General features: G+C 53.8%; 1 protein-coding gene across 1 annotated transcript; it reads left to right on the top strand.

Annotated features, from left to right (window-relative positions):
• The first annotated feature begins 9,762 nt into the window (after nucleotides 1-9,762).
• On the top strand, nucleotides 9,763-59,968 carry KDR (kinase insert domain receptor). Its single transcript, XM_068137706.1, has 30 exons — nucleotides 9,763-9,968; nucleotides 11,218-11,308; nucleotides 12,148-12,344; nucleotides 14,582-14,706; nucleotides 15,644-15,812; nucleotides 17,190-17,329; nucleotides 18,041-18,209; nucleotides 21,156-21,267; nucleotides 21,379-21,542; nucleotides 22,831-22,987; nucleotides 24,975-25,095; nucleotides 26,572-26,680; nucleotides 28,212-28,556; nucleotides 29,338-29,484; nucleotides 30,406-30,537; nucleotides 33,236-33,342; nucleotides 33,761-33,896; nucleotides 35,550-35,654; nucleotides 36,477-36,590; nucleotides 38,239-38,327; nucleotides 41,794-41,950; nucleotides 43,778-43,878; nucleotides 46,259-46,381; nucleotides 46,529-46,640; nucleotides 47,884-47,983; nucleotides 48,087-48,192; nucleotides 49,135-49,286; nucleotides 53,336-53,432; nucleotides 54,128-54,216; nucleotides 56,431-59,968. The coding sequence occupies exons 1-30, from the start codon at nucleotides 9,917-9,919 to the stop codon at nucleotides 56,651-56,653; spliced, it is 4,041 nt and encodes a 1,346-aa protein (XP_067993807.1). The 5' UTR covers nucleotides 9,763-9,916; the 3' UTR covers nucleotides 56,654-59,968.
• Nucleotides 59,969-68,993: the final 9,025 nt, after the last annotated feature.

Raw genomic sequence — 68,993 nt, 5'->3', positions numbered from 1 at the left:
CATATTCCCTCTTGCTTCCTTTAATAGCTGGGTAATGTTTTTGTACAGCAGTAGGCATGTTTTTCTCCTACCACATTTTGACATCCATAGCTCAGCTTTGCCTGCATTTTTCCTGCAGCAGCTCAACCAAAATATTTGCACAGGTTTGGCATGAAAAAAACACAACCAAGGCAAGAAAAAAATCCCCCAACCCTAAAATACATCTGGTGGCTGAAATGATGAGAAGAGGGTGGCCAAGCTGCAGTTCAGCTGTGTGAATCACAGTAAAGGGCTGGGTGGGTGAGGCAGAGGGAAGGGAGTGTGGAGGCAGAGAGGGGTTTGCAGCCTGGTCACTCTCAGTCCATGCATCTGTGGATGCTGGAGGTCATCCCTGACTCCAGCTGGGTCAAAAAAGCCATTGCAATTGGAAGGAATGTAGAAGTGGCCACCCTGTGCCTTTACAAAGCAAATGCTGCTGGGTTTCTAAGTCACCTAAAGCAAAAGAAGTCCTCTTGGGAGGGCTCAGGGACCCCCAGCCCAGCGTCTTCCTTCCCCAGGCCTCTCGGTTACCTTTTCCTTGGCATGAATGTCGATGGAGGAGGAGGAGGTCTGTGGTGCCAGCTCTTGAGGCTGGCAGAGTGCTTCCTGGCAGGCTCTCATTTCAGGCTGAGGGAGAAGGTCTGCTGACTCTCATCCTGTGGCATTTCACAGACAAAAGTCTGAAACCAGATCATCTGAGGTCTGTGACAGTCACCTCAGGTCCCCACCCCAAATGGTTCCTTGAGTCTCTAACGCTGAGCGCTGTGGCTTCAGCAGAGTCCTCCCCAGCAGCCTAAGCCTGGAGACCTGGAGTCCCTCTCTGCTTTTGCACCTGGGTGGCTGGCACCCTTGGGCTCACAACTGCCTTCTCAGCCCTTGGCTGGCACCCTTGGGCTCACAACTGCCTTCTCAGCCCTTGGCTGGCACCCTTGGGCTCACAACTGCCTTCTCTCCCCTTGGCTGGCACCCTTGGGCTCACAACTGCCTTCTCACCCCTTGGCTGGCACCCTTGGGCTCACAACTGCCTTCTCAGCCCTTGGCTGGCACCCTTGGGCTCACAACTGCCTTCTCTCCCCTTGGCTGGCACCCTTGGGCTCACAACTGCCTTCTCACCCCTTGGCTGGCACCCTTGGGCTCACAACTGCCTTCTCTCCTCTTGGCTGGCACCCTTGGGCTCACAACTGCCTTCTCACCCCTTGGCTGGCACCCTTGGGCTCACAACTGCCTTCTCTCCTCTTGGCTGGCACCCTTGGGCTCACAACTGCCTTCTCTCCTCTTGGCTGGCACCCTTGGGCTCACAACTGCCTTCTCACCTCTTAGCTGCCCAGCTAAGTCTCCCAGCTGCTAAGCTGCTAGTCTCAGATGGAGCCACTGCAGTCTGGGGCTGTTCAGCCTGGAGAAGGAGACTCCACAACCTCTCTGGGCAGCCTGCTCCAGGGCTCTGCCACCCTCACTGTCAAGAAGTTTCTCCTCAGGTTGGGCTGAGACCTTCTCTCTTCAAGCTTGACCATGTTGTTCCTTGGCTTATTCCTGTGCACCACTGAGAAGAGCTTGGCCCCCTCCACTTGCCCCCCACCCCTCAGCTATTGATGGACATTGATCAGATCCCTCTCAGCCTTCTCTTCTCCACACTAAACAGCCCCAGGGCTCTCAGTCTCTCTTCCCAGGGGAGATGCTCAAGTCCCCTAAGCATCCTCCTGGCTCTCCCTTGGACTCTCTCCAGCAGGTCTCTGTCTCTCTGGAACTGGGGAGCCCAGAACTGGACACAGGATTGCAGCTGTGGTCTCAGCAGGGCAGAGCAGAGGGGGAGAAGAGCCTCCCCAGCCCTGCTGGCCATACTTTGTTTGCTATACTCCATGCTGTGAGCCCTTCACCAAACTCTTCACTGTCTGCCTCTAACTTCAGCCAGGCTCAAGCTGCTAGTAAATATTCCTCTTCTAGTAGGACTTGGACTTAAATAATGCAGAAGTGTGTCCCAGTGGGCTCCCTGGGTTGCTCATGGTTTGCAAAGGTCCTGTCCTAAGATTTCCTTCTGGCCTTAATGACCATTTTATGACTTCTGTGCATGGCTTGTTTGGGTGTCCTCCTCCAGAAGACAAAGTGGAATGCATTTTTAACCCTTTGGTTGATGACAGTCATGGTCAAGACAAAGTCATCAGGCAGCAGAGCAAGTGTCTGAGCATTTCCTTTTCTTTCCTGCTGATACTTTTCTTCTGGGAGACACAGTGCTGCACATCAGCTGCTGAACGTTCAGGAGGTTCATTGAGCTGCAGCCACACCAGAAAGCAGCTGGAAGGCAGTGTGGTGCTTGCTGTGATGGCTCTGCTTGGGTGCGAGGTGTCAGAAAATAAACAGGGGTTAAAAACCAGGGAGAGGCCACCAAGGTGATCAGAGAGCTGGAGCACCCTTGTGTGAAGACAGGCTGAAGGAACTGGAGCTGCCCAGTCTGGAGAAGGGAAGGCTGCAGGGAGACCTTAGAGCTGCATTGCAATGTCTGAAGGGGACCTACAGGCAGGCTGGGGAGGGACAGTTTGGAAGGGCTTGGAGGGACAGGATGAGGGACAATGGTCTGAAACTGGAGCAAGGCAGACTTAGGTTGGGCATCAGGAGGAAGGAGCAAAGGGAGGAAGGAGTGAGTAGATTGAGATTGGATGTGAGGAAGAAGTTGTTCCCCAGGAGGGTGGTGAGAGCCTGGCACAGGTTGCCCAGGGAGGTGTTGGCAGCCTCACCCCTGGAGGTGTTTGCAGCCAGGCTGGATGTGGCTGTGAGCAACCTGCTGCAGTGTGAGGTGTCCCTGCCCATGGCAGGGGGTTGGAGCTGGCTGAGCCTTGAGGTCCCTTCCAGCCCTGACAATCCTGTGATTCTGTGATTCTGCACCATGAGGGTGGTGAGGCACTGGAGCAGGCTGCCCAGGGATGTGATTGAGGCCCCACCCCTGGAGACACTCAGTATCAGACTGGATGTGTCCCTGGGCAGCCTTACTCAGTGCTGACCTGCCCTGCGACTCAGAAAACATTTCACACTGCCTGAGGTAAATCTCCTCTCTAGAAAATCAGACTGAATGCTTTCCTCTCTTCCCCTTGCTGGCTATGAGGATAATTGACCAGGGACCTCCAGCCTTTCCCTACTGGAAGGCTGCTAGCACATCCTCCTGCCTGATCTCTTCTTCTTCCTCTAGACTGAACAACCTCAAATCTTGCAGCTGGGTTTTCACCATTTCTGACCCTGTTTCCCTCTGCTTTGAGTTGCCTCAAATCTCTAATCCTGCCCCATGAAGTGCTGGCAGTTTGGGGTTTTTTTCCCCCCTCTTGATGTAACCTGTACATTTGAGGGTAGTTTCCTAGGGAAAGAGACCTCAGCTAATCACATTTGATGCCTCTCTGTTTATTTTTCCTATCTACTTGACTCATCATTTTTTAACCCTTCTGCCAGTTTCAAGCAAACATGGCAGTGGTCAAATATCTCTGAGAAGTGGCAGAATATGGGAGAGACATCCCATTAGAGCCCTCACCAGAGAAAAGCTGCACCATGATAAGATCCTTAGCAGACACTGAGGCACCTCCATGGCAGAGAGATGCTACAAGCAGCCAAAAAACCATTGAGCTGGAGGCTGTTCCTCGTTCCAACACGGGAGACATCATGCCCCTGGGAGCTGGGTGCACTGCTTCTACTCAAGCAGAGTAGGGTAGGGTAGGGTAGGGTAGAGCAGAGTAGAGTAGAATAGAGTAGAGTAGAATTAACCAGGTTGGAAAAGACCTCAGAGATCATCCAGTCCAGCCTATCACCCAGCACCATCTGATCAACTCAACCATGGCACCAAGGGCCTCAGCCAGGCTCTTCCTAAACACCTCCAGTGACTCCACCACCCCTCTGGGCAGCACATTCCAGTGGCCAATCTCTCTTGCTGGGAAGAACTTCTTCCTCACATCCAGCCTGAACCTCCCCTGGCACAGCTTGAGACTGTGTCCTCTTGTTCTGGTGCTGCTTGCCTGGTTCAATTCTAGCTGGAAGGATGGGGCTTGTCCTTTGCAATGCTACCTGCAAACCTTTGCAGAGGTGGTGGAGTCTCCATCCCTGGAGGTGTTTAAAAAGAGGCTGGATAAGGCTCTTGGTGCCAGGGTTGAGTTGATTAGATAGGGTTGGGTGGTTGGTTGGACTTGATGATCTTGGAGGTCTTTTCCAAGCTGGCTGATGCTGTGATTCTGAGGTGTTTGCAGCCCCAGCTGTGGCACAGAGGTGTGACTGCAGGCTGGCTGCTGTGTTCTGTGTGGAACGCTGAGCACTCACAAGCTTCTTCAGCTCTGTGTGCTATGTTGAGCTATATATTGAGCTATAAATTGAGCTGTAGTGTTCCCAGTGCCAGCCCTTATCTCCCTCCAGGTTGTCACTTGAGTAATTAAGCAAACAGAAGGCATCCTGCCTGCTCTTGTGGCTGCAGTTGCTCTGCTTGGGCTCCTTGGCCAGGCTGCCCAGGAGGCGCTGACAGAGCCGAGGAGCCCAGGGCAGTCGTGACAGGTCAGGGGAGAGGGGGGAGGGGAGGGGGGAGCCTGGTTCCTCTGCTCCTTCTTTGTGTCTTGTTTTTAATGAGCTTTTGGTGACCAGAGGAGCAGATGCATAAACAAAAGCTTGCTGGCTCTGTTTGGCCAAGGCCAGGCTTCATGCCCCCGCCTGCTGCAGAAGCTCTTCCCAGGGACCATCCATGGACACAGAGCTTGCCCTGGGTGGAGGCTGCAACTGAAAGGGGCTGCAGGGAAGGAGCTGGGAACACACTGATTTCAGGATAGGAGCTGCTCTCCAAGGGGCTCTGGGAGATGCTGGGTGCACAGGATGTCAATCAAGTGATGCACATGGGCTGACTGCAGCCTGTCTGTTGGCTCTCCTGCAGATCTCCAGCCCGGGTCCTGCACTGGGCTGAGCTCTACTGAGTGGAGCAGGAGGGCTGAGCATTTGGGGGCTGTCTTCCAGCCTCTCATTTCTTTGCTGGTATTGCCTGGGCAAGGCAGGGACAGGCTTTTCTGAGCTAACCCAGAACTGCAATGTCTTGATGGGATTGCCTTCTTTAAGGCAAGTGAGGCTGCTGACACAGAGGGTGGGGGAGCTTCAGAAGCCGCTGCATGCTGGTCTGGGGATCCCAGGAAGCTTCCCAGATTGAAGCTCCCCTCTGGAGAGGGGAGAAATCCCACCCTCACTCAATAGCATGAAAATACTTGGCTTCTCTCCCTAGCTCCCCACGGTCCAGCACTCTGGTGCAAGTCGAAAGGATGACACAAAGGCTGTGCAGAGACTGCAGCCTCTGAGGCTGGGTAAGGCAGCTGCCATCCCTTGAGTCACTGGGGGTTTACTTTTGTAACCAGACATCTGCTGTCCTACAGCTCTCAGGGTAGCAGTGCCTTTCACTTGAGCTTTGGGTGACTGCCTTTCTTCTGTGCCCAAGCTGATTTTCTCTCACAGGTTCCCTGTGGCATCTTCCAGTGACAATTCACTTTAAAAAGCACCACCAAAGGTCACAGGCTCAGAGGGTGTCAGGGGCTGGAAGGGACCTCAGGAGATCATCCAGTCCAACCTCCCTGCTGGAGCAGCACCATAGAATCCAGCACAGGTCACACAGGAACACATCCACACAGGGCTGGGAAGGCTCCAGAGCAGGAGACTCCACAACCTCTCTGGGCAGCCTGCTCCAGGTCTCTGGGACCCTCACAGGGAAGAAGTTCCTCCTCCTGTTGAGGTGAAACCTCCTGTGCTGCAGTTTCTATCCATTGTTCCTTGTCCTATCCCAGGGTGTAACTGAGCAGAGCCTGTCCCCTCCTTCTTGACTCCCAGCCCTCAGCTATTGATAGACATTGATCAGATCCCTCTCAGTCTTCTCCTCTCCAGACTGCACAGCCCCAGGGCTCTCAGCCTCTCCTCCCCAGGCAGTGCTGCAGTCCCTTCAGCATCCTTGCAGCCCTCCCTTGGGCTCTCTCCAGCAGATCCCTGTCCCTCCTGACCTGGGGAGCCAAACCAGAGAGCTCAGTGCAGCGATGCACACATGGTAGCAGGCATCCTGTGCCTCACATCTTTCCTAGTCCCCTCACATCTTTCCTAGCTCTCACTTTCTGCATTTGCCCAACACCTCTCCAGAGTATTGCTTCTTGTGTTTAAATGGCTGCAGGGTCTGGGCCACATTCAAGCATCTGAAGCACAAGGAAGCTGCACACTGGTGCCACAAACGTCCCCAGCACTACACCCATGGCACCTCATGCAGTGAAGCAGCAGCTCCTGCAGCATGATGCTGCTTACCAAGATTAAACTGACAGCCAGGCAAAGAACTGAGGGACTGTGTCCCGTTTAAGAAGCAAGGTGTCAAGAGAGAGATCTCCCCAGGATAACTCAGGGTGATAAAACCCCCAACCACTTGGTGCTTTTGAAATGTGCACTTCCCTGTGGGTGCTCAACATTCACCGCAGGAAAGCTCCTTGCTGCCTGCTGGTCAGTTCCATGCCTGCTCGGATGGGGTCTGTGTGTTTGAGGGGTCAGCCCCACCCTTTCCTGCCCTTCCTCAGGACACTGCAGGGCAGGGTGAGGGAGGCAGGGGGATGTGGCAAACACCAAAGGGCCTGGGGAGGGCTAGCACTCACCTCTCTTTACTTAGATAAGCTTGGGGCAAGCAGGAGGTGCTTGTTCCCACGAAGCTCAGGCACCAAAGTGATTTTCAGCCAGGAAACCAGCCAAGCCCCTCCAAACCACTCAGTCAGCAGCAAGGACTGGGCAGGGAAACAGAGCCTGGGTGGCGCTGCAGCAAGAGCTAGCTGCATGCCATCTGCCTGCATTGCAGGGGAGTCACTTGTGGCTGCAGTGGCACCTTTGGGGGTTTGCAGGCTGCATTTGTGGAAGCTCCCAGAGGACTGCAGAAAGCAAACTGTTCTCTTTGCAGTCACACCCCACCGAACCAGCATCAGCACCACAAACCCCCGGCAGTGCTACAGGCTGGGGTCAGAGTGGCTGGAGAGCAGCCAGGCAGAGAGGGACCTGGGGGTACTGGTTGATAGTAGGCTGAACATGAGCCAGCAGTGTGCCCAGGGGGCCAAGAAGGCCAATGGCATCCTGGCCTGCATCAGGAATAGTGTGGCCAGCAGGAGCAGGGAGGTCATTCTGCCCTGTGCTCAGCACTGCTCAGGCCACACCTTGAGTCCTGTGTCCAGTTCTGGGCTCCTCAGTTCAGGAAAGATGTTGAGATGCTGGAAGGTGTCCAGAGAAGGGCAAGAAAGCTGGGGAGGGGTCTGGAGCACAGCCCTGTGAGGAGAGGCTGAGGGAGCTGGGGTTGCTTAGCCTGGAGAAGAGGAGGCTCAGGGGAGACCTCATTGCTCTCTACAGCTACCTGAAGGGAGGTTGTAGCCAGGTGGGGGTTGGTCTCTTCTCCCAGGCAAGCAGCACCAGAACAAGAGGACACAGTCTCAAGCTGTGCCAGGGGAGGTTCAGGCTGGATGTGAGGAAGAAATTCTTTCCAGCAAGAGAGATTGGCCATTGGGATGTGCTGCCCAGGGAGGTGGTGGAGTCACCATCACTGGAGGTGTTTAGGAAGAGCCTGGCTGAGGCCCCTGGTGCCATGGTTGAGTTGATCAGATGGTGCTGGGTGATAGGTTGCACTGGATGATCTCTGAGGTCTTTTCCAACCTGGTTAATTCTGTATTCTGTAAATCAGGTGATCAAAAGCAGGTGGTACCCTTGCTTCTCACTAGGTATTTATCCCCAGCAGACAGCCCCTGCATGCAGCCTAGCCCCAGTGAGGGGCCACTGTTTAGCAATCACCAGCAGAGCTCCCCAGATCACTTAGAAATAGCAAGGACCTGACCTGCAGCCCAGTGGAGCTGGGGATATCAATGAGGGCTACTGCTTTTCAGCTTTAAGGGCTCACAGGAATGGCAAGAGCACATTTTGTTTGCATGGTACCAGCTTGCTGCCTCTTGAACCACAGGAGCCTTCTTTGGCTTATCCTGGGTTTTATTGGATCTCTGGGAAAAACCAGTGGAGAAATTTGGCTTCTCCCATTCCCTGTGTTTTTCTGGGAGCACCAGGGGTGTCATTTCCTTTGAAATTGCACTCATCCCTCCCCTCCCAGTGCTGCAAACCAGCTGGAACTGCATAGCATGCAGAATGAAATCACTGCTTCGTTAACTGAGCCATTGGTGGACAAGCTCACGTGCAGGTTTGCAGGGGAAGAGGAGGAAAATGCAGCATGAATGCCCATGCATGCCCAGCTGTGCATGCAGCTCTGTGTTCCCCTCCATCTATTCATCTGTGTTTCTGTCCATGCAGATGTATTTGTTTCCTCCAGAGGCCTCGTGGTTATGAGCAGAGCATTAATAACCACGTGCTCATGACCCTCTCCCAAAGGGCTCATGAGCTCCTTCAGCAGCCAACAGTTAATAATTCCAATTAGAAGATACAGCTTCAGCTGGGGGAGAGGGGAATGGTTGCTGCCAGCAGGTAGCATGCCCCAGAGAGCGGGGCAGGGCTGTTGGGGGTGGGAAGGGTGGCTCTTGCAGGCAGCTGTTGGATCCCATTAGATGTGATGTGGCTGGTTGGGTACACATGACATGACCTGGGGACTCCCACGTCATGAACTCAGTGCTGCTGGGCACTTAGAATCACAGAATGGTTTCAGCTGGGAAAGACCTCTAGAACAGAATAGAATAGAATTAACCAGGTTGGAAGAGACCTCAGAGATCACCAAGTCCAACCTGTCACCCAACACCATCTCATCAACTAAACCATGGCACCAAGTGCCTCATCCAGGCTCTTCCTAAACACCTCCAGGGCTGGTGACTCCACCACCCCCCTGGGCAGCCTGTTCCAATCTCTGACCACTCTTTCCACAAAGAAATGTTTCCTAATCTCCACTCTAAATCTCTCCTGGTGCAATTCCAGGCCCTTCCCTCAAACCCAGCTGGATGAAGTCACTGTCAGCAGGAAGATGGCTGTGTCCCACTGCATGTGCCCTGTGGGGCTGCTCTTTGGGGTCATTGCATGGAATAGAATAGAATTAGTTGGGTTGAGAAGGGACCTTAAAGATCACTCTGATCCAATCCCCCTGCCATGGGCAGGGACACCTCCCACCAGCCCAGGTTGCTCAGGGCCTCATCCAGCCTGGCCTTAAACACCTCCAGGGAGAGGACATCCCCAACTTCCCTGGGCAACCTGGGCCAATGTCTCCCTACCCTCACTGCAGAGAATTTCTTCCTCACCTCCAGTCTCAATTCCCTCTCCCAGCTCAAAGCCATTGCCCCTTGTCCTATCCAAATTCCCCAGGACACAACCCCAAGGGAGCACACACGTGGCCCCAGCCCCTGGCTGGTTCTGCCAGCGTGGGGTTTTGTAGTGGGGCAGCACCCTGCCAGGGGGATGCAGGCAGCTGGGGGATGCAGGAGTTCACTGCTTGCTGAAAGAGGCCCAAGGCAGCTCTGCTGTGGGCTTCCAGCCCTGTCGGGGGGGATTTTGAGAAACCCCAAAGGCGTGGGGTGAAGCGCAGGTGACGGTGAGTTTCAGCACTGATGGTCACCGCACCTGAGCACCCCCGGCGGCTGGGCAGGGAGGAGAGCTGCCGGAGCTGCTCCCCACAAGCAGCGCTCTGCCGAGGGCTCAGCCGCTGGACCCTGGGGCGGGGCCGCGGGACAAGCCCCGCCTGGGGGCACTCTCGGGGCGGTGCCGCCCGCAGGGGTCCCGCATCCCCGCCGGGCGGTGCGGCGCGGCTGGCTTCAGCTTGGCTGGGCTCAGTGCGACTTAGCTCTGCTCGGTTCAGCTCGGCTTGGCTCGGTTCAGCTCGGCTTGGCTCTGTTCAGCTCGGCTCGGCTCGGCTGCCGGCCTGCCGCCCCGTCAGGCAGCGTCTGGTTCGCGCCCCGCAGAGCCGGGAGGCGGTGGGATGGAGCTCGGTGCGGCGCGGCTGCTGGCGGTCCTGCTGTGCCTGGCTCCCGGTAAGCCCTCGGGGAACCCCAGGTGCCCTGCGTCCGGCCCGTCGGGGAGCTGCCGGGGTTCGGCAGCCCTACGGGGCCCCGGGGAGAAGGGGCGCGGGGACGAGCGGGTGCCGTGGGGTTGCCTTGGGGTCGTCCGGGCTGGTAGAGAGGGTGGGACGGAGCAAGCCCCGGCGTGGAACGGGACGCCCAGCGCTGCGGGCTTGCTGTCCGCTCCTGTCCCCTCCTGTCCTCTTCCCCGCTGCTGCCCGGGCGGCTGGTGCTGGCCGTCGGAAAGGGCTGCCTGCCGTGACACAGCGTCCTGCTCGCTTGGCTCTAGCATCAGCTGTCGTTTCCGAGAGCAGAATGTCCCTGGAGCCAAATGCGGGAAAGCCGTCATCAGCGGAGAACCTGCTCGGGATGCCAGCTACGAAGGGATGGGGAAATACCAGGGAAATGGGGAAGGTCCCGGTCTGGCCGCACTTTCTTCTTGCCCGCCCTAGCTGGCCAGGCTGTCGCGGCTGGGGCTGCTGGCTCGCCCCGGTGAGGTAGCAGGATTCCTGGTGGAGGTGGGAGCAGCTAGGGCGGGCAGAAACCCTCTCTCTGTGGCACTTGCAAATGTTGTGCAGCGAACTGTTGCCTCAGGCTGAGCACTGGCATCGCTGCCCAGATCACAAGTGTGGGTGGCTCAGGGTGGGCAGAAGGCAAGCCCTCGCAGGAGTGAAGCTTGGTGGTGATAGCGTTTTGCCTAACTGCTTAGGAGGAAGGAGATAAGCTTAGAAAAAGCATGCTTTAGATAAGATGAATTCGTGGGATCCTGAGTTCCTGACAAAGTGTACAATGGTTTCTTCATGCAGCCCATTGATCAGCAGCAGATTCAGTTTATTATAAGAAAGGTTGGCAATCCCTTCCCCCAGGGAGTGAGATCATCAGATGGAGGTTCACTCCGTTTCAATGTCCCACATCCTCTTGTTAGACCTTGAAGTTGGCAAGGCAAGAAAACAGGAACTCCACCCTGGCTGGCTGAATTGTAGTGCTCTGCAGCTAGCTCCTGACCATCTGCCTTTGCTTCCTGTTATGACAGAGTTTCTGAACTTTCTGGGATGTGTGAAAAGTCATCATTTACCCTGGGCTGCGAAGTGGCTGATGTGAAATAAGCCTCCTTAAAAACTGCTTCATGTTCTCCTGCAGAATGTTTGGCTTTTCCATCTGAGTAGCGCTTTACTGGGGGGTTTTGGACTGACTGCAGGGGGTTTTGTCTGTGTTCCCACAGGTTTATTCATGTCTCTGGATCAGCCAACCCTTAGCATCCAAAAAGATGTCCTCACAATAACTGCCAATGACACCCTAAACATTACCTGCAGGTAAGGGCAAACGTGCCCAGCATGATTTGGATGGCATTCACTCATGTACTGATTGATTTGTGTCTTTTAGTGGGTTCCACATCACCACTCCTCTATCTCCCTGCTCCTTTTGTGCTGCCCACCTTGCTTTTCCCTGGCAGACTTCAGAAGCTATCTTAGAGGGTGACAGCAAAGGGAGGCTGGGGACAGCAGGGTGGCTGGGAAGAGGAATTGTCAGCCAGATTCTCATGGAGCCCACTGCTGAGCTCTCTTCTGGGTGCTGTGTTACTTTACTTAGAAGCTACTTATGATTTATGTTCTGGTGAATCTAAGTGGATTTCTGTGGCTGCATCCCAGGTAGCTTCTTTCCAGGTGGATTTCTGTGGATGTATCCCAGGTAGCTTCTGTCTTAGTGGATTTCTGTGGATGTATCCCAGGCAGCTTTCTTTCCAGGTGGATTTCTGTGGATGTATCCCAAGTAGCTTCTGTCTTAGTGGATTTCTGTGGATGTATCCCAGGTAGCTTCTGTCTTAGTGGATTTCTGTGGATGTATCCCAGGCAGCTTTCTTTCCAGGTGGATTTCTGTGGATGTATCCCAAGTAGCTTCTGTCTTAGTGGATTTCTGTGGATGTATCCCAGGTAGCTTCTGTCTTAGTGGATTTCTGTGGATGTATCCCAGGCAGTTTTCTTTCCAGGTGGATTTCTGTGAGTTTATCCTGTGTGGATTGATGCTCCATGGGGTGGGAGGAAGCCCATTCTTTTCTTCAGCCATAGGGAGCGGTGGCACTGGGGTTTGCCACCTTGGCATCAGCCCAGCTGCTCCTCACCTGCTCATGCCTCTCTAATGTTTGCTTCCCCAGTGGTCAGAGGCCAGTGGAGTGGTACTGGCCCAGCAACCAGAGCAGTGCTGAGAAGCGTGTCTCTGTGACAGCCTGCAGCGAGGGCCCCTACTGCAAGACACTCACCCTCCTCAGAGTCATTGGCAATGACACAGGGGACTACAGGTGCCTCTACAGGGACAGCCAGGCAGCTACCACCATTTATGTCTATGTTCAAGGTAAGTGCTTGCACAGCTCTTCCCCTAGCCTCAAGAGAGAGGAAGAAAACAAAGGGATACCAAGTATCTCAAACCAGATTTGACATTAGAATATATTAATCCTAGGATCTGTTGGTCCTGTGAAGCTATAAACTCTTCTTGTTCTTCTTGTCATGTTGGGTGTTCACATGCCAGGATGCTAACTGCCAGCAGCAGAGGAACTTTGGGACTTGTCATTCCGAAGTGAATTGCTGTCTGCAGCCTGCTTGGTCTGCTGTTCTCCCCCACCCAGAACTTGCCCCACATACCTTGGCTGTGCTCTCAGCCTGCCCTCATGCATGCAGAGCCATCACTGACCTCAGCAGGAGTCTGAGTTTGGTATGAGGGAGGATCACAGAGGTTGTTTATTTATTACAAACCACAGATCTCATCCCTTTCAGTTTCATAGAATCCTGGAGCAGCTCAGGTTGGAAGGGAGCTCAGAGCTCAGCTCCTCCAACCTCCACACCATGCCCAGGGACACCTCTCAGCTACACTCAGCTGCTCAGGGCCTCATCCAGCCTGGCCTTCAGCACCCCCAGGCAGGAGGCAGCCACAGCCTCCCTGGGCAGCCTGGGCCAGAGGCTCAGCAGCCTCCTGCTCAACAACTTCTTCCTCAGCTCCACTCTAACCCTGCTCTGCCTCAGCTTCAAACCATTCCCCCTGGGCCTGTCTGCAGACACCCTGAGGAGAAGTCCCTCTGCAGCCTTCCTGCAGGATCCCTTCAGGTGCTGGCAGGCAGCTCTGAGGTCCCCCCAGAGCCTTCTCCTCTGCAGGCTGAACTCCCCCCGCTCCCTCAGCCTGTGCTGATGGCAGAGGTACTATCTGATACCATTAAAAAGTCACCAAACCAACAACCCCCCAAAATTCTCTACATTTGCTAATCATGATGGTAAAATCTGTTCAGGCAGGAGGAGATTTCAAGGGTTGGTAGCCACACAGCTGAGTGCTGAAGACAGAGGAAAGCCTCCAGTCCCATGCTCAGCTCTCACTCACTGAGGCATCTGCCTTTTTGCACTGATGGCTTCATGCTCATTCTCTTATGCTCCCTTATGGTTCCTTTGTGTTGTTGACTTACAGCTACCAGTTTGAAACCCGAGTTGTTGTTGTTATGCACAGGAGTTAGCTTGTTTGATAAGAGCTTAGCTCTTTCTCTGTGTGTTGTCTGACTTTGAGAAGGATGCTGCAGTCACTGGGGGAACCAAGGTAGGATGTCACTGCTTTTAACTGCTGCTTCCTGTAGTACTCATGCAAAGGAAAGTCACACTAGGGGAAATGAGGTTTTGGTCAGCACACAGACTGCAGGGGCAGGAAGCTCTTCTCCAAAGGGTACTCTGCTGCTGGTAACTGTGTGGAGAATAATAGCCCTGCAAGTCTGGGGGGCAGTGCCTCTGGAAATATGTGCCCCCCCTGTTTAGTCTCATCACTTCAGTGTTGTACCACACAGAAAAGAGTAAAACTGATCTGAGAAGAAAAAGACAGGGGAGGAACAATGCTGGAAACCTTTCCTCCATAATCACAGAGTCACAGAATTGTTTTGGTTGGAAAACACCTCCAAGGTCAGGAAGGACCTCAGGGAACTGCTTGGAAGAGTTCAGTGCAGAGCCACAAAAGTGATGAAGGCAGTGGAAGAGCTTTCCTAGGAGGAGAGCCTGAGGGAGCTGAGGGCTCTGGAGCTTGGAGAGGAGGAGCCTGAGGGTGACCTCATTGCTGTTGCTAAAGCTGTGCAGGGGCAGTGCCCAGAGACTGGAGCCAGGCTCTGCTGGGGGATGCCCAATGCCAGCACAAGGGGCAGTGGTGAAAGCTGAGGCAGAGGATGTTCCTTGGCAACAAGAGGAAGAATTATTTCCCTGTGAGGTTGACAGAACCCTGGAGCAGGCTGCCCAGGGGGGTTGTGGAGTCTCCCTCTCAGGAGATATTCAAACCCCACCTGGATGTGTTCCTGTGTGATGTGCTCTGGGTGCTCCTGCTCTGGCAGAGGTGTTGGACTGGGTGATCTCTGGGGGTCCCTTCCAGCCCCTCACATGCTGTGATTGTGTGACTTCACCCATCCCAACACCACCATGGCCATTAACCCACATCCCAGACTGCCATGCCCAGGCGTTTCTGAACACCTCCAGGGTCGGTGACTCCGCCACCCCCTTGGCTAACCTCTTCCAATGCCTGCCCACTCTTGCAGGAACGACTTTTTTTTTCCCCTAATGTCCAATCTCTTCTAGATTACAGATCTCCATTTGTGACTTCAGTTAGTGACCAGCTTGGCATTGTGTACATCACTAAGAACAAAACTGTGGTGGTGCCGTGCCTGGGGACCGTGTCCAACCTCAACGTCTCCCTCCACGCGGTAAGGAAAGAGCCCGCCCTGACTTGCAGGGTCAGCTGAGATCACTGTCACAGGAACACTTTGCTTGGAGCACCAGTACCTTCTCCTTAAGGCTTTCCCCATCCTTGGGAGTTTGACAGCCTGTGATGGAGTGCTGTGTGCAGGTCTGGAGCCCTCAATCTAGGAAGGACATGGACCTGATGGAGCAGGTCCAGAGGAGAGCCATGAAAATGACCAGGGGTTGGAGCAGCTCTGCTACAGGACAGAGCTGTCCTGTAGCAGGACTGTCCTGTACAGCTGTCCTGTACAGGACAGGCTGAGGGAGCTGGGGGTGTTCAGCCTGGAGAAGGCTCCAGGGAGACCTAACAGCAGCCTGCCAGTGACGGAAGGGATCCTGCAGGAAGGCTGCAGGGAGACTGTTTGCAAAGGCCTGCAGGGACAGGAAGAGGGACAATGGCTTGAAATTAGAGAAGAAGAGATCTAGCTTGGATGTGAGGAACAAGTTCTGCACCATGATGGTGGTGGAACACTGCAACAGGTTGCCTAGGGATGTGGTTGAGGCTCCATCCCTGGAGATATTCAAGGTGAGGCTGGACAGGGCTCTGGGCAACCTGATCTAGCTGGGGATGTCCCTGCTGAGTGCAGAGGGGTTTGGACTAGATAACCTTTGGAGGCCCCTTCCAGCCTGGACCATTCTATGACTCTAAGCTTCTGTGATTCTAAGAGTCCATAAGAAGGTGAGTGCAGTAACTGCACCCATCCTGTGCTTTCAGGAGAGGCAGACTGCCTGAGCTGGCATGCTCAAAGGGGGGCCCTGCAGCTGTGGGAAATGTTGGGCTTGAAAAGCCAATGTTGCTTGGTTTTTTTGATCTATCTATCTGTCTATCTATCTATCAATCAATCAATCAATTTATTTATGTTTAAATCTGACCCTGTCTTTTGCCAATGTTTCAAACAGAAATATCCAGAGAAGATCTTTGTTCCCGACGGGAAATCGATTTCCTGGGATAATAAAAAGGGCTTCACTATACCCAGCCATTTAATCAACTATGCAGGCATGGTCTTCTGTGAAGCTAAAATAGATGCTGAAAGCTACCAGTCAGTGATCTACATCGTGGCAGTTGTAGGTAAGCCAAGGAAAGGTTGGTTGCTTCTTCCCTCCGCGGCCAAATGCTCTTTTGCTTGCTGCGACATACTGAACCCATTACCTGTGCCTGGGCTCTGGGCTGTGCAGGGCTGACAGTGCAGCTAATGCCCAGTGGATGTTGTGGTATGAATTACTCTTCTCTTAAATGTGCTGCATTGTGTGCTTTCTGGTTCGTCACAGGGATAAGGCCTTCTATTTTTAGGCTTTTACACAGAGAGCAGGGATTTTGACTCGGGTTTATTCCCTGACAATGCAAGCCTTTTGCCTCAAATCACTCCAGCCTGTGCTTTATTCACTTACCCAGGACCCAAATCAGAGTTGAAGGCAACTAGAGGCAGGCATCCAGCAGCAGCAGATGGGAAGGAATTGCTCTGAGGGGCTACCAAGGGAATAGGGATCTCAAGCTCACAATAGGAGCTAGGTTGTCTTGCTTCCTTCAGAGCTCTGTCCTGAGCCTCTCACAGGGCTTTATGCTCCTTCAGAGCTCTCTCCTGAGCCTCTCACAGGGCTTTATGCTCCTTCAGAGCTCTCTCCTGAGCCTCTCACAGGGCTTTATGCTCCTTCAGAGCTCTCTCCTGAGCCTCTCACAGGGCTTTATGCTCCTTCAGAGCTCTCTCCTGAGCCTCTCACAGGGCTTTATGCTCTCCTGGCAAGTTTTGCCAATAGTTCATCCAACCCCAGGACTAAAGATGATGCTGTGGAAGCTCAGGCTGTGGAAGCTCCTTTGGCTGAGGACACAGTGGCCACTTCAAGTGGCCAGATGGCACCAAGGCAGTCTCGCCTTGCTTGGCAGGAAGGTGTCGAAGCCTTCCACCCTTTCCTCTGTGCAGCAGAGCTTTGTTTCCCCCCCAGATGAATGAGTCTTCACTCTGGTGGTGTGGAGCAGAATTCCTGCATTCAGAACATTCCAGTTTGGGATATGTTGTAGTGTTTTGTTGCACAAAATAAACTTTGAGTCGTTTTGCCAGTGCCAAGCTGTTATTAACAAATTTCCTGCTTACTGCTGGGGAGGTGGTGGTGGTGTGTGGGGGGGTTGTATCTCTCTCCTTTGGTTTCAGGTCTCACCAGGGTAAGAAGAAAGTGTCTAAGGCAGAGGAACTGTGTGGCTCACTGCCTCCTGCCTAGTCCCACTGACCTGGGGAGCTCTGATCAAGGCTGATGTGCCTCTCAGATGGGAAACACTCGGGGCAGGCTCATCCCTTCCCTCCCAGCTTCCTTGTACGCCCATCATCATGCTGCACTGGGGCACTGAGGGACCTCTTGGTAGCTGGGGTTCCAGTGAGTTCCTCTGGGAAACTTGGCACTGAAGCCTCTTCTTACTCCCCTGTCTGGTGTCTGCCTTTTGTCCCTCCTCCAGGATACCGAATTTACGACCTGACGATGAACCCACACTACCAAGTGGAGCTGGCAGTGGGAGAAAAACTTGTCCTCAACTGCACTGTAAGGACAGAGCTGAACGTAGGAATTGACTTCAAATGGGACTACCCTTCCATCAAGGTAAGTCCATAAGGACATCAAGGTGCCAGCATCACCAGGAAATTTGATTTTGGTATAATGTTGCTCTCCCTTCTATGATCTGGTCAGAGCAGGTGATGACACAGCTCTGTGTTAGCAGGTGTGCAAAGAGGGAAAACCACAGGGGGTTCTCCTCCCCCTCTGCTCTGCCCTGGGGAGGCCACACCTGGAGTATTGCATCCAGCTCTGGGCTCCCCAGTTCAGGAGGGACAGGGATCTGCTGGAGAGAGTCCAAGGGAGGGCTGCAAGGATGCTGAAGGGACTGCAGCAGTGCCTGGGGAGGAGAGGCTGAGAGCCCTGGGGCTGTGCAGTCTGGAGAGGAGAAGGCTGAGAGGGATCTGATCAATGTCTATCAATAGCTGAGGGCTGGGGGTCAGGAAGGAAGGGACAGGCTCTGCTTAGTTGTGCCCTGTGACAGGACAAGGAGCAATGGATGGAAACTTCAGCACAGGAGGTTCCAGCTCAATATGAGGAGGAACTTCTTCCCTGCGAGGGTGCCAGAGCCCTGGAGCAGGCTGCCCAGAGAGGTTGTGGAGTCTCCTTCTCCAGAGACTTTCCAGCCCCATCTGGACCTGTGCTGGATTCTATGGTGCTGCTCTGGCAGGGGGGTTGGATTGGATGATCTCTGGAGGTCCCTTCCAACCCTTAACATGATCCTGTGGACATCTCCTCTCTCTCTTTTCTCTACTCCAGGAAAAACGTGCCACCATAAGGGATTTGAAGACCACTGCAGGGGAAGTGAAGAGGTTTGTGAGCACTCTGACCATCGAGAGCGTGGCGCTGAGCGACAGGGGGCGGTACACCTGCGCAGCGTCCAGCGGCCGCATGAACATGAAGAACAGCAGCTACTTCCTTATCCACGGTATGCCGCCGTCCCCTCCCGGTGCCCGGCTGCTGCAGCCTCGGGAGTGACTCCTGGGACGCAGAAGGCATCCTGGCCATCAGCAGAATGACAGAAGTGAACCAAACTGCGGCTTGCAGCTGCTCTTGGATTGGTTTTATACCCCACCTTCAGCTCATGATGAGGCTTTTATCACAGGCTCAGAGGATGTTAGGGGTTGGAAGGGACCTCTGGAGGTCTTCCAGTCCAACCCCCCTGCCAGAGCAGGACCATAGAATCCAGCAGAGGTCCAGATGGGGCTGGAAAGTCTCTAGTGAAGGAGGCTCCACTCTCTGGGCAGCCTGCTCCAGGGCTCTGTGACACTTACAGTAAAGAAGTTCTTCCTCATGTTGAGGTGGAACCTCCTGTGCTGGAGTTTACATCCATTGCCCCTTGTCCTATCACAGGGTGCTGGAAGTCACTGGGAGCTGTAGAACCCCACAGCAAAATGGGCTTGAAGCAAGCCTCAGTCTGGAGAAGAGAAGGCTCCCAGGAGACCTAATTGTGGCCTTCTGGAATCTGAAGGGGGCTGCAAGAAAGCTGGGGAGGGAGTTTTGAGGGGGTCAGGGAGTGACAGGACTGGGAGGGATGGAGCAAAACTAGAAGTGGGAAGATTCAGATTGGGATGTGCTGCCCAGGGAGGTGGTGGAGTCACCATCCCTGGAGGTGTTCAAGAGGGGATTGGATGTGGCACTTGGTGCCATGGTCTAGTCATGAGGTCTGTGGTGACAGGTTGGACTGGGTGATCTTTGAGGTCTCTTCCAGCCTTGGTGATTCTGTGATGTGAGGAAGAAGTTGTTCCCCATGAGGGTGGTGAGAGCCTGGCACAGGTTGCCCAGGGAGGTGGTGGCAGCCTCATCCCTGGAGGCTTTTAAGGCCAGGCTGGATGTGGCTCTGGGCAACCTGCTGTAGTGTGAGGTGTGAGGACTTGGAACTTCATGATCCTTGAGGTCCCTTCCAACCCTGACAGTTCTATGATCCTCTCTTGTGCTAACCTCTTTGAGGTGCTGTCATGCTGCCTTTGTGGAGCTGACTTTGCGTAAGGGCTGCCTGCTCTCGGTCCAGGTGACCTTAGGCTGGGTTCTGGTGGCTCTGCTGGCCTGGGGGATTATGAATGAAGCTGAGAAAACTTCTGAGTGTTTACTTTAGTGCCAGATGAATCAGTTGGAGTTTTGGTTGGAAGGAAATGATCCAAAGGAAACAACTCTGGCTAAGTGCACAGATAAGTAGGAGGCTACATCCTCCAGCCTGTTCTCAAGCCTCTCTTGGGCACAGCCCCAGTGGCTCCACTGCCTTATGACCAGAACAAAACCTGCCAGCATGAGAATGTCCCACTTCTAGCAGCTGAGGCAGACAAAGAGGTTTGTCTTTAGCAGGAGCCTGGTTTTCCTCAGGTCTCATTTCAGGGGCCAGAATATCAATGGCTTTTTGTTGGGGGTTGTTTTGTGGTCTTCCTTAACATTCAAAAAGATTTACGTGGCACACTGACTCAGGAGAGACTCAGTTTTCTCCTGGGTTCTTTCTGTGTCTCTTCAGAAGCCAAACCAAGATGATCTGCTATAGATAGTGAGGGTAACAGATACTAAGTCCATATCATCCTAAATCATACTCAAAAGTCTTAGTCTGTGCAGTTTGTAATTGATAGAAAGTAAATCATTTAGGAGTATTCTGTGGCTGCAGTGGTTCAGACACACATTTGAGTGGTGGGGTAGTCTTGGCCCTTGTGGCCGAGAGAGCCAATGGGATCCGGGGGTGCATCAAGGAAAGTGTGGTCAGCAGGGCTGGGGAGGTTCTGCTCCTCCTCTGCTCTGCCCTGCTCAGACCACAGCTGCAATCCTGTGCCCAGTTCTGGGCTCCCCAGCTCAAGAGAGACAGAGACCTGCTGGAGAGAGTCCAACAGAGAGCCAGGAGGATGCTTAGGGGACTTGAGCATCTCCCCTGGGAAGAGAGACTGAGAGCCCTGGGGCTGTTTAATGTGGAGAAGAGAAGGCTGAGAGGGATCTGATCAATGTCTATCAATAGCTGAGGGCTGGGGGGCAAGTGAAGGGGGGTAAGCTCTTTTGGGTGGTGTGCAGGAATAAGCCAAGGAACAATGGAGAGAAACTTGAACATAGAAGATTTCAGCTCAACCTGAGGAGAAACTTCTTGACAGTGAGGGTGGCAGAGCCCTGGAGCAGGCTGCCCAGAGAGGTTGTGGAGTCTCCTGCTCTGGAGCCTTTCCAACCCCACCTGGATGCATTCCTGTGTGGTCTGCCCTGGGTGATGCTGCTCTGGCAGGGGGGTTGGACTGATTGATCTCTGGAGGTCCCTCCCAACCTCTCCTGTACTGTGATACCATCCTACTGTTAGTTTCTGGACTACTTAGAGTCAGTTTTACCTGTGTGTACATATACATGGAGGTCTGGCCCGAGGGCTGGCAGTTGCCACACCATCCTGAAAGCTTCCCAGACCTCCTTGGTGAGGGAGCTGGCTTGTTCCTGTGTGTGAGGGAATGGGCTGGGATTTCATGGTGGGCTCATCACTACAGAGCCCAGCTTGGAGCCAGCTGTGCTTTACCAGGGGCATCCTGCCACTCTCCCCTCTTTGTCATCTGCTTGTTGAGTGCTAACCCAAATGGAGAGCAGTTACACTTCTGTCCATGTGGAAAGACCTTTAAATTTGCCTCTCTCCTGCCCCTGCCCCCCTCTCTCCTGCCCCTGCCCCCCTCTCTCCTGCCCCTGCCCCCCTCTCTCCTGCCCCTGCCCCCCTCTCTCCTGCCCCTGCCCCCCTCTCTCCTGCCCCTGCCCCCCTCTCTCCTGCCCCTGCCCCTCTCTCTCCTGCCCCTGCCCCTCTCTCTCCTGCCCCTGCCCCTCTCTCTCCTGCCCCTGCCCCTCTCTCTCCTGCCCCTGCCCCTCTCTCTCCTGCCCCTGCCCCTCTCTTTATTTTCAGAAAGTCCTTTCATTCATCTGGAGAGAATGGAGAACGTGGTTGAGACAAGACTGGGTGATACAGTCAAAATCCCTGTCAAGTTCAAAGGATATCCTCCACCAGAGGTGAAATGGTAAGAGCTGGGACAAGTTTGGGAAGCTGAGACCTCCTTAGTCAAGGCAAACCTCTGCAGCATTCTGTGGGGACTGGAGAGGGATTCAAAGCAACTCTGTGTTTTCTTCAGGTACAAAAATGGGAAAGCCCTCAATGCCAACCACACAGTGAAACTTGGCTACACCTTAGTGATCTCTGAAGCAACTGAAAGAGATGCTGGGAATTACACTGCTGTCCTCACCAACCCTACCAACAAGATGCAGAAGAGACACACCTTTGCTCTGCTTGTGAATGGTAAGAGACCTACCCCAGGGGTGCCCTCCTTCCACCTGTGGGGTGCTGTGGGATTGAATCCACCCTGTGGGGTGCTCCCAGCCTTGGGATTGAATCCACCCTGTGGGGTGCTCCCATCTTTGGGATTGAATCCACTCTGCAGCATGCTCAAAGCCTTGGGATTAAGCCTAGCCCAGAGTGATGTAGATTTAGGTGGGGGTGGTGGCTGGGCAGAGAACACTTGAACCTCAGGAGAGCAGAGGTGACCTGTGTCTCCTGGTTCCAGAGGCTGCAGGCTCCTGGTGTTCTTGTGACGATGCTTTGTGTGTGGTGTGGTGGGTTGGTTTCTTTCTGTATGTTATTGCTTTGCCTCTGCACCCTGCTCTTTTCCTGCCCCCTTGCTGGCTGAGCTGCAAGGGTCCTCCCCTCCCCTGCTCCACCCTAGCCCTGTCACGCCTCACCCATCCTTCCTGCCCCACGCAGGCTGTCTCTCTTCTGCCCTGCCCTGTGCAACCCTCCTTCTCCTCTTCCTCCTCCTCCTCTTCCTCTCCCTCTCAGCTCCCCAGGAAACAGCCTCGATGCTTTGAAGACAGCAGCTCTTGCAAAGGGCAGCGAGGCCACATGCAGTGGGGTGAGGGCTGGGGAGCAGTCTGCATTTACAGGCTGGGCATGGTGCAAGGGCTGGGTTTTAACCCAAGGCTAACCAGAGACGTTTTGGTGAGGCATTGCACCTCGAGGGGCTGGTCCTCAAGGTTCACATCCTTGGAGATGCTCTGCACTGTGCTCAGATGTGGAGCACCTCTCCTACGAGGACAGGCTGAGAGAGTTGGGATTGTTTGGTCTGGAGAAGGGAGAGCTCTGAGGAGACCTTGTTATGGTCTTCAGTGTCTGAGGGGGCCTGCAGGAAAGCTGGGGAGGGACTTTTATAGGGTGCCAGGGGGTGATAGGAATAGGGGGAATGGAGCTGGGCTAGAGGAGGGGGCATTTAGGTTGGCTGTTGAAGGAAGCTGCTTCCCCATGAGGGTGGTGAGGCACTGGCACAGGTTGCCCAGGGAGGTGGTGGAAGCCTCCTGCCTGGAGGTGTTTGCAGCCAGACTGGATGTGGCTGTGAGCAACCTGCTGTGGTGTGAGGTGTCCCTGCCCAGGGCAGGGGGTTGGGACTGGCTGAGCCTTGAGGTCCTTCCCAACCCTGACAGTTCTGTGATTCTGTGCTGGGGAGCTGTGTGAAGTGGTTGCTGTGTGTCTGTGTGCAGGCAGTGCTGTGGGGGAGCCGTTGGCAGGAGGTGTAACCTGCTGCTCTCTCTCCTAGTGCCCCCCCAGATCGGCGAGAACGCGCTGCTGGCTCCCGTGGACTCCTACAAGTATGGCTCGACACAGGCCCTCACCTGCACCATCTATGCTGTCCCACCACCCACCACCATCCTCTGGCACTGGCAGCTGGAGGAGGAGTGCACCTTCAGCCCCCAGTGAGTGCCAAGCCCTTGCCATCTTCTGTAGCTCTTGAGGCACGTGGGGTTCTCGGGGGGGTGTAAGGTTGGGTTGGGTATTTTGGGGGACATCCCTTGCCCAGGCTTGTTGCTGACTGCAGTGAAGAAAAGATTGCTGTATTTAGTGGCAGATTGAGGCAGGCAGGCTCTGCCAGGGTCATTGTTGTCAGCAGAGGCAAGGGCCACCCACAGTGAGGAGCCAGCAGTGTTGCTTTCGTAGAATCAACAAGGCTGGAAAAGACCTCAGAGATCATCAAGTCCAAACTATCACCCAACACCTCCTGACAACTAAACCATGGCTCCAAGGGCCACATCCAAGCCTTTTTTGAACACCTCCAGTGATGGTGACTCCACCACCTCCCTGGGCAGCACATTCCAATAGCCAATCTCTCTTGATGGGAAGAACTTCATCCTCACCTCCAGCCCAAACCTCCCCTGGCACAGCTTGAGACTGTGTCCTCTTGTTCTGGTGCCTGTTGCCTGGGAGAAGAGACCAACCCCCACCTGGCTGCAAACTCCCTTCAGGTAGTTGTAGAGAGCAAGAATGCCTCCCCTGAGCCTCTCTTCTCCAGGCTTCTCCTCTTTTCATACTTTCTTGAAGGGCATCTTGGCTTGGGTGAGGTTTCAAACCTCTGTGCCCTCCCCTCAGGTATCCCTGTGGACAGCAAGCCCCAAGCTCTGTCCCAAACAGAGGGAATTTGCTGTTTATGCTAATTACAGGTCCTTGTGGTGGGTTGTTTTCTTCCCTTACACTCCAGTGCTGAGTGTGGTGGTGCTCTTTATCTGTGTGAAAGTGTATCTGGGGGCAGGAAGTGCACTGATTGATGTTGGGGAATGATAGAGAGAGTGCCTGACTGAGATTCACGCAGCTTCCCTTATCTGGGCCTGCCATAAGCCCAGGTTTCCTTTAAAGAAAGAAACAACAACAACAACAAAAAAAACCCAGCATTCTTCTTTCCTGTTGTTGTTGTTCAAATGATTTCCACTAGTTGCTTCCTTTGGTGCCTGGCTGCTTCCTACACAATGGCTACTGTCCTCAAGAAATCCTTGTAGGGAGCTGGGCGATTTCTCTGTCTCTCTGCCTTCCTTTGAACTAAATTAACTTGAATCATCCATTTATGAATGGAGGTTTGTTCCCAGAATAGCTGCTTCCCTCCCAGCATCCTGGCTGAGCTGACACAGGCAGATTCACTGGGAAAGTCACCTTTAAGGCTTGGGGGGTGCCTTGCTTTCCAGAGCACAAAGGGCTCAGACGGTTATAGGGAGGGGTTTAATGGCAGTGTTTCCAGAAGCACACTTTTCCCTCCCAGATGCAGTGATGGCATCTGGCTTCCAGAGAAGTGTCTGCACACTCTGAAGAGCAGAGTCCTGAAGGGTGACTCTTCATCTGTCCTAATGCATAGACCAGTCACCATCCCTGGAGTCTTTTAAAAGAGACTGGATGAGGCACTCAGTGCCACGGTTTAGTTGCTCAGCCTGGAGAAGAGGAGGCTCAGGGGAGACCTTCTTGCTCTCTACAACTCCCTGAAGGGAGGTTGCAGCCAGGTGGGGGTTGGTCTCTTCTCCCAGGCAACCAGCACCAGAATGAGGGGGGACAGTCTCAAGCTGTGCCAGGGGAGGTTTAGGCTGGAGGTGAGGAAGAAATTCTTCCCAGAGAGACTGGCCATTGGGATGTGCTGCCCGGGGAGGTGGTGGAGTCACCATCCCTGGAGATCTTCAAGAACAGCCTGGCTGAGGCACTTGGTGCCATGGTTTAGTTGACTGGATAAGGCTGGGTGATAGGTTGGACTGGATGAGCTTGGAGGACTCTTCCAGCCCTGTTGATTCTATGATTGTATTCTTTGATCAGATGGTGTTGGATGAGAGGTTGGACTTGATGATCTCCAAGGTCCTTTCCAGCCTGGTTACTTTTGTATGGATTTTGAATTCCCTTTGAGTTCATTCTGTGCCTCTACTTCCACCTCAGGAAGGTTCGCTCAGGAGCCAACCCCTATGCCTGCAGGAAGTGGAAAGTGATCTCGGAGAGGAGAGGTGGCAACCAGGTGGAGATCAAGCACCGGGTTGTGACTATTGCTGGGAAAACAAAGGTGAGCAGGAGTTTTCCTTTCTCTTGGTTGGGGATGGTGAGACCCTGTTCAGACCCTATCAGGAGACACATCACTCTGGTGGGTTGAAATTAGGCCCCCCCAGATAAAATTGGCCAGAGCAGCTCGGCTGGAAGCAGAGGAAGCTCTACTGCCAAGAACAACTACAGTCCAGGAATCTGGAATGCATGGAATATGTACAAAATGTACAACATCTACATGGGTTTATAAACAACACAAGAACCCACCCTGGACAAAACCAGGGGCTACTAACAGCTTCCCCCACCCTATACAAGGTAAAAGAGAGAGAGGAGCAGAGGGTAGCTTGTCAGTAGTGGGATTGGATGGGAAGCCATGGTTTAGTTGTCATGAGGTGCTGGGTGACAGGTGGGACTTGAGGTCTTTTCCAACCTTCTTGATTCTGTGATTCTACTTGGCCACAACAAAGAATGCAGCCAAGGTCAGCAACAGCTAAGCAAAAGCCAGCAGAAGCAAGCAGCTGGCATCTGCTAGAGAGAAAGAATCAGAATTATCAGGGCTGGAAGGGACCCCAAGGATCATCTAGTTCCAACCCCCCTGCCATGGGCAGGGAGCCCTCACACTAGAAGCTGAAAAGAGAGAGAGGTAGTTTCCACAACTAACTTTATGCTAGGAACCAGCCCAAGGGGATTACTTACACCTTATAATTTTTTCCCCCCCTTTTTACATCCAGTGGTAATTCATTCACATTCTACCCCTTTTCTACTCAAATCTGTGGATAATTTCCCTAGGCATCAGCCTAAACCATGGGATGGGATGGGATCGGATAGGATGGGATAGGATAGGATGGGATAGGATAGGATAGGATAAACCAGGTTGGAAAAGACCTTGGAGATCATCAAGTCCAACCGATCACCCAACACCATCTCATCAACTAAACCATGGCACCAAGTGCCTCAGCCAGGCTCTTCCTAAACACCTCCAGGGACGGTGACTCCACCACCTCCCTGGGCAGCACATTCCCATGGCCAATCTCTCTTTCTGGAGTGCCACAATCACTTAGGGTGAGGCTCTTGTCCCCAGTCATTAAACCTGGGGATCTATGGAGAGCTGCACACTTCCAAGTCCCTTAGGCACTGACACAAAGTGAGCCTCCACCGAGGAGAGCAACTCGCCTAGCTTTCAGCACTTGCCTTTCAGCAGCCTGAAGTTAACCCTGCCAATGAACTGCAGCGAGGAGACTCTGGAGAGGCTGAAGCACAGAAGTTGTAGTTGCAGCATTTACTAACACAGACCCCGAAGCCTGCCTGCTGGCAGAGCTGCTTTCTCTTCTTTGTTTTGGCCTTAAAGACAGAGAGTGTGAATGTCAGGGGTGGGGGCGGCCCTCCTCCTGCTGTGCCAGGGATGCGGAAGGGCTTTTTGTTGTGCAGATCACTTCGCGGAGGTGTTGGGGCGGTCAGGCTCGAGCACTGACCAGGCTGTGAAATTGTTCTCTTGCAGACTGTGAGCACCCTGACGATCCAAGCAGCCAACGTGTCTGCTTTGTACAGATGTATGGCTACCAACAGAGCTGGCTCCAGCGAGAGGGTCATCTCCTTTCATGTGACCAGTAAGTGCATCCTGTGCAGTGATTGATGGTGGCTCTGGTTTGCTCTGATAGCTGCTTGAAAGCTGTTGGCTGATTCGTGTCCTTTATAAAACCCTTTAACCCTCTGGGGTTTTAGCTTCACCTAAAGTCTTTGAAGTCACCAAGCTGACTTCAGCCACCTTCTGCTGGCAGCAGTGGAGTGAGGGTCCCATGCAAATGATGCAGGTGGACACTGTTGTCCCATGGGTGGCTGCTGTTGGGCTTTGCAGTCACTTAAAAGAGCCTAGTGTCAGAGAATCACAGCAGCACTCAGGTTGGAGCAGACCTTCAGGATCACCAGGGCCAACCATGAACCCTACTCTGCAAGGCTCACCCCTGAACCAGGGCCCCAAGCACCACATCCACACCACCCTGAAACACATCCAGGCTTGGGGACTCCACCACCTCCCCGGGCAGCACATTCCACAACGAGTGACAATGTGTTGTAAAAGCTGAGGCTAACCTGCTTGAAACCAGTGACAGAGAGCTTCCCTCTCTCCTTGAAGCCCACGCCCCACATCTGCATCCTGAAATGTCATTTTTCACACAGGGTCACAGAATGCTAGGGCTTGGGAGGCACCTCCAGAGGTCCTCAGGTCCAACCCTCCCCTGCCAAAGCAGGATGGCACAGGGCAGGCCAGGCAGGAACACATCCAGCTTGGCTTTGAGAGTCTCCAGAGAAGGAGACTGGACATGAGCTGCAAGATAATAGTAAAAACAATCCTCTGTTGCTGTGAGTTCCTGCAGGAGGAGGAGGAGCTGTCTTCATTGCACAGGGCTGCCTCTCAGCCACTTTGCTTTTACTGAGTTGCTACTCTTTAGAGGATTGATTGAATGAACCAACCCAATAGCTGGTTTTGTTTGGTGGCTGTTGGGTTTTTCACCTCATTTACCCCTGGATAATCACAAAATCACAGGTGCACAGAGTATGAACAGGTTGCCCAGGGAGGTGGATGGGGCTCCATCCCTGCAGATATTGAAGGTGAGGCTGGACAGGGCTCTGGGCAGCCTGATCCAGCTGAGGATGTCCCTGCTGAGTGCAGAGGGGGTTGGACTGGATGAGCTTTGGAGGTCTCTTCCAAGCCAGCCCAGTCTGTGATTCTAGGAATGTGTCTGTTTGGAAGAGCCCTTCGAGATCATCCAGTCCAGCCTTTGGCCCAGCACTGAGGGGTCAGCCCCAAACCATGACCCCAGATAAGATGAGGAGAAGGCTGTGTTTGTAAATGGCTTCTGCAGATGAATGCTGCCAAAGAAATCTGCAACCCAAGAGGGGTTCAGTTAATTTTATTTAGTTCTTGCTTATTACCTAGCTATTTAATTTTCTCTTCTCCCCCCTCTTTTTTTTTCCTTCTTCCCCCCTCTTCTCCTTTCCTTCCTTCTTCCCCCCTCTTCTCCTTTCCTTCCTTCTTCCCCCCTCTTCTCCTTTCCTTCCTTCTTCCCCCCTCTTCTCCTTTCCTTTCTTCTTCCCCCCTCTTCTCCTTTCTTCACCCCCTTTACTTATGTAAACTTGCAGGGGGTCTGGAAATCAACCTGCAGCCTCGGAGTCAGCTGACAGAGAAGGACAACATGTCCCTGCAGTGCACAGCCGACAAGTTCACCTTTGAGAAGCTGTCGTGGTACAAACTGAGCGCCCAGGCCTCCCAGACTCCCTTTGGAGGGCTGCCCATGCCTGTCTGCAAGAACCTCAACGCCCTGCAGCAGCTGAACGCCACGGTCTCCAACACCGACGGGGAAAACGTCACCTTGGAGCTCGTCCTGCGCAACATCTCCCTGCAGGACGGCGGCGACTACGTCTGCATCGCTCAGGACAAGAAGGCCAAAACACAGCACTGCCTGGTGAAGCACCTCACTGTCCAAGGTACAGAGCACTCACTGGGCACCAGAAAGGGTGTGGGGGGGTGTGGCATCCTGGCCTGCATCAGGAGCAGTGTGGCCAGCAGCAGCAGGGAGGTCATTCTGCCCTGTGCCCAGCACTGCTCAGGCCACACCTGGAGTCCTGTGTCCAGTTCTGGCTCCTCAATTTAGCCAAGATGCTGAATCACAGAATGCTCTGGGTTGGAAGGGACCTCTGTGGTAAGCAGAGGCATCCTCAACTAGATCAGGTTGTGCAGAGGCTGGACAGGGGTCTCAACTACCTCCCTGGGCACAAAGCTGGGGAGGGGTCTGGAGCACAGCCCTGTGAGGAGAGGCTGAGGGAGCTGGGGTTGCTTAGCCTGGAGAAGAAGAGGCTCAGGGGAGACCTCATTGCTCTCTACAACTCCCTGAAGGGAGGTTGTAGCCAGGTGGGGGTTGGTCTCTTCTCCCAGGCAAGCAGCACCAGAACAAGAGGACACAGTCTCAAGCTGTGCCAGGGGAGGTTTAGGCTGGAGGTGAAGATGAAGTTCTTCCCAGCAAGAGAGATTGGCCCTTGGGATGTGCTGGGCAGGGAGGTGGTGGAGTCCCCAGCCTGGCTGTCTTTGAAGGTGGTTTGGAAGTGGTGCTTGGGGCTATGGTTTAGGGGTGACCCTTCCAGAGCAGGGTTAATGGCTGGATTTGGTGATGCTGAGGGGCTTTTCCAACCTGAGTGCTTCTGAGACTGCTGCAGAAATGGTTGGTTGTGTTCAGTGGGCAGTGATCTTGCTGTCTTTTTGGCCCAACAGAGCCCATGGCACCCACGCTGGCAGGAAATCTGGAAAATCAGACAACAAATGTTGGTGAAACCATAGAGGTGTCCTGCACAGCCCATGGCATTCCCCCTCCCCACATCCTGTGGTTTAAAAACAATGAAACCCTGGTGGAAGACTCAGGTGAGCTATGGGCATTCAGTGCTCTGTTGCTGTGCATTTCCTGTGACTTCAGGGCTGCCTTCCTTGGGACTCACTGCAGCTTTGCACCACAAACCAAAATTGCATCCTGAATTTGGGACACAAAGTGGCAAAACCTGGGCAGGAAGAATAAACTTCAGCAGCACAGGCTGGGAGGGGATCTGCTGGAGAGCAGCCCCAAGGAGAGGGACCTGGGAGTGCTGCTGGGCAGCAAGTTCTGCATGGGACAGCAATGTGCCCTGGGGACCAAGAGGGACAATGGGGTCCTGGGCTGCATGCAGAGGAGTGTGGCCAGCAGAGCCAGGGAGCTTCTCCTCCCCCTCTGCTCTGCCCTGCTGAGACCTCACCTGGAATATTGCATCCAGCTCTGGGCTCCCCAGGTCAGGAGGGACAGGGATCTGCTGGAGAGAGCCCAAGGGAGGGCTGCAAGGATGCTGAAGGGACTGCAGCAGTGCCTGGGGAGGAGAGGCTGAGAGCCCTGGGGCTGTGCAGTCTGGAGAGGAGAAGGCTGAGAGGGATCTGATCAATGTCTATCAATAGCTGAGGGCTGGGGGTCAGGAGGGAGGGGACAGGCTCTGCTCAGCTGCACCCTGGGATAGGCCAAGGGGCAATGGATGGAAATTCCAACACAGGAGGTCCCACCTCAGCATAAGGAAGAACTTCTTCCCTGTGAGGGTCACAGAACCTTGGAGCAGGCTGCCCAGAGAGGTTGTGGAGTCTCCTTCTCTTCTCTGGAGCCTTTCCAGCCCTGCCTGGATGTGTTCCTGTGTGAGCTGCCCTAGGTGCTCCTGCTCTGGCAGGGGGGTTGGACTGGGTGATCTTTGGAGGCCATTTCCACCCCCCTCCAATCCTGTGAGCCTGTGATAAAGGCAGCAGGGCTAAGAGCCATGATTTGTGTTCCAGGGATCGTTCTGAAAGATGGAAACAAAACCCTGACCATCCGCCGGGTGAGGAAGGAGGACGGAGGGCTCTACACCTGCCTGGCCTGCAATGTCCTGGGCTGCACAGCTGCAGGGGCTCATTTTTCAGTGGAAGGTTGGTGTCAGCTTCTTTCCAGGCTGGGCATGAAATCTGTGTCACCCCCTGAAATCCACAGGGTGTCCTCAGGGGAGGTCTGAGAAGGCCCTGGGAGATGTGCTGCGAGTCCTGGCCATTCCCAGCAGGCTCAGCCTGGGTAGTCTCAAAGCCACCCTGGCTGTTGGGATGGACTCTTCCCTCTCCACACTGCCTGGGGAGTGCTTTGCAGCAAGAGCTGACCCTGTCTTACTTGTGGTTGCAAAGGAAACTCCTCCACTCTACATGACATGCAAAGCTCTACCCCAGAGCCCAGCCAAACCCCCAGGTGTCATGGGGCACCTCGCTTATCTTGGCCACCTACTTTCCATGCTGTGCTCTGGAACTTGCTAAGCTGTGTGATCACTGTCACAGCATCCAAGAGAAAGCAGAGTGAAGGCTTTGTGCAGTCTGTGATTGCTGTCCTGTTTCCTGGTCTGGTGTCCCCAGCACAAGGAGGACACAGAGCTGTTGAAGGGAGCCCAGAGGAGGCCACAAAGATGCTCCAAGGGCTGGAGCAGCTCTGCTGTGAGCACAGGCTGAGGGAGCTGGGGCTGTGCAGCCTGCAGAGGAGAAGGCTCTGGGGGGACCTCAGAGCTGCCTGCCAGGAGCTGAAGGGATCCTGCAGGAAGGCTGCAGAGGGACTTCTCCTCAGGGTGTCTGCAGACAGGCCAAGGGGGAAGGGTTTGAAGCTGAGGCAGAGCAGGGTTAGAGTGGAGCTGAGGAAGAAGTTGTTGAGCAGGAGGCTGCTGAGCCTCTGTCCCAGGCTGCCCAGGGAGGCTGTGGCTGCCTCCTGCCTGGGGGTGCTGAAGGCCAGGCTGGATGAGGCCCTGAGCAGCTGAGTGTAGCTGAGAGGTGTCCCTGGGCATGGTGGGGAAGTTGGAGGAGCTCTGAGCTCCCTTCCAACCTGAGCCAGCCTGGGATTCTATGAACAGGTGGTGGGTTTACATTAGGACACTCCAGACACAGCCCAGCAAGCTCTGAAAGGAGCATTTTTGAGCCCTCTCATTGCTCCAGTCCTGTTGTGGCACATTGCAATGAAACTCACACTGATAGCCAAGAAATCCTTGCCAGAGGTCAGCCTGCAGGCTGAGTAGCTGGAACCATGATGGACTCTCCAGCAGGAGCTTCAATGAGAATCCTCAAACAGCTCCTTGCCCTTGCATGAGTGCATTTGCACAGTGCAGGCGCTGAATCCTTGACAATCCTCTGCCCTGCAGGTCAGGGTGATGCTCCTATCTGTTCTGTGATGATGATGAAGGCAGTATCCTGCTATTCCTATAGGTGCCCTGAGGAATTTAAGGTGTTGAGCAATCTGTTTACATGGGGTGAAGATTATTTGCAGCTGACAAGGCAGGTTTCAGCTGCTGCTGGAAATGTGGCTGGGGCATATCTGCAGAAGTTGGAAACCTGGGTAGGAGATAAAGCTTCACTCCCCAGAAATGCAATGTGCAGCTGGCTGGGGTCCTGCAATGGAGTGGGGGGGTGGGGGTGGAAATCTGTGTGCTGCAAGGGATGAACCACAGGAGTGTGGTGTGGGGAATGGGAGCTGAAGAAGAGAGCTCCTCCTGTGCAGTAGTAAGTCACAGGCTCACAGAATGTTAGGGGTTGGAAGGCACCTCCAGAGATCACCCAGTCCAACCCCCTGCCAGAGCAGGAGCACCCAGGGCAGGTCACACAGAACACATCCAGGGGGGGCTGGAAAGGCTCCAGAGCAGGAGACTCCACAACCTCTCTGGGCAGCCTGCTCCAGGCTCTGCCACCCTCACAGGGACAAAGTTTCCCTTCTGTTCCCCTGGCAGCTCCTCTGCTCCAGCTTGCCCCCAGTGCCCCTTGTGCTGTGCTTGGCCATCCCTGAGCAGAGCCTGGCTCCAGCCCTGCACATCTTGATCCCCAGCACTGAGGGCAGCCCTCAGGCTCCTCTGCTCCCAGCTCCCAGCCCCAGCTCCCTCAGCCTGTGCTCCCAGGGAGATGTTCCACTGCCTGCAGCAGCTCTGTGCCTCTGTGCTGGACTCTCTCAAGCAGCTCCCTGAGGTCCTTCTTGAGCTGAGGGGCCCAGAACTGGACACAACATTCCAGAGGTGGCCCTCAGCAGGGCCAGGTTCAAGTGGCATCTGCTGGATGCTGTTTTCCTGGCAGAGGGAGGTTGTAAGCAGGGGTTTGTTTCCCTGTGTTCCAGCAGGACCACGTTTGCCATGCCCCAGTTGAAGCATGCAGAGAGACAAGAGAGAGATTGTTCTCAGAGTCATTCTCACAGCTCTTTATTTACTATCTAATGAGGTTGGTTTGTTTTCTGGAGAGACACAGAGAGAGTCTTTCAGTTTGAGCTTTCCAGAGCAATGTTTTGCTTTTCTTCTTGTTGTTTCCATTTCAAATCTGAGATTTTACTGGTTTTTTTTCCCCGTTTGATGGAGGTCCAGATACTGTTCTTGGAACAAGACCCAAGCTAAGAAATGGGCTGGGGTGTAAACCAGCACGAATCTCAGCCTCCTATTCCAACACAAACCAAACCCAAATCCCCCCCAAGCCTTTGGCTTTGTTTTGCTTTCGCTTCCTTCGCTCGGGGTTGCGCTTTTAACACGAACCTTCCCGACGAGGGCCTCCCTTCTCCGCTCTTCATGAAGGAACGACGCCGATGCGCTCCCGGCTGCCACTCAGAGATTCGTTGATTTCTTCCCAGGCGCTGAAGAGAAAACAAACCTGGAGCTCATTATCCTGGTTGGCACGGCGGTGATTGCCATGTTCTTCTGGCTGCTGCTGGTAATCATCCTCCGGACCGTTAAAAGGGTAAAGGAAACAACTTCTCCTCCTGCCCTATCGGCCCTGCTCTTGCATGACAAATGAGAGCTGACTCCAGGCCCTTTTGTGTTGTTTCTTCCCATTGTTCTTAAATCAACAGGCACTTTTCCCCCTCCCCCTCCCTCTTCTCCATGCCACCACATTCTTGCCTGGAACCCAGGGCATACAAATTTGTTTTTAATTGAGCAGGCCCTTGATAAAAGGCAAACAAACCCCCCTCCCAAAGCAAACCCAGTGTCCCAGCTGTTGGCAATGCGAGTCGTTAATGATGCTCACACTCGTGGTGCCACGGCGCAGGGAAGGGCTAGCCCGGCGTCTCTGGGGCCCAGGGGCACGCTGCAGGGTGAGAAAATGGCACTTTGCCTGCAGAAGAACCCCTGCAACTACAGCTCATCCCATTTTCCAGGCCAATGGAGGGGACATGAAGACTGGCTACCTGTCAATCATCATGGATCCTGATGAAGTCCCCCTAGATGAGCACTGTGAACGGCTCCCCTACGATGCCAGCAAGTGGGAATTTCCCAGGGACCGCCTGAAGCTGGGTAGGTGCAGAGGTGCTGCTGGGCAGAGGTGCTGCTGGCTGGGGGTGTGCAGGGCAGAGGTGCTGCTGGGCAGAGGTGCTGCTGGGCAGAGGTGCTGCTGGGGGACAGTATCACTAAGGTTGGAAGAGACCTCAAAGATCATCAAGTCCAACATGTCACCACAGACCTCATGACTAGACCATGGCACCAAGTGCCACATCCAGTCCCCTCCTGAACACCTCCAGGGATGGGGACTCCACCACCTCCCTGGGCAGCACATTCCAATGACGAATGCAGAGATGCTGCGGGGCAGAGATGCTGCTGGGGGTTGTGTGCAGGGCAGAGATGCTGCTGGCTGGGGGTGTGCAGGGCAGGAGCTATGCAGAGATGCTGCTGGGAATGCAGGTGCAGATGCAGCTGGTGAAGGGCCTGGGGAGTAAATCTTACGAGGTTTGACTGAAGGAGCTGGGGCTGGTTAGTGTGAAAGAGAGGAGGCTGAGGGGAGACCTCCTGGCTGTCTACAGCTCCCTGAGAGGAGGTTGTGGAGAGGCTGCTGCTGGTCTCTTCTCCCAGGTAATTAGTGACAGAACAAGAGGCAATGGCCTCAAGCTGCAGCAGGGTAGGTTTAGAATGGGCAGTAGGAAACATTTTTTCAGGGCAAGAGTGGTCAGGGCTTGGAATATGCTGCCCAGGGAGGTGATGGAGTCCCCAAGCCTGGCTGTTTGAAGGTGGTTTGGATGTGGTGCTTGGGGCTGTGGTTTAGGGGTGAGCCTTGCAGAGTAGGGCTCATGGTTGGATTTGGTGATCCTGAGGGTGTCTTCCAGCCTGAATGTTTCTGGGATTCAATGCAGGAGTCATGCAGAGATGCTGTTGGGTGTGTCTGAAGTGCGTGAACCATTCAGTGATGCTGCAGCCAGCCCTGTGCTAGGAGATGGTTCAGGTCCTCACTTGCCATGGGTCTGCCTTGGGGCATCACCTCCAGATGGGCCCTGTGGGCCCATAGGATATAGTGCTCATGGAGGTCCTGGAGCACACAGCCCATGAAGTGTCTCTGAGGGAGCTGGGGGTGTTCAGGCTGGAGAAGAGGCTGAGGGAGACCTCCGTGCTCTCTATAGCTCTCTGGAGGGAGGTTGGAGTGAGCAGGGGGCAGGCTCTGCTCCTTGGTGGCAAGGGCCAGGAGCAGAGGAGAAGGCTCCAAGCTGCCCCAGGGGAGGTTCAGGCTGGATGCTAGGAGATTATTCTTCTCAGCCATTGGGATGTTCTGCCCAGGGCAGGGCTGGAGTCACCATCCCTGGGGGGGCTCAAGCAGAGTGTGGAGCTGGTGCTTAGGGACATGGTTTAGTGTTGAGCCTGCAGTGCTGGGATGAGGGTTGGACTGGATGAGCTTGGAGGTCCCTTCCAACCAGATGCACTCTGTGAGTCAGCCTCAGTTCTCTGCAGGGTTTATCATCAGACCAGCACCAGGAGTGCCTAAGGTGCTGGTGCTGATGTGCTCTCCTCTCCCTCTCTGCACTCTGGAATTCTGCCTGTTAAGATTCATCCTCTTCCCAGCATCCACTCGCTGTGAATTTCTGCTGCACAATCCCAGTGCAGGGCTGCTGTTTGTCCTGCACCTTTAGCCCAGTGTGCCCAGCAGGCAGCCAAAGCAGAGTGTGTTCACCTTCTCCCTTGCAGGCAAACCCCTTGGGCGCGGAGCGTTCGGCCAGGTGATCGAGGCAGACGCCTTCGGGATCGACAAAACTGCCACCTGCAGAACAGTGGCAGTCAAAATGCTGAAAGGTAAAGATGCTGACTGCAACTCCACCTGGCATGCACAGCACAGGGATGGCATAGGGATAACGCTGCAACCAGGGGAGAGGGAAAAGCAAACTGCCTGTACCGATGGTGCACAGCCCCTCTGGTGTCCTGTGCTGCCCAGAGCCACTGAGGCTCTGTTTTAGTTGTTGTTAGTTGTTGTTTTAGCAGTGTGCTCCTCTCCATGGGTTTGCTAGATGTAGAGAAAAGCATCTTGCCTGTGTCTGCACTGCCCTTTTTAAATGCACTCCTAGTTTTGCTCCATTCCCCCCAGTCCTGTCACTCCTTGACACCCTCAAAAGTCCCTCCCCAGCTTTCTTGTAGCCCCCTTCAGTTACTGGAAGGCCACAATGAGGTCTCCTTGGAGTCTTCTCCTCTCCAGCTTGAACAACCCCAACTCTCTCAGTGATTCCTTGCAGCAGAGGAGCTGCAGCCCTCTGATCTCTGGACACATTCCAGCACATCCAGCAGGTTTCAAGCTATTCTTGCCTGTAAGAGCCAAAAGACAGAGAGCAAACTGCTCAAAAACACTGTAGGGAGGGGAAAAAAAAAGCCGTTTGCTAAGCTGGGATGGCTGTGTCTCTCTTCTGAGGTACTGCCCTGGAAAAGCTCTAAAAGCAGAGCAGAATCCACCCTCTCAAGCATCTCCCTAGCTTCCAGCAGTGTCCTGCAGCACAGCTGAGCCAGGCTACCAACCAACCAGGCTTCTCACTAGGTGGACTGGAAAAATAAGAGAAGAGAGTACAGAAACAGGGCAAACCTTTCTGCCTGTGCTGCTCCTGATCCTGTGCTGGTTTTCCCCTGCAGAGGGTGCAACCCATAGTGAGCACAGAGCACTGATGTCAGAGCTGAAGATCCTCATTCACATCGGTCACCACCTCAACGTCGTCAACTTGCTTGGAGCCTGCACCAAGCCAGGGGGTGAGGAGCTGCTCGGGGGGTGGGGAGGTGCTGGTGAAAACCCTGCTTGTGCCACTTCTGCTGGCAGAGGAAACTGAGTAGCAGAATCAAGGGTTGAAAGCAACAGTCAATTTCAACCAAAAGGTGAAATCTGGCCAGAGGGAGCAGGTCCAGAGGGGCAGTAAGGGCTCTCAAGCCCTGGCTTCTACATCCAGCTCCATCCCCTAGTGGTGCTGCCACTTTGTCTGGCTGTGCCTCAGATCTGCTTTCACAGTGGACAGCCTTTGTGGGACAAACTCTGGGTCTGAGTCCAGCACCTGGTTTAGCAAGTTGCTCTTAGCCTTGTCACCAGCTGGAACATGACTACAAGTTGTGACTTCCCCTCGCTGGCTCTGGATGGGCTCTGGGTGCCTCTGTGTGTGTGTGTAGGAGGGGAGGTTGCAGTTTGGATGAACCCATTCTGCTCTATAATCAGGGACAGATGTTTTGTTCAACAAACCCAGCCCTGCAAGCTAATTTGGAACAAATTCAGTGTAAAGTAACTCAGTAATAACTCTTCAGGGGAGCTGACTTGCTGGCTCCCTCTGGGATCAGAAATTCAGTGGTGAAAGTTCCATGGCAGCAGTGCAGTAGCTGAGGGGAAGCATCATACAGAAGTAGTTCTTTCCTTGCTTGCTCCATCAGTAAATAGAGATGGAAGCTAGGATGGGAATTCATCATTGTGGCATGAGCATGAAACACCACATTTGGATTGGACAGTCAGGCATCCAGGCCTGAAGCAGAGTCCTGGGCTAAGTGTTCAGGGCCTGAAGCAGAGTCCTGGGCTAAGTGTTCAGGGCCTGAAGCAGAGTCCTGGGCTAAGTGTTCAGGGCCTGAAGCAGAGTCCTGGGCTAAGTGTTCAGGGCCTGAAGCAGAGTCCTGGGCTAAGTGTTCAGGGCCTGAAGTGCCTGCACAAACTTCATGGATATTCACCCTGTGAACTTCATTGCACTGAAGGTCACTCCAGGCTGCATGTTGCATCCTTACATCAGTGAGCACAGTTAGTGCTGCTTTAAGCACATCACTGTGTGCTTTCCCATGTGGAATTAGGGCTTTTTAGTCTGGAATGAGAAGACTGAGAGGGGTTAATAAGTGTCTATCAATAGCTGAGGGCTGGGGGGAGGGAGGGAGGGGAAAGGCTCTGCTCAGCTGCACCCTGGGATAGGACAAGAGGAGACTCCAGCACAGGAGGCTCCACCTCAGCATGAGGAGGAACTTCTTCCCTGTGAGGGTCCCAGAGCCTGGAGCAGGCTGCCCAGAGAGGTTGTGGAGTCTCCTTCTCTGGAGCCTTTCCAGCCCCATCTGGATGTGTTCCTGTGTGAGCTGCCCTAGGTGCTCCTGCTCTGGCAGGGGGGTTGGACTGGATGATCCCCTGAGATCCCTTCCAACCCCTGGCATCCTGTGAGCCTGTGCTTCCTTTTCCTTCCTTGCACAGCAGAAAAGGAAGCATTTCCTCCTGGGGTTAGATGTGTGTGTGTATATATATATTTAATTACTGGCATTAAACCCCCAAACCTCTGGGTAGCAGAAGGTGTTTGGAAATGTCTGTGTTCCTAGCAGCAAACCCTGCAGTGAGGCCAGGTGGGACCCTGACTGTTCTCCCTAAGGAATTGCTTTATGCTCTGCCCAGGCCCACTCATGGTGATTGTGGAATACTGCAAGTTTGGCAACCTGTCAGCTTACCTCCGCAGCAAGAGGAGTGAGTTTGTGCCCTACAAGGTAAGGAGCCCGGGGGATGGACAGGCTCAGGTTTGCTCTGCTGGGGTTTTTCCACACAGAGTGTTTCTGTTTCTGGTGCAGGCTGAAGTCCCAGCCCTCGGGGACGCTGAGGATCTCAGCCTTCTCATGGGAATGAGAGATGGCAAAGACATCAGAGGTCATCCAGCTTCCCCCCTGGCCCCTGCAGTGGAGCTCTTTTGTTATTGTTAGCTTAAAATGTGCAAAGGAACTGGGCTTCCACTATTTCCCTTGGCAGATTGTTCTCCACTTGGCCCTATCTGCCAGGAAGTTTTCTCTGATTATCAGCCTGAATTTTTTCCTTTCTTAGTTAAGCTCCAGACCACCTTAAATAGCTTGCAGTGCCTGCTTAGGGCATCCATCAGATACCCTCTAGCTAGGTGCTAGGATCCTCTAGCACCTGATGAGTCTTTCTCCTGCGCCCTTGGTTCATTGCTGACCAGGCTAGACATCTCCTTTTGGCTCTTAGTTATCTTACAGAACTGATGTGTCCCAGGAGTTCACAGGCAGTGTGTCACCTCCCAAGCCCTTAGCAAAGGGGAGCTCCATCACAGCACCCACTCTTTGCATCCAGTTGGGAAGGAGGAGGAGGATGGAGGCTGGCATTTTGCTTAGCCTGGAGAAGAGGAGGCTCAGGGGAGACCGCATTGCTCTCTACAACTACCTGAAGGGAGGTTGTAGCCAGGTGGGGGTTGGGCTCTTCTCCCAGGCAGCCAGCACCAGAACAAGAGGACACAGTCTCAAGCTGTGCCAGGGGAGACTCAGGCTGGATGTTAGGAAGAAGTTCTTCATGGAAAGAGAGACTGGCTATTGGGATGTGCTGCCCAGGGGAGTGGTGGAGTCACCATCCCTGGAGGTGTTTAAGAAGAGACTGGATGGGGTGCTTGGTGCCATGGTTTAGTTGATTAGATGGTGTTGGGTGGTAGGTTGGACTGGATAATCTCAGAGGTCTTTTCCAACCTGGTCTGGTCTGGTCTGGTCTATTCTCTTCTATTCTCTTCTATTCTCAAACTTGTTTCTAGGTGCCCCTGAGAGGGGCTCTGATTTCTGGAGAGGGCTGGGAGGATCCATCCTGTCCAAGGCTCAGAGCACTGTGTGTACCCAGTGCTGAGCATCCTGCTTGGGACCCTTGTCTTATTTTTTTTCCACCCACAGCCTTTGGGCTGTGCTCTGCCATGCTGGCAGACCTGAGCCTCCCTGCAGTGCCTGTGTTCAGATCAGGACTTCTTCAGACTGCTTCTTGGTTCTCCAGGGGGGTTGTTTTTCTCTGTCCTTGGAGACATTGTTTACTATTTTATATTGGCAAAGGCAACTGACTGCATCCTCTTGTGAGGTAAAAAGGATAAACAAACATCTGAGAGGCCTTGAGAGAAGAGGCACAAAGGTGCTGACCTTTGCTTACATAAGTGATGGGGATGGGAATTGACATCAGAAGAATAACAGCCCTGCCAGGGCAGAAAAGTCACCAAGCTGAAGCAGGAGAAAGTGGAAACGTGGTGGAGGAAGCCTGTGTGACTGGCACCCTCCCTGGGGGCACTCTGGCTTAGGAGGAGAAAGGAAGAAATCAGATTTTTGAGGGCTGGTGGAGTTTTGGCCAGGGTGGAGGTTAAGCAGAAGGCCCTTTGCAGCAGCAGGAGGTGAAGCTGTAGCAGTAGGAAGAGGCTTGAGTGGATGAGAGGGGGGCTGGCAGCATCCACACGAGCACCCTGGGCAGCCCCAAAGGGGGCATTTATTCCCCAGCACGGGGAGGTGTGCTGGGTGGAAAATCCCTCCCAGCATGAAGTGGCCAGCCCAGCCCAGCCCAGCCCAGCCCAGCTGGAAGCAGAGGAAGCTGTGTTTGCAAGCACAGCCACAGTCTGCAGTGGAATGCAAGGAATAGGGATGAAATAGGCAATATCTACAATTGATAAACAAGACAAGAACCACCCCCTGGCCAAAAACCAGGGGAGCCAACAGCTTCCCCTTCCCTGCCCCCTTCCCTCTGCCCCCCTGGACTCATGGGGCCAAGAGAGAGAGCAGAGAATTGTTTGTTAGACTTAGCCAAAACAAAGAACACAGCCAAGGCCAGCAGAGAGCCAGCAGAGGCAGCAGCCAGAGTGAGGAGGCTGGAAAGAGAGGATTTTAGTGAGCACATCTAGCTTGATGTCTATTATCTGTCCAGAGGGATTGTTCAGACCCTGTCATCATCTTCCTTTTGACACCCAGTGGTGATTCATTTACATTCTACTGCTTTCTGTCCAAGACCTGTGGAAACCTTTCAAGGCATAGCCTGAAACTACCCCAGGAGGTGGCTGGGGGGACGTGGGAGTAGGCTGATGCCATGCTGTGGAGTGGCAGGGTGTGCTTGAGCTTGTGAGCCTGTGTGCTCATGGCTGGGGGCTTGCTGGTGCTGTCACCCTGCCAGCCTGGCATGTCCCTGCCAGAACTGCCTCGGATGAGTGCAGCACTGGGCTGCCCTCCCTGCCCTGCAGTGGTGCCCCCAGCATAGAGCGTGAGGAGCATCAAGAAGCAGTCTGAAGAAGTTCTGATCTGAACACAGGCACTGCAGGAAGGCTCAGGTCTGCCAGCATGGCAGAGCACAGCCCAAAGGTTGTGGGTGGAAAAAAAATATGGTAAGGGCCCCAAGCAGGATGCTCAGCACTGGGTACACACAGTGCTCTGAGCCTCGGACAGGATGGATCCTCCCAGCCCTCTCCAGAAATCAGAGCACCTCTCAGGGGCATCCAGAAATGAGTTTGAAAATCAGAGAATCAACCAGGTTGGAAAAGACCTCAGAGATCATCAAGTCCAACCTATTACCTAACACCTTCTGACAACTAAACCATGGCACCAAGTGCCACATCCAATCCTTTTTTGAACACCTCCAGGCATGGTGACTCCACCACCTCCCTGGGCAGCACATCCCAAGGGCCAATCTCTCTTGCTGGGAAGAACTTTCTCCTCACCTCCAGCCTAAACCTCCCCTGGCACAGCTTGAGGCTGTGTCCTCTTGTTCTGGTGCTGGGTGCCTGGGAGAAGAGACCAACCCCCACCTGGCTACAACCTCCCTTCAGGGAGTTGGAGAGAGGAAGAAGGTCTCCCCTGAGCCTCCTCTTCTCCAGGCTAAGCAACCCCAGCTCCCTCAGCCTCTCCTCCCAGGGCTGTGCTCCAGACCCCTCCCCAGCCTTGTTGCCCTTCTCTGGACACCTTCAAGAGTCTCAGTGTCCTTAAATTGAGGAGCCCAGAACTGGACACAGGACTCCAGGTGTGGCCTAACCAGTGCTGAGTCCAGCCAGGCAGCCTCCATCCTCCTTTCAAACTGGGATGCAAAGATTGGGTGCTGTGATGGAGCTCCCCTTTGCAAAGGGCTTGAAAGGGAGGTGAAAAACTGATTGTGAACTCCTGGGACACATCAGTTCTGGTAGGCTTTCTGCTTCTGACTTCTCCCACTCTGCCTTCACCTTTCCAGACCAAAAGCAGCAGGCTCCGGCCGGGGAAGGAGAACTACGTGGGCGAGGTCTCCGCAGACCTGAAGCGGCGGCTGGACAGCATCACGAGCAGCCAGAGCTCAGCAAGCTCTGGCTTCGTGGAGGAGCGCTCCCTGAGCGATGTGGAGGAGGAGGATGGTAGGATGTGTCTTCTTCTGCCATTGGTGGGGTCTGATGCGATTCCTGAAGCTCCCCTGGGGCCCGTGTGGTTTCCAAAGCTCCCCCGACACAGTGTGCAGAACCAACCCCCTCAGCCCAACCTGCTGAACGCCCCCAGAGCACAAACCCCCCAGGCAGGGCAGAGAGGGATGTGCCAGGATGCTAAAGGGTCCTTAGAGGGTTCCCTGTGATGGGATTTGTATGCTGTGATGAAAGCAGGAGTCTGTGGTGTCTCATGGTGCTCAGAAAGCTCTCAGCAGAGAGAGGCAGAGTGGGGAAGGAGGAACAGAAAACCATTCCCCTGCTCATCACGGCAGTGTGCCTCGGTCAGACGACAGGAAATGGCCTGGAATCGTGACAGGAGAGGTTTAGGTTGGGTACTAGGGAAGCTTTCTGTCCTGGCAGGGTGGTCAGGGGTTGGAACAGGCTGCCCAGGGAGGTGGTGGAGTCACCATCCCTGCAGGTGCTCAAGAAATGTGTGGCCAGGGCACCTGGGGACACGGTGGTGTTGGGTTGGTGGTTGGACTCAGTGGTCTCAAAGGGCTTTTCCAACCCAAACAGCTCTCTTATTCTGAGACCCTAAGGCTCTAGCTGTGTGTCCTCAATGTTTACTCAAAGTCAAATATCATGCACCACCCTCTGCTTCAGTGCTTGTTGCAGAGAGGCTGATTTGCCTTCCCACTGTGCAGGTGGTCACTCAGGAACAGGAAACCTGAATTACCCTCTCATTGAAGGCCTCTCCAGGGTACACACACCCTCTGCTGTGCTTCCACTGATGCCTTTAGCATGCTCTCCTTTGGCAGAGACAACACCAAGTGCTCAGTGCTACCAATGTCTATCAGGGATCACTGATTTCAGCAAGGGATGGGATCAGACTGGTCCAGAGGGACTCCACAGTTCACAGAGGATCACACAGGATGTCAAGGGTTGGAAGGGACCCAAAGAGATTGAGTCCAACCACCTGCCAGGACCATAGAATCTAGCTCAGGTCACAGAGGAATGCATTCAGATGGGCTTTGAAAGTCACCAGAGGAAGAGACTCCACAGCCTCTCTGGGCAGCCTGCTCCAGGGCTCTGCCACCCTCACTGTCAAGAAGTTTCTCCTCATGTTGAGCTGAAACCTTCTATGTTCAATCTGGATCCTGGTGTTCCTTGGCTTATTCCTGTGCACTGCTGAAAAGCGCTTGGCCCCCTCCGCTTGCCCCCCACCCCTCAGCTACTGATAGACATTGATCAGATCCCTCTCAGCCTTCTCTTCTCCACACTAAACAGCCCCAGGGCTCTCAGTCTCTCTTCCCAGGGGAGATGCTCAAGTCCCCTAAGCATCCTCCTGGCTCTCCCTTGGACTCTCTCCAGCAGGTCTCTGTCTCTCTTAAGCTGGGGAGCCCAGAACTGGGCACAGGATTGCAGCTGTGGTCTCAGCAGGGCAGAGCAGAGGGGGAGCAGAACCTCCCCAGCCCTGCTGGCCACACTTCTCTTGAACCTCCTGAGATGACAAGCAAGCCTTTGCTGTCCCAGGAACTTGGGAGCTGAGCTTTGGTTGTTTTCCCTTGGGGTTTCTTTTGCACATCATTCCAGTGAGAGGAACTCTGGAAACAAGTGAGGAGCTCTGGAGCTTATAACCTATCCTCTCAAAGTTCCTGGGGCTGGTGTGCAATGGGCTGTTAGTGCTAACTACCCGGCCAAAAAGAGAGCTGCTTTGCTCTTCCACCTCGACGTGGCAGAAAGTCAGGAGGGACCTGTAGCTAAGGAGCAGTTATGGGTGACAAAGAGTGACATGTCTTGCTGCCATCTGATTCTTTGCAGCTGGGCCTGAAGACCTTTGCAAGAACCCTTTGACCATGGAGGACCTCATCTGTTACAGCTTCCAGGTGGCCAGGGGGATGGAGTTCCTGGCTTCACGCAAAGTAAGGAAGCCCTCAGGAAGAGTGGCATGGTATTTATTTGACTGGAGGAAAGGCTGCTGGAGGGCTGGAGGGGGAAGCCACACCTTCAGCATTCTTTGTGCCCTGAGACATAGCCAAGCCATCAGGGCTTGAAAAGGAAACAAGCCATGCACTGATTGACACAAATGTTAATAGTCAGCTCTGCAAGGCTTATGGGTCACAGAGCCACAGAAGATGGATTAAGCAGTTGGAGGAGGGCAGCTGATCTACAGGGGTGCTTAAAGGAACCAGGGACAAATCCCAGGGTAACTGAATCACAGAAACATTCAGGTTGGATCAGACCCTCAGGATCACCAAGTCCAGCCCAGAGCCCCGCTCTACAAGGGTCACCCCTAAACCAGAGCCCCAAGCACCACATCCAAACCACCTTGAAACACCTCCAGGCTTGGGGACTCCACCACCTCCCTGGGCAGCACATTCCAGTCCCTGACCACTCTTGCTGGGGGGGGGAAAATGAAGCTAAACTAAAGGAGTTTGCTCTGAGGAGGCTGCCTGTACTTGTGCAGTGGGATTGAAAGGGCACTGTGAGGAGAGACAGAATCTTCATGGGTGACTCCTTGGAGAGCTTCTTGCCAGAGGCACCCTGGCAGTCAATAGCATCTCTAGCAGTCAATAGCATCTGGCCTTCTAGAAGTGCTTTTCTGTGCTGTGACCCTAGATACATGTTTCAAAGGCTGTAAATTCCAGCAAGAGTGAGGAAGTTCCTGCAGCTGTATGGAAACAGACAAACAAAAACATACTTGGAGATGGGGAAAGGAAATAGAAGCAGGGAGTGCAACTGCTCTAGAGTGCAGGCTGGCTGTTCAGGAGCAGACTTCAGAGGCTTTCCTACAAACATGCATCTCTCTGCATTTCATACATCCTGGCTGGTGCCTGCCCAAGTGCCAGGTCCTGCACCTGGGGCACAACAACCCCAAGCAATGCTCCAGGCTTGGGGCAGTGTGGCTGGAAAGCTGCTGGCTGAAAGGGACCTGGGGGTGCTGATGGACAAGCAGCTGAACAGGAGCCAGCAGTGTGCCCAGGGGGCCAAGAAAGCCAAAGGCCTCCTGGCTGGGATCAGCAATGCTGTGTCCAGCAGGAGCAGGGAGGGGATTGTCCCCTGGCACTCAGCTCTGCTCAGGCCACACCTGGAGTGCTGTGGCCAGTTCTGGGCAGCTCAACACAAGAGAGATGTGGAGGTGCTGGAGCCAGGGCAGAGGAGGGCAAGGAAGCTGGGAAGGGCCTGGAGAAGAAATCTGATGGAGAGCAACTGAAGGAGCTGGGGCTGGTTAGTGTGAAAGAGAGGAGGCTGAGGGGAGACCTCCTGGCTGTCTACAGCTCCCTGAAAGGAGGTTGTGGAGAGGCTGCTGCTGGTCTCTGCTCCCAGGTAATTAGTGACAGAACAAGAGGCAATGGCCTCAGGCTGTGTCTGGGTAGGGTTAGACTGGACAGAAAGAAACATTTTTATTTCCCATCCAGAGTGGTCAGGGCTTGGAATGTGCTGGGCAGGGAGGTGGTGGAGTCCCCAAGCCTGGCTGTGTTTGAAGGTGGTTTGGATGTGGTGCTTGGGGCTCTGGTTTAGGGGTGACCCTTGTAGAGCAGGGCTCATGGTTGGACTTGGTGATCCTGAGGGTGTTTTCCACCCTGAGTGTTTCTGTGGTTACTCTGGAGTTTGGCTTTCCTGCCTCTGCCCTTGTAATCCATACTGGAGGCAAATCTGCAGCCACTTTTAAAGCCTGGGGTTTGCTTGTTTGTTTGTTTTGTGGTTATTTGTGGGGCTTTTTGGTTTGTTTGGGTTTTTTGCTTTGGTTTGATTTTTGTTTTTACTTCAAGCTACTGGGGCTTGAGCTTAGAAGCCTTTGGGCTGTTGGCTAAGCTGTTGTACCTAGGCAAAGAGTTGGACTTTCCTCTCTGCAGTCAAGATTAGTTTGTGTTGGAATCAAAGCAGCATCTCACTGTGGCCATGTTTTTCAGAAAGAGAGTGGGGGGACACAGGTTTGAGTGAATCACCCTTAGTGAATCCAGAGGTAATCAGATCTGAAGCTGCTTTCTGTCGGCTCCCTATGATAATGAATTAGCTAACTTCAAAGGCCCTCTCTGGAAGGAGGGTAAACAGCTCTGTGTTTGGCCTGGGGAGCACAAGCCCTCCTCGAGCCAAATCAGTTGTGACCATCAAAAAGGCACTTAAAAATAATAATAATGACAAGAATAAAATCCCTAAGTGCTGCTGCTGCTGAGGTTTCTGTTTCTCAGGAGGTTCTGAGCCTTTCAGGGCTGGACAGCGCAGATGTGAAAGAGATCAGCGCTGCGGGCAGGGCTGCGCCGGCAGCCAGTGCCTGATGTTGTTTACTTCTCTTGGCAGTGCATCCACAGGGACCTGGCTGCTCGTAACATCCTCCTGTCAGACAATAATGTGGTCAAAATCTGCGACTTTGGCTTGGCTAGGGACATCTACAAGGACCCAGACTACGTCAGGAAAGGAGATGTGAGTTTCAGATTCTCTGCTGGGAAGAGCTTTACTCTTGGAGGGAGGATGAACGTGAAGGGAGGACTCCTTCTGTTCCCCTTTCAATGGCTTTGTGGTGGGGACTCAGTGTTTTGCTAAACCTTCTTGTTATGGAAACACTTTCAGGCCAGGCTGCCCCTCAAATGGATGGCACCAGAAACCATCTTTGACCGAGTCTACACCATCCAGAGTGATGTGTGGTCCTTCGGAGTTCTGCTGTGGGAGATATTTTCATTAGGTGAGTTGCTTTCATCTCGTGGAAGCTGCTTTCCATCCTCAACTCAAACCATAGTGTCTGAAGAAAACAGTCAAAATGATCACAGGATGTTAGGGGCTGGAAGGGACCTCCAGAGATCACCCAGTCCAGCCCCCTTGCCAGAGCAGCACCATAGAATCCAGCACAGGTCACACAGAACACATCCAGATGGGGCTGGAAAGGCTCCAGAGAAGGAGACTCCACAACCTCTCTGGGCAGCCTGCTCCAGGGCTCTGGGACCCTCACAGTAAAGAAGTTCCTCCTCATGTTGAGGTGGAACCTCCTGTGCTGGAGTTTCCATTCATTACCCTTTGTCCTATCCCAGGGTCCAAGTGAGCAGAGGCTGTCCCTGTCCCTTTCTTCCTGGCCCCCAGCCCTCAGCTATTGATAGACATTGATCAGATCCCTCTCAGCCTTCTCCTCTCCAGACTGCACAGCCCCAGGGCTCTCAGCCTCTTCTCCCCAGGCAGTGCTGCAGTCCCTTCAGCATCCTTGCAGCCCTCCCTTGGGCTCTCTCCAGCAGATCCCTGTCCCTCCTGAGCTGGAGAGCCCAGAGCTGGATGCAATATTCCAGGTGAGGTCTCAGCAGGGCAGAGCAGAGGGGGAGGAGAAGCTCCCTGGCTCTGCTGGCCACACTCCTCTGCATGCAGCCCAGGACCCCATTGTCCCTCTTGGCCCCCAGGGCACATTCTGTCCCATGCAGAACTTGCTGCCCAGCAGCACTCCCAGGTCCTTCTCCTTGGGGCTGCTCTCCAGCAGATCCCCTCCCAGCCTGTGCTGCTGCAGGTTATTCTTCCTGCCCAGCTGCAGGGCTCTGCACTTATCCTTGGTGAACTTCATGAGGTTCCTCTCTGCCCAGCTCTCAGCCTGTCCAGGTCTCACTGAATGGCCACACAGCCATCAGGTGTCTCAGCCAAGCCTCCCATGCCTGCATCTTCTTTAGGATTGTGTTTTCCCTCTTGGTAATCTCCTGTTTATTTTCTCCATCAAAATAAAAGACTCCAATCTCCTTAAAATGCCAATGTTGGATCATGGGTTTGAAATGCTCCTTCATACAGGATCAGTATGTGATGATGTGCCTCATTCACTCCTTCCCATCATAGACAGAAACCGTTTGCACAGCTAAATACACTGAACTGCCTTATTAACTCCAATGGTTTGCTTGGAGATGAACCCCAGGGCGTAAGAATCTCACGCACTGAGGTTCCTGTTGCTCCCATTTTAGGTGCCTCACCCTACCCAGGAGTGAAAATTGATGAAGAGTTTTGCAGGAGGCTGAAGGAAGGCACCAGAATGAGGGCACCAGACTACACAACACCAGAAATGTGAGAAACTCTTCTTCCACCTGCCCTCACTCACCTGGGAATGCCAGCAGGCGCTGGAGCAAGCAGCAGGCGCTGGCTAAGTCACTGGGCTTTGTCCTTCCAGGTACCAAACGATGCTGGATTGCTGGCACGGAGAGCCCAAGCAGAGGCCAACTTTCTCAGAGCTGGTGGAGCACCTGGGCAACTTGCTGCAAGCCAGTGTCCGCCAGGTACATGAAATGTGCTCCCTGCTTGCTCGAGCCACCAGCTGGGGCACAAAACCCTGCAATGGGCTGCCCAGGGACCTCGAGGAGCCTCCTCTGGAGGCATCCCAAACCTGCCTGGATGCATTCCTGTGTGACCTGCCCTGGGTGATGCTGCTCTGGCAGGGGGGTTGGACTGGGTGATCTGATTCTGAACATGAGCCAGCAGTGTGCCCAGGGGGCCCAGAAGGCCAATGCCATCCTGGCCTGCAGCAGGAACAGTGTGGCCAGGAGGGAGGTCATTCTGCCCTGTGCTCAGCATTGGTCAGGTCACACCTTGAGTCCTGTGTCCAGTTCTGGGCCCCTCAGTTTAGGAAAGATGTTGAGGTACTGGAAGGTGTCCAGAGAAGGGCAACAAAGCTGGGGAGGGGTCTGGAGCACAGCCCTGTGAGGAGAGGCTGAGGGAGCTGGGGTTGCTTAGCCTGGAAAAGAGGAGGCTCAGGGGAGACCTTCTTGCTCTCTACAGCTACCTGAAGGGAGGTTGTAGCCAGGTGGGGGTTGGTCTCTTCTCCCAGGCACCCAGCAGCAGAACAAGAGGACACAGTCTCAAGCTGTGCCAGGGGAGGTTCAGGCTGGAGGTGAGGAAGAAATTCTTCCCAGCAAGAGAGATTGGCCACTGGGATGTGCTGCCCAGGGAGGTGGTGGAATCACCATCACTGGAGGTGTTTAAGAAAGGCTTAGATGTGGCACTTGGAGCCATGGTTTAGTTGCCATGAGGTGTTGGGTGATAGGTTGGACTTGATGATCTCTGAGGTCTTTTCCAGCCTGGTTGATTCTGTGATTCTATGAAAACAACCAGGTCAGCAGTGCAGGACTGATGCATCCTCTGTGTGTAGCTGGTCCTGTCTGTCTGTCTGTCTGTCTCTGTGACCTAGTTAATGTTTGCTTTTGTTTCACTGCATTCCACAGGATGGCAAAGACTACGTTGTCCTTCCTCTGTCAGTGTCGCTCAACATGGAAGAGGATTCAGGGCTCTCTCTCCCCACTTCACCTGCTTCCTGTAGGGAGGAAGAGGAAGTCTGTGATCCCAAATTTCATTATGACAACACAGCAGGAATTAGGTATTTTACATGGCTGACATCCTACTGGGGCCCCTGGGCAGGTTTTGTTCATGAAAAGGAAAAGGCTTCAGCTGCCTGGTCCATATTTAACCTACTGCACAGAGATAAGAAGGTGTCTGTAGAATCTGTAGGCAATAGCTAAGGGATTCCCCCCCCAGATATTATATTTTCATTTAAAAACCCCAAACCCTCCACAATGTAATGTGTAGGAACCAGAGCAAATACAAAGTGTTCCCAATCCAGTTCCAGGAAGAGACTTTTTCCTGAGGGCTTACAGTGATGGGATGAGAGCAGATGGAGTGAAGCTCGAGGAGGGCAGATTTAGACTGGAGGTGAGGAGGAAATGAGGAAGAGTGAGGGTGAGGGAGACACTGGAACAGGTTTCCCAGGGGGTTGTGGCTGCCCCCTCCCTGGATGTGCTCAAAGCCAGGCTGGAGGAGGCCTTGAGCAACCTGGGCCAGTGAAGGGTGTCTCTGCCCATGCCAAGGGAGCTGGAACTGGATGACCTTCCAGGTTCATTCCTCCCCAAACCATTCTCAGTTGTGTTCACTCCCTTGTATTTCAGATCCCTACACTGTTAATGGTAACAGAGCTATTATTAAAAACCTTTGTGCCATTTCCCTTCCTGAAGTGCAAATAGGTCATGAACTGACAGGTAAATAGGTAAATAGGTCATGAACTGACAGCCAAGGGGAATGGGACCTAATTAGTCTGTCCCTGGTTTATGTCCACCCCTTGCTTCCAGTGGGCTGCTGTGGCATCCACGATGGACCACTAGTGGTGGATGCTGTTGGGTGTTGTGGCAGTAAGGAGTTTGTGCTGAGGCACCTAAGCAGGGCTTATGTTGGTCCTTGTGAGGACCTCAGGCACTGGATGTAAGGGTAAAAGTATTTTTCTCACCACATGCTGCCTAAGATCAAACTCAGCCACTTAGATGCTGGGAGCCTTGGGCCACTTGCTGCAGTCCCAGGAGGAGGAGGTGGACCCAGATGGGTCAGGGCAGAGAGAAACTGTGTCAGGGGACGTTAAGGCTTGATGTTAGCAGAGAACTCCTCACAGAAAGAGTGTTTGCACATTGGAATGGGCTGCCAGGGAGGTGGTGGAGTCACAGCCCTGGAGGTGTTTAAAAACAGACTGGATGAGGCACTTGGTGCCATGGTTTAGTTGGTTAGGTGGTATTGGGTGATAGGTTGGACTTGATGATCTCTGAGGTCTTTTCCAACCTGGTTGATTCTGTGAACTCTGTTTCATGTTGGGGTTGGTCTCTTCTCCCAGGCAACAAGCACCAGAACAAGAGGACACAGTCTCAAGCTGTGCCAAGGGAGGTTTAGGCTGGATGTTAGGAAGAAATTCTTCCCAGCAAGAGAGATTGGCCCTTGGGATGTGCTGCCCAGGGAGGTGGTGGAGTCACCATCCCTGGAGGTGTTTAGGAAGAGCCTGGCTGAGGCACTTGGTGCCACGGTTCAGTTGATCAGATGGTGTTGGGTGAGAGGTTGGACTTGATCTCAAAGGTCTTTTCCAACCTGGTTAATTCTGCTCTGTTCTATGTGGTTTCCACCAAGTGGAGCCCTCCCCCTCCCTGCTTGTGTTGCATCCACCAAAGACAAAGTTCCTGATTATTTTGGGGGCGGTAGGAGGACATTTTCAAGTGGCCCTGGGAAAGAGCAGGTAGGCAGAATGCAGCTCACTCTTTGGTTGAACTTCTGGTCCTGCAGCTGAGCTCCCAACCTGATGTTTTTAGCAGTGGGGCAGTCCACACTATAAGTATTTCCAAGACAAAAAAAGAATGATTTAACACTAGAAACATCACACTTATTTTCCACTTCTGATATTTCCTGTGTGGCTTTTCCTGGCCCCCCACTTCCTGTTATGAGCAGAAGTCAGACCTGTCAACCTTCTAAAGAGACTTTGAATCTCTTCTCACATCTCCCAGTGTGACAGGCTTGTGAAAGGACTTGTGGAAACCATTCTAGGAGAGGCAAGGTGGGGGGCTGCAGACATCCCTTAGAGGCTTTGTTCTGTTCTGGTAGCTGAAAACTATTTAGGAGGCATGGATCTTACTCTACAGATGGTGGGAAAGATTGATCTGCTCAGTGATGTCTTTTTCTGCCTTCACAAGGGTGCTGACTGTGAGGAGAGGCTGATCAATTCAATCTCTAAGCTGGAGGAGGAAAAGCAAACACAGGCCAAAACAGAGGGTGTGAAAGAATATTTGGGTTGCTGAGGTGGATGAAAAGCAGCAGGACCTCCCTACACCTACTTCATTTGGCTGAGCAAATAGAACCTCCAGTAACTGGCACTAAGAAGAGTCAGGGGAGGTAAAGAAGATGTAAGGAGGTGTAAAGACAGTGCTTGTTTTCAGAAAGAGCAGCAAAGGAGTAGCCCTTCGATCTGATTTACTTGAATCCTAGGAGCAATCAAACAAAGGATACTAAGTGCCTACAAGAAGGTGAAGTAGCTGCCAATGGCCAGCATGGAGTTGCCAGGAGCAAGTCAAGACAAACCAACCTAAGTTTCATCTTTAGGGAGAGCTGTTGGTGTGATGGAGGGCAGGGAAGATCTGTTTGGATTTCCTGCAGGGCCCTTTTGGCCTTTTTTTTGCTGGGACAGTGGATGACAAAATGCAAACACGTGGCAGGAAATACTCTCAGGACACCAGCTGAGGCTTCACTGCCACCAGGCAGGAGTCACACTCTGCACGTGGCCTCTCTCTGCCTCCATACTGTTCCAGGTCCAGTTTGCACAATAGCTTGGCTTAACCAGGGGGATCTCATTCATTGCAGTCCTTGTAGGCTCTCCTGTTGAGCAGGGGCAGGAGACTCTTCAGAGCAGCAGGCTGGGATTCCCAGTCCTCACCACACACTACCTGCGGTTCTGTGCCTGTGTGGACAATGGAGTACAAGGCTCCCAGGAGACCTTCTTGTGGCCTTCCAGTGTCTGAAGGGGGCTACAAGACAACTGGGGAGGGAGTTTCTAGGGTGTCAGGGAGGGATAGGACTGGGGGTGGGGGTGGGGGTGAGTGTGTGGAACAAAACTAGAAATGAGTAGATTGAGATTGGCTGTGAGGAAGAAGTTGTTCCCCATGAGGGTGGTGAGAGCCTGGCACAGGTTGCCCAGGGAGGTGGTGGCAGCCTCACCCCTGGAGGTGTTTGCAGCCAGGCTGGATGTGGCTGTGAGCAACCTGCTGTGGTGTGAGGTGTCCCAGCAGGGCATGCAGGAAGCTCTCTCTTTGCCTCTTGGATCCTTGAGGTCCCTTCCAACCCTGACAACTCTGTGATGATTCTCTGTGATTCTCTTAGCTGCCTCCAGCTTTGTGCTTCAGCTGGCTGCAGGTTTCCCTTCTGACAACATGGATTTTTCTTTCACTAGAGTCAGGAGCATAAATTTGTCCTGTGTATCTGGGACAACATCTGTTTTACTCCATAACCCCTCGGACCGAAAGCTGAGGGTGGCTGTTTTGTTTGTACCTCCATGAAAGGCAATTCCACTTTATTTTTAATGTTTTTTTGTCCTATTTCATCTTATTTCATTTTTATGGCTGTCATCCTGGCCAGAGGGCTTCTTTTGGAGAAGAGCCTGCAAGAGAGATGCAGCACTCCCTGTCCTGATCCCCACAGTTCCAGGGCGTCAGGCTGCTGAGTCTGCTGTTGTTGTCCTAGGTCCAGCCAGGGGTCTCAGAAGTGTGGTCCAAAGGAAGAGGCTCTTGTCTGGGCTCCAGGCTCCTCTGTTTATTACACTTCTAAGAGAAGCTTGCAGGAAGTGAAGCCCTCCAGTGAAACTGAGGAGGGGAGCTGTGTTCTCAAAGCCAGTTCTTAGAATTTCAGCTCAGGGATGAAGGTTGCCAGGAGCAGGAGGTCAGGGACATGCCACGCTCTGGGCTCTTGGTCCTTTCCTCTAGGTGGATGTTTGGAGGTTTGCATAATGTGTTTTGACAAAAGGCTTGGACTCCTCTGTGGGGAGACAAAAGGGATTCTGCTGTGTCTGTGCTGTTTGCAGCCAAGCTGTGGGCAGTGGACATGAAGCCTTGGTGTGTTCTGTTTGCTTTTCAGTCAGTACCGACAAGGTAGCAAAAGGAAAAGCCGCCCCGTCAGCGTGAAAACCTTTGAGGATGTCCCACTGGTAACCACTGTGAAAGTGGTTCAGGAGGTGAGTTGGTCTCTTCTTGCCGTGGCTTTCCCTCCTGGAGATGTTTGTTGGGTTGTTTTGGGGTTTTGTGGTGGTTTGGTTTGCTTTGAAAAGAAAGGTTTGGGTTGGAAGGGACCTCCAAAGGTCACCCAGTCCAACCCCCCCTGCACTCAGCAGGGACATCCCCAGCTAGATCAGGTAGCCCAGAGCCCTCTCCAGCCTCACCTTGAATATCTCCAGGGATGGAGCCTCAACCACCTCCCTGGGCAACCTGTTCCAATGTTACACTTCCTTCATGGTGCAGAACCTGTTCTTAACATCCAATCTCAATCTGCTCTGCTCTAGTTTGAAGCCATTGCCCCTGGTCCTGTCCCTGCAGGCCTTTGCAAACAGTCTCTCTGCAGCCTTCTTGTAGCCCCCTTCAGGTCCTGGCAGGCTGCTATTAGGTCTCCCTGGAGCCTTCTCTTCTCCAGGCTGAACACCCCCAGTTCCCTCAGCCTGTGCTCACAGCTGAGCTGCTCTAACCCCCTGATAATTTTCATGGCCCTCCTCTGGACCCTCTGCACCAGGTCCATGTCCTTCCTGTGCTGAGGGCTGAAGAGTGGTGTACTAGTAGTAGGATTACTGTTATTATTAGTAGTAGTACCATCAGTAGTAGCAGTACTGTTGTTGTTGTTGTTATTAATGCTTTCCATTTAATTCTGACACCTCTGCAGGAGAACCAGACAGATAGTGGGATGGTTCTTGCCTCAGAAGAGCTGAAGACCTTGGAAGAGAGTGACAAACAAGTGAAAATCCCCTTCAGGTAAGGCTTGGGCTGCACACAGACTTGACCATGACCTTGTAAAGCCCGGCAGCATTGCTCAAGACTGACTGGTCTGTAAAATCTTTGTAGATGACCAGATCTTGTCCTACTCTAGTTTTGAAAACTCAAAGGAAAACTCTGCACTCTATGGCTGCTCATCCATGCTGGTACCAGGAGAGGAGAGGTGATGCAGCTGCTGGATGCATCAGCCAGCCAGCAGACAGGACTCGCACTGAGCAGCTGGAAAAGCATCCAGCACCCCTTGAATCACAGAACTGTCAGGGTTGGAAGGGACCTCAGGGATCAGCCAGGTCCAACCCCCCCTGCCATGGGCAGGGACACCTCACACTACAGCAGGTTGCTCACAGCCACATCCAGCCTGGCCTTCAAAACCTCCAGGGATGAGGCTGCCACCACCTCCCTGGGCAGCCTGTGCCAGGCTCTCACCACCTTCATAAGGAAGAACTTCTTCCTGACATCTAATCTCAATCTCCCCTCCTCTAGCTTGCATCCATTCCCCCTAGTCCCCCTTGAAGGAACTGAGCTGGTGTGCACAATTGAGCTTAGCTGTGAGGATCTGTGATGACAAAGAACACTGCACTTTGCTTTCCCCCCTCCCCTCCTTGGTGTCCCCCCCCCACACACACACTTCTTTCTTTTGTTCTCCTCTCCTCTCTTTTATTTTCTCCTCCCTTCTGGCTTGCTTATTTTCTTTGCCCTGAAGCTGACTCTGGAGGTTTCAGGATGTACCTGGGTTGTATTTTCAGAGCATTGTGCAGGGCTTTCATTGTGCAGCTCACAGGAAGCACAGTGCTGCTGGAAGCTCACGTATGCTCTCTCAGAGCTTCTCTTCCTTTCACTTCCAGAACATCTTGAAGTGCCAACACAAGGCCCAGTGCAGTTATGGCTGCAGCACAGCTGAGATGTGTGAAACTCCTCTGATTTATTTGATTTTCCCCTCTCCATTTCATCTAACTCCTTGTGTCTCATAAAATGCAGTCTCCTATTCACACATTAGTGCAGTCAGGGCTGATGACAAAGGTCTCTGCTTATAATCAAAAGCATGCTTCCAAAGGCTGGGAGCCAGTTTTGCTCAGTGCAAGCCTCTTGCTTGGCTTGTGGCTCTGATGGTGTCCCCCAGGGCTTGCTATTGGGGCCAGTTCTGTTTAATATCCTTGTTGCTGATTTGGGTGAGGGGATGGAGGGCACCACCAGCAAGTATGCAGACCACACTCCATTGAGCAGGAGTGTTGATCTGCTGGAGGGTGGGAAGGCACTGCAGAGAGATCTGGACAGGTTACACAGATGGGCTGAGGCCAGTGGAATCAGGTTCCACAAGAGCCAGTGTCAGGCCCTGTGCTTTGGTCACAACAGCCCCAAGCAATGCAGCAGGCTTGGGGCAGAGTGGCTGGGAAGCATCCTGGTGGAAAAGGAACTGGAGGCCAGGTGGCTGAACCGGAGCCAGCAGTGTGCCCAGGTGGCCAAGAAGGCCAAGGGCATCCTAGCCTGGATCAAAACAAGTGTCCAGCAGGAGCAGGGCAGTGATGGTGCCCCTGTACCCAGCCCTGGAGAGGTCACAGCTTGAGTTCTGGGTTCAGTTCTTGGTGCTATAACATAGGAAAGACATTGAGGTGCTGGAGGGTATCCAGAGAAGAGCAAGAAGGCTGAGGAGGAGTTTGGAGGGCAGCTGAGGGAGCTTGAGGTGCTCAGTCTGGAGAAGAGAAGGCTGAGGAGAGATCTTATTGTTCTCTACAGCTCCCTGAGAGCAGCTGGATTGAGGCTGGGGTTGGTCTCTTCTCCCAAGTACTCAGAGACAGGGTGAGAGGAAATGGCTTTGAGTTGTGCCAGGGGAGGGTTAGGTTGGACCTGAGGGAAGGCTTCTTTAGTGAGAGAGTGGTGAGGGGTTGGAGCAGGCTGCCCAGGGAGGTGGTGGAGTCCCCATCCCTGGAGGTGTTCAAGGAACTTGAGATGTAGAGCTGCAAGACATGGTTTAGTGGCCATGGGAGTTGGGTTGTGGTTGGAGTGGATGATCCTAGAAGTCTTTTCCATCCTTAGTGATTCCATGAGTCTATGGGAAGCAGCTGCTGGTAGGAATGAACCCCCCAGCTGCCTTCCAGCAGCCACGCTCCACAGCTCTCTGTTTTCCACGATCTCTGAAGGTCCCTTCCAGCCTCTAACCCGCTGTGCTTCCTGTCTCTGCCTGGTTTATCGCAGCACGCTGGTGCCCAGCAAGAGCAACGAGTCGGTCGTGTCCGAAGCCTCCATCCAGACCAGCGGGTACCAGTCCGGGTACCACTCGGACGACATGGACACCGCCGTCTGCTCCGGCGAGGAGACCGAACTCTTGTGCGGGCGGGAGGCCTCGCCGCCGCCCTGCTGCGCCCACGACCTGCCCTACGACGGCGCCACGCTGCCCCTCGCCTCCCCGCCGCTCTAGGCCGCAGCTGGCAGCTCTGAGTGCCCCGCGAGAGCAGGGAGTCCGTCACCTCCGAAGCCTCCAGCCAGACCAGCGGGTACCAGTCGGGGTACCGCTCACACGACATGGACACCGCCGACTGCTCCGGCGAGGAGACCGAACTCTTGTGTGCTGGGAAGCCTCACCGCCCCTCTGCCCTGCTCACAGCCTGCCCTACGATGGTGCAGTGCTGCTGCCACCCTGCCATGCTCACAGCCTGCCCTACAATGGTGCAGTGCCACTGCCACTCTGCCCTGCTCACAGCCTGCCCTACAATGGTGCAGTGCTGCTGCCACCCTGCCATGCTCACAGCCTGCCCTACAATGGCATCGTGCCACAGCCATTCTGCCCTGCTCACAGCCTGCCCTACAATGGTGCAGTGCTGCTGCCACCCTGCCCTGCTCACAGCCTGCCCTACGATGGTGCAGTGCTGCTGCCACCCTGCCATGCTCACAGCCTGCCCTACAATGGCATCGTGCCACAGCCATTCTGCCCTGCTCACAGCCTGCCCTACGATGGTGCAGTGCTGCTGCCCCTCTGCCCTGCTCACAGCCTGCCCTACAATGGTGCAGTGCTGCTGCCACCCTGCCATGCTCACAGCCTGCCCTACAATGGCATCGTGCCACTGCCCCTCTGCCCTGCTCACAGCCTGCCCTACGATGGTGCAGTGCTGCTGCCACCCTGCCATGCTCACAGCCTGCCCTACGATGGTGCAGTGCCACTGCCCCTCTGCCCTGCTCACAGCCTGCCCTACAATGGTGCAGTGCTGCTGCCCCTCTGCCCTGCTCACAGCCTGCCCTACAATGGTGCAGTGCCACTGCCACCCTGCCCTGCTCACAGCCTGCCCTACAATGGTGCAGTGCTGCTGCCACCCTGCCATGCTCACAGCCTGCCCTACGATGGTGCAGTGCCACTGCCCCTCTGCCCTGCTCACAGCCTGCCCTACGATGGTGCAGTGCCACTGCCCCTCTGCCCTGCTCACAGCCTGCCCTACGATGGTGCAGTGCCACTGCCACCCTGCCCTGCTCACAGCCTGCCCTACGATGGTGCAGTGCCACTGCCACTCTGCCCTGCTCACAGCCTGCCCTACGATGGTGCAGTGCCACCGCTGCTCTGCCCTGCTCACAGCCTGCCCTACAAGAATGCCATGCTGCCACTTACCTCCCCACTGCTCTAGGCTGAAGCTGGCAGCTTTAGGTGCCCAGCAACAGCAAGAGTCCCTCATGTCCAAAGCCTCCATCCAGACCAGTGGGTACCAGTCAGGGTGCCACTCAGATGACATGGACACCGCCTTCTACTACAGTGAGGAGACTGAACTCCTGTGTGCTGGGAAGCCTCATTGCCCCTCTGCCATGCTCACAGCCTGCCCTACAACCGTGCCATGTTGCTGCCACTCTGCCATGCTCACAGCCTGCCCTACAACAGCTCTGCTCTGCAGCACTCACCACCTGCCCCATGATGGCACCGCACTGCCGCTCACCTCCCCACTGCTCTAAGCCGAAGCCAGCGACTCCGGGTGCCCCCTGGGATGTGCCTTCTTAGCCAGGCCTGCTGGCACACGGGTTTGATGTATCACAGTGTCACCGTACATTAGAAGTTGGAAGGGACCTCCAGAGATCATCCAGAGCAGCATCACCCAGGGCAGTCTGCACAGGAATGCATCCAGGTGGGATTGGAAAGGCTCCAGAGAAGGAGACTCCACAACCTCTCTGGGCAGCCTGCTCCAGGGCTCTGTCTCCCTCACTGTCAAGAAGTTTCTCCTCATGTTGAGGTGAAACCTTCTATGTTCAAGCTTGACCCTGTTGTTCCTTGTCTTATTCCTGTGCACCACTGAGAACAGCTTGTTCCCCTCCACTTGCCCCTCAGCTATTGATAGGCATTGATCAGATCCCTCTCAGCCTTCTCCTCTCCAGACTAAACAGCCCCAGGGCTCTCAGTGTCTCTTCACAGGGGAGATGCTCAGGTTCCCTAAGCATCCTCCTGGCTCTCCCTTGGACTCTCTGTTGGGTTGGATGTGGCAAGGCAGCAGCTGCAGGACTGAGAGCAGGACATTTGGTTGTCCTGAAGAGGAGGCAGAGTCATCTGCCAGCAGGACTGCGCCGTGCCAGGCTCCGGGGCGCTTTCCTCCGGAGACGTTGGCACCCAAGGGTGCAAAGCCCCAGCTGTGGGGAGTGGGCTGTGCTGAGCTGATGGCAGAGGCGGTGTGGGGGCCTTTGGGACCTGGTGGCATGCAGAGGGTCTGCCTGGTGCAGGCAGCGGCGCCCAGCCCAACTGTTCCGAGTTGTAGGAAGCTCCGGCACAGCCCTGCTCCGCTTCGGTGGTGTTGGGTTGGTTATTCTTCCATCCCTTGTGGCTGGACTCCAGGAAGGAAGCAGCACAGCACCAGCTTCTTGTTTCTCAGAATTATCCCTTGCTTGCACCTCCACAAACAAAACAAGGAACCTCCAGCTCAAGGCTTTGGCATGTGCTGATGGCCTGAGGCTAAACATAGGCTGGGCTAAATATAGGTGGGGCCGATGGTCTCTGTCCTTGGCGCAGAACAAAGCTGCTGTACCACACCTCATGAGCTGCACTTGCTTGCAAGGCTTGTGTGGTGAGGCTGGTTAGCAGGGAGAAGGCAGAGCACCGAGCCAAGCGACAGGACACGGGTGCCAAGGGCATGCCTCACCTCTGGGTATGGCCTCCTGTCCTCTCTGGCACCTTCCAGCCATGCTAGCCTGAAAGGGCCAGAGGCAATCACCACGGGGGGCAGCCTCTGCAGCAGGTCAAAAAGGCCATGGAATCTACCTTTAGGACCACAGGGAGCCCTGTGGCCTTGGTGGGGCATGCTGAGGGCACCCTGCCAGCTCATCTCACCCCTCTCCCCTCAGCTGTGGGTCTGACCCTTGCCCTTCGCCGCGGCAGAGCGCTCAGGTTTAACAGCCTTGGGAATCCGTGACTGGTTTCATGGCAGCTCTGACCTTCTCCCAGTGGCAAGATTGTGCCTGAGCCTTGGCCAACCTCTTAACCTGTGCTCTCGTAGTCCCAGAGCTCTCCTGGTAGACACAGTGCAGGCTACAAGGTGTTCAAACTGTAAAGCTGTTTCTACTGAGTCCTTTTGGGGGTTGGGGGGTTTCGTTTTGTATTTTTATAATGTGGGATTGGGGTTGTTGTTGTTTGTTTGTTTGTTTGTTTGTTACTTCCACCCTGATGTCAGAAGCTGGGAGCCACGGATATAAGGCATATACAGTATTTATAGCCTCTCTATGTAGAAATAAATGTAATATATTCGACTATAAATCTATATTATCTAAGGGATCTCGTCCTCCTCATCTTTTGTACCGGGGGGGGGGGGGCAGGGGGCACCGTGTTTCTAACAGCCAAAACTCTTCACCTGGTTAAAAAAGCAACCCAAAAGCCTGGCAAGGTAGAGGTGAGGGCTCCAAGCAGACCTCTTCACTTTTCTTCCATGTGTTTGACAGTGAAGTTCATCCACTGCTAATCGTTTGCCTGCTGGGCTGCGTCAGGGCACCGCCGGCTCGTGGGGAGCTTCCCATCAACCAACACCCCCCCAGCTCCCTTCACAGCTGCTCTCAGCCTACTCTGCACCCAGCCTGGATTTGTGCCTGGGATTGGCATCACCCAGCTGCAGGGTCCTGCACTTTGGCTTGAGGTGAGTGCATCTGGGTCAGGCAGTGCCCTCATGCAGCCCAGGAGGCAAATCCTGTGCTGAGCTGCAGCCTTAGGAGTGTAGCCAGCAGGGCAAGAGAGGGGATTCTGCCCCTTGGCTCTGCTCTGCTCAGACCTCACCTCCAATCCTGCCTCCAGTTCTGGTGTCCCCAGCAGAAGGAGGACACAGAGCTGCTGGAGAGAGTCCAGAGGAGGCCACAAAGATGCTCCAAGGGCTGGAGCAGCTCTGCTGTGAGCACAGGCTGAGGGAGCTGGGGCTGTGCAGCCTGGAGAGGAGAAGACTCTGGGAGGACCTCGGAGCTGCCTGCCAGTAGCTGAAGGGATTCTGCAGGAGTATTCAGCTTGCCCAGGCTGGCTCTCCTCTGGCAGAGTCGATTAGGTTCAGCTGGGGAATGGCTGACCTAATTGCATGGTGGCTTCTGCCTGGGGTGTAGCAGTTTCCCTTCCAGCCTTATTCATCTTTTCCCACTTGCATTTCTTCCCCCTCGCTTCTCACAGCTGAGATGATGTCCCTGCTCTTGCCTGGCAGCATCTTTCTTTATCTTAAATCTCTACTTGCAGCTCTAAACCTTTACAATCTGCTGCCCACTTTATGTAGGTCTTTGTTCCCAGGGCCAGGCTTGACCACCTTGGGAGAATCAAGACTCAAAGAATCCAAACAGCTTATGTGGTAGGGGGGAGAAAAAAGAGGCACAAGAGAAGTTAAACCACAAACTGCAGAGTTTCTTTCAGCTTCTCTTATTGCAGTTTGTAGGCTGCTGTGTGGGGAGAGCACTTGTCCAGGAAGAGGCACATCTCACTGCTAAACTCTTCTCAGGCTCACTGTGGGTCTAGTACCCTGTACACACTGCAGGATCACTGAATGTTAGGGGTTGCAATGACCTCACCCAGGCCAACCCCCTGCCAGAGCAGGGTCACCCAGGGCAGGTCACACAGAACACATTCAGGTGGGTTTTGGAGGTCTCCAGAGGAGACTCCCCAACGTCTCTGGGCAGCCTGCTGCAGGGCTCTGGGACCCTCACAGTGAAAAGGTTTTCATGTTTCCCATGCAAACCCCAAGTGCAAGCCAGTGCTGTGTCAAGCTCCATATGTTTCTCCAGTCCTCTCCCTGCATCTCAAGTGTTTTACAGACAGCAAAGCAGGAACTGGGAGGTCAGGTAGGAAAACAAGGAAGAAGCTTCCTGAATCTGTTGTAAGGGCTTTGAGGAAGGACTGGACATTTTCATGTATGTATTTAAGGTTTCTGTTACTTCCCAGGCAAGAGTTTAGAATAGAATTAACCAGGTTGGAAAATACCTTCAAGATCGAGTCCAACCTACCACCCTATCATCTAATCAACTAAACCATGAGGGTGGTGAGAGCCTGGCACAGGCTGCCCAGGGAGGTGGTGGCAGCCTCATCCCTGGAGGTGTTTGCAGCCAGGCTGGATGTGGCTGTGAGCAACCTGCTGTGGTGTGAGGTGTCCCTGCCCATGGCAGGGGGTTGGGGCTGGCTGAGCCTTGAGGTCCCTTCCAACCCTGACAATTCTCTGGTTCTAATTTCAGGAGCCAGCAAAGCTCCTGTAAATGTGTTCATGTATTTGTCATCCAGTAGCACAATTCTTTTCTTAGCCCATGGGCAGTACATCCTTTCAGGCACCTGGGCTTTGTGCTGTGTTCTGAAGGCAGCATGTTCAGCTAAACCCCGCTCAGGCCCCATCTGTCCTGGGAGATGCTTTGAATTGCCTCCAAGGATATTGTTCAGGCAACAGCAGGCAGAGAGCAGAGATTTGCAAACACCTTGCTAACCCCCCCTGGCTTTATCTCCATTCTGCAGCCATGCAGGGAAGTGTCAGCATTGGGCTCAGCATCCTTATCCATGAAACCATGGGAGGCTCCAGCCTGGATCTGAGCCCAATGAGCTGCAAACAGAAGGGATGCTGGTGAGATACGGGATCCAAAGGTACTGCTGGGAGGAGTGGGGAGAAGCAGTGCTGGGGTTGACTCCTCTTGTTCAGAAGAACTGCCAGAGTGGGCTGTAATTGCTGGTGGGTTTGGAGGTGGGCAATCAGGCAGAGCCAGGCCAGGTTCAGGGCTTGGAGATAGCTGATGTTGGCTCTTATCAGTGTAAACACAGCCTGCCTGAAGCGTGCCGGGGCGGCCAGGCATGGCAGCTCGGGCTGCTCCTTGCACAAGGTGCTGAAAACCTGCCCCCCTCTTGGTGTGGGAATGCCTTGGCATGGCTGGTCCTTGCCTAAGCTGCTCTCATGGCTGCACCTCCAGTCACCAGCAGCTGCATTTCACACAAGCATGAGGAGTGTTACAATGAGCCCCCAGGTCTCCTGACACCACTGTCCCCAAGCACCATGCTTGGTGGCTTCTGGGACTGAGTGCTTGCTAAACCCAAAAGCAGCAGGGGACTAAAATCAGACATCAGGCAGAGAGTTATTGAAATTGAGGACAAAACTTTGCCTGCTAATTGCACCTCCCTGTTGGCTCTAAGGCTGGAGAGTGCAGCTGGGTGACACGCTCCAGACAACTCCAGATTGAAAGCTGGGGTTTGCTAGCTTCGTGGGAAAGCTTCCCAAGCTGTGAATCATCTGAGGTTTCCACCTCATCACTGGTGCTTGAGCACACAGCCTGTGCCACCTCACAGCCTGGGAGCTCGCACAGCAACAGCCAGGGCAAGGAAAACAGAGTGAACTTTTGTTCTTCCTAACTGATAGATTTATTAGGGACAGAAGTCAAGCAGCACAGACCTTTCCTTTGGGCTTCAGCCCTGGGTTTCCATCCTGCCTGGCTGAGGGCTGCAGTCTGTGTCATAATATATGTTCTGAGCTCCTCAACCCCTGACACTCAGGCTGATTAAATCCCGGGAGGTCATCAGAGCACATAGCAGGAGCTGGTAACATATGGTGCTGATAAAGATCTCAGCATCAGAGATAAGGAGCTGGGCAATGGAAGCTTAGGGAGCTCAGGTTTGGTTACCACAAAACTAGACAATGTAAAGCCTAATCCCTACACAGATTTAATTAGCTGTTAAAGGTATCAGGCTGATGAGGATCAGTGTTCTGGCTACCTAGGCATCATTCACTGACTGCCACCAGTTGGTTCAGAAGAGAACTATCTCTGCCTTGCAGCTTGTTAGGGTGACATGTGGTGGTGAAGGACGGCTGCTCTGTGAGCTTGGGGAGGAAGGAGTGGATTGGAACAGAGGCTCTAACACAACACAGCATCCCAGCAGTGTGGGGCTTGGAAGGCACCTCTGGAGATCACTGAGTCCACCACCCCCTAATGCGCCCCACAGCAGCTTGCCCAGGGTCACAATGGGCAGGAAGGTTTGGAATATCTCCAGAGAGGGAGACTCCACCACCTCTCTGGGCAGCCTGCTCCAGGGCTCAGCACCTTTCCATTACAGAAGTTCCTCCTCATGCTCAGATGGAGCTGCTGATGCTCCAGTTTGTGTTTGCCCTAGCAAAGACTCTTCAGCAGAGCAGAAGGGCTCTGCCTGTCAGTGCTGGAACCTCCCCACTGTTTGTGTGAGGGTGAACACACATCCAGAGTCCTGTTGTAGCCTTGGGGCAAGCAGGGATGGGAACATGCTGACACTCTGTCATCAGCTCCAGCATCAGGCATGGACTCTGGTGCCAGGAAAAATGGCAGTGCCATGTGGTATCATAGAAGGCTCACAGGATGGTAGGAGTTGGAAGGGACCTGCAAAGATCATCCAGTCCAACCCCTCTGCCAGAGCAGCACCACAGAACCCAGCACAGGTCACACAGAACACATCCAGGTGGGGCTGGGAAGGCTCCAGAGAAGGAGACTCTACAGCCTTGTGTCTGATGGCCTGGGATGGACCCAGTCAAACTCTTAGCATCTGTGACATCCTGCAGCAAGCACTCTTGACATACTGGATGATTTTCAGTTGACAGCTTCAGCTGCTTTCCAGGATACCAACCAAGAATTCCACACCTGGTTTCTCCGTGTTATTTAGAATCACAGACTCCTAGAACGGCTCAGGTTGGAAGGGAGCTCAGAGCTCACCACCTCCAGCCTCCCCACCATGCCCAGGGACACCTCTCAGCTACACTCAGCTGCTCAGGGCCTCATCCAGCCTGGCCTTCAGCACCCCCAGGCAGGAGGCAGCCACAGCCTCCCTGGGCAGCCTGGGCCAGAGGCTCAGCAGCCTCCTGCTCAACAACTTCTTCCTCAGCTCCACTCTAACCCTGCTCTGCCTCAGCTTCAGACCATTCCCCCTTGGCCTGTCTGCAGACACCCTGAGGAGAAGTCCCTCTGCAGCCTTCCTGCAGGATCCCTTCAGCTGAGGTCCCCCCAGAGTCTTCTCTTCTGCAGGCTGAACTCCCCCAGCTCCCTCAGCCTGTGCTCCAGCCTTCTGCTGGATTTTACAGACAGCTATCCAGTCCTTCCCTTTCGATCCAGACTCTTCCTAGCCCATGGTAAGATCTGTTTGCATCTTCCCCAACCTGTAGGCAGGCTCCTGGGTGAGGAGGTGACATCTGCCTGGCACAGTTCCCAGGCAGGTCCCCAGGCTTCCGTCGGGAGGAAGGAGGGTGCGGGGCAGGGAGCAGAGGACAGAGCTGTGTCAACCAGCTTGCTGTGAGGGATCTGCCACAGTATTGGCAAACATCAATGTCAAGACCTGACTGTGCTGGCATCTTCTCAGGGCTGCTATTTTTGGCCAGGCAGGGCTGGGCTGGTGTCCTGTGTGAGCAGCGCTGCCTCCTTCCCAGGCTCTTCGCCCTGGCTCCTGGCTGGCTGAGGGGAGGGATAAGATGCAGAGAGCAGAGGCAGTGTGGCTCCGATGCAGCACAGCCAGGGCCACCACTGCCCACCAAAAAGCAGCAGAAGAGAGTGAAAGCAGGGCCTATCTTATCAGTTACTTACTGAGTTGAGGCTCAGGGGTATAAAAACCCTCCTTAAACTGCGGGTGACAGCCATAAACCAGAGCCCTCCGGAGATAACTTCACAAGTGGGACTTTCTGGGTGCACTTATTGTGTGGTTTGAACTTACAATCACAAAGACATCTTTCTGCTGGCTGATAAACCTCTGAGGCTGGCAGCATCTATTTAACAGCACTGCATGGTTAAGTGCTAAAGCAGCAGGCAGCGTGCAGCTGAAGCGCTGCAGTTATTAATGTGTGGCTTGGTACTGCCATCAAAAGCAATGGCTCCAGGCATTCCCAGCCTGCTCTCTGGCTCATGTTGCTCACTTATTGATTTTTACTTCCAGGGGGATTATTAAGCTTTATTAGCCATTTGCATCTCAGCCTAATTGTGTGGATGTAAAGGAAATCAGTGTTGGCTAATGTGGAGTCCCCTGATGGCTACACACTTTGTGGGAGCTGTTGTGGGACCAGCTTTGCACTCATTTTAAGGAGCAATCTTTCTAGTTCTGCTGGAATTGAGCTGTGTCTGGTGAGGCAGATGCATAAGAGAGCGAAGAGAGGACTACAAAATTCTATCCTCAGCCTGCCAGTACCTGAAGGGGGCTACAAGAAGGATGGAGAGAGACTGTTTGCAAAGGCCTGCAGGGGAAATGGCTTCAAACTAGAGCAGAGCAGATTGAGATTGGATGTGAGGAGCAAGTCTGCACCAGGAGGGTGGTGGAACACTGGGACAGGTTGCTCAGGGAGGTTGAGGCTCCATCCCTGCATATATTCAAGGTAGATGCTTAACAAGGCTCTGGACAACCTGGTCTAGCTGGGGATGTCCCTGCTGAGTGCAGAGGGGGTTGGGCTGGATGACATTTGGAGGTCCTTTCCAACCCAAACCACTCTATGATTCTACATGAGGTTGTGAAGAAGCTGCTTCTGAGACTCTTAAGAGTCTGGTTTTCAGCAGACTCTCAAACTGCTCTGTGCTGAGCACCTCACCAGTTAGTAAAGGGAATGCTCTCAAAGTTGTCCTGAGCCCTTGGGAAACGAGTTGTGTCCCCAAAGAGGGGCTGAGGGACCAGTGGGTCAGACTCCACACCTCACAGGTGTGCCTGCAGCCTGACTTTGGATTAGATAGGATTGGGTGATTGGTTGGACTTGATGATCTTGGAGGTCTCTTCCAACCTGACTGCTTCTGTGGTGATGCTTCAGTGCCACCACGCTGCCTGCAGCCCAGCTCTTGTCAGCAGCTCCTTGAAGAGTCATAGTATCAGTCAGGGTTGGAAGGGACCACAAGGATCATCCAGTTCCAACCCCCCTGCCATGGGCAGGGACACCCCACACTAGATCAGGCTGGCCAGAGCCTCATCCAGCCTGGCCCTGCAGCCTCTGGGTGAGAGGCTTCAGCCCCTGGCTGTTGGCCTTTTGGCTGCACACAAACAGCACATTCCTGACATTTCAAGCACACAGTCAGAACATCCTCAGCTCCAGCAGGCTGCTGACAAGTTGTGCAGAGGAAATCTACTACAGGCTCAGGAACTGATGGCTTCCTACTCATTCTCAGCAGATTGACTCCTGCTAAATATACACATCCTGTATTTCCACACAACCTTGCTAAAGAAGTCAAACTGGTTACTGCCTTTTTTTTTCCCTTCCCCCTTAAGAAAAACATAAGGTGGATGTGAAGTGATCATTAGGAAAGGGAAAAAACCCAAACCATGGTTTTCTTGCTGCTCCATGCTTCTAGCTTGAAGTTCATTCAGCACTACACCAGCCCATGCCCAGAGAGGGAAACCTCCTGGACAGCATTGGGAAGCAGGAACTTAGAATCATAGAACTGTCAGGGCTGGAAGGGACCTCAAGGCTCAGCCAGCTCCAACCCCCTGCCATGGGCAGGGACACCTCACACCACAGCAGGTTGCTCACAGCCACATCCAGCCTGGCTGCAAACACCTCCAGGCAGGAGGCTGCCACCACCTCCCTGGGCAGCCTGTGCCAGGCTCTCACCACCCTCCTGGGGAACAACTTCTTCCTCACAGCCAATCTGAATCTCCCCATTTCTAGTTTTGTTCCATCCCCCCCAGTCCTATCCCTCCCTGACACCCTCAGAAGTCCCTCCTCAGCTTTCCTGTAGGCCCATGAATTTCCATTTTGTGCTTTTTCATGTACCTCACTGCTGGGGAAAAGCTTACAATGGAGTTGGTGAGGGAGCCTCAGGGTGGGAGCTGCAGCCAGCTCAGCTGTGCTGGTTCCAGGCGTCGAGAGCTGAATTGTCTGCTTCCCCCTTTCATTCTGATCTCAGGTAGTGTTGAGACCTTCTTCTAACGAGCTTTGTTTTAAAATGCCCTTGCCTAGGAAGGGCTGAGGTGGGAGAAGCCCAGCTGTCAGCTGAGTTGCCTGCATTGCTTTCCTAGCAGAGCACTAAACATTTGGTGCAGGGGCTGCTTTGACAATGCCAGTCACAGCCTGACTGTGCATCTCCATCTGCCCCCAGCACCAACTCAGGAAGGAGAAGACCAAGGTTTTATGTACAGCCTTGCTCTGAAGGCAGTCAGCAGCACTGGAGGTGTTTAAAAAGGGCCTGGGTGAGGCATTTGGTGCCATGGCTTAGCTGATTAGATGGTGTTGGGTGATAGGTTGGACTGGATGATCTCTGAGGTCTTTTCCAAACTGGTTAATCCTATCCTATCCTATCCTATCCTATCCTATCCTATCCTATCCTATCCTATCCTATCCTATCCTATCCTATCCTATCCTATCCTATCCCATCCTATCCTTTTACAGTGGGGAGAATGACCAAAATGTTAAGGTTGTCAGGGTGCAAGTGGGGACACAAGGAAAAAACTGTTTGGATGCTTAACACTTAAGGACTAATCTTTTCAGGTGAAGTCTTTCCAGGATCTCCTCTCCTGCCCTGCTGCAGAGCTGCTCCAGCCCTTGGATCATCTTTGTGGCCTCCTCTGGACTCACTCCAGCAGCTCTGTGCCCTTCTGGGGACACCAGAACTGGAGGCAGGATTGGAGGTGAGGTCTGAGCAGAGCAGAGCAAGGGGCAGAATTCCCTCTGCTGCCCTGCTGCCCACACCCCTCTGATGCAGCCCAGCACTCAGCTGCCTGAGGGCTGCAGGAGGCACTGCTGGCTCCTGGGGAGCTGCTCAGCACCCAATTTAAATCTTCAGATTCTTCCTTTACTGCTCAGTGTCCACTTCATAGAAGGGTTTGGCTTTGTGATGCTTGCTCCTCTTCTGCCTTGTGACCATGTCTTTAGTTGTGACAGGGAATGGTTGCCCACTGCCAGCTGACTTCACTTGCTTGCTGGCTCTTCAGGCTGTGTCATGAGTCACACCACAACTCTTCCTGACATCCAACCTAAATCTGCCCTTCTCTAGTTGGAAGATTTGAACCCAGTCAAGGTTTTCCTTGCTGCTGCCCCTGCAAGAGCTCACAGAGTGTGCATAGGAAAAAAAGCAAATCAGCTTTCTCTGCTCTCACAGTTTCTGAAGCCCATGGGAGAGTGTCTGCAAAGGGGGAAAAAAAGCAACCACCCAGGGCAAATTAGACAACAATAACTCTGGCTTCTCCCTGCAAAACAGCAGTCCCCTCCCAGGGCAGCTAAAGGAAGCAACAAGCCAGATGAGGAAGGTAAACTTGGGCTCTGAAAGGAAAGAGGCTCTGGCATTTACAGGAGCCAGAGGTTCACACGGAAGCTTGCTCCCAGCTCTGCTCCTCTCCTGTCTATTTCAGGACACGCTGCCCCTTTCTCAGCTACAGCCCTGGGATC

Source organism: Melanerpes formicivorus, unplaced genomic scaffold, assembly GCF_026170545.1.
Source record: "Melanerpes formicivorus ecotype bairdi unplaced genomic scaffold, bMelFor1.0.p_v2 SCAF_4, whole genome shotgun sequence".
Classification (NCBI taxonomy): Eukaryota; Metazoa; Chordata; class Aves; order Piciformes; family Picidae; genus Melanerpes; species Melanerpes formicivorus.
The sequence above is the reverse complement of the archived record's forward strand: the minus strand, read 5'-3'. Positions and strand labels throughout refer to the sequence as shown.

What these genes read in the sequence shown, in the direction of transcription:
- KDR (XM_068137706.1), top strand. Translation starts at nt 9,917, where the DNA reads ATGGAGCTCGGTGCGGCGCGGCTGCTGGCGGTCCTGCTGTGCCTGGCT. An exon ending in CTACATCGTGGCAGTTGTAG is followed by an intron (nt 15,813 to 17,189) that starts GTAAGCCAAGGA and finishes TCCCTCCTCCAG; the next exon opens with GATACCGAATTTACGACCTG. An exon ending in CAGGGACCGCCTGAAGCTGG is followed by an intron (nt 33,897 to 35,549) that starts GTAGGTGCAGAG and finishes TCTCCCTTGCAG; the next exon opens with GCAAACCCCTTGGGCGCGGA.